General features: G+C 42.7%; 2 protein-coding genes across 2 annotated transcripts; one reads left to right on the top strand and one right to left on the bottom strand.

Moving 5' to 3' along the window:
- Positions 1-10,647: 10,647 nt before the first annotated feature.
- NOG (noggin) lies at positions 10,648-13,874 on the top strand. Its single transcript, XM_083148634.1, has one exon. The coding sequence runs from the start codon at positions 11,274-11,276 to the stop codon at positions 11,946-11,948; it is 675 nt and encodes a 224-aa protein (XP_083004760.1). The 5' UTR covers positions 10,648-11,273; the 3' UTR covers positions 11,949-13,874.
- Positions 13,875-27,348: 13,474 nt separating this feature from the next.
- On the bottom strand, positions 27,349-33,204 carry LOC146007190 (cyclin-O protein B-like). Its single transcript, XM_083145555.1, has 3 exons — positions 33,127-33,204; positions 30,181-30,366; positions 27,349-28,283 (listed from the first exon to the last, which is right to left on the bottom strand). The coding sequence occupies exons 2-3, from the start codon at positions 30,226-30,228 to the stop codon at positions 27,846-27,848; spliced, it is 486 nt and encodes a 161-aa protein (XP_083001681.1). The 5' UTR covers positions 30,229-30,366; positions 33,127-33,204; the 3' UTR covers positions 27,349-27,845.
- Between the last annotated feature and the right edge of the window lie 38,885 nt (positions 33,205-72,089).

Below are 72,089 nucleotides of genomic sequence, written 5' to 3'. Positions count from 1 at the left end.
GCTAAAAACTCACTGGGGACATTTGGAACAGCACTACTGGTGACATGATATGTAACTGGCACTATATATGTGCAAGAAAATGATTGCTTGGCATTCAAATTCAATATCTGAGATAGTACACAAATTTTGTTTCATGTTTTGAAACCTTGTTTTTTGAACAAATAAAATATATTTGTGTGTATTTTATGTGGTAATAAAATATATTTGTGTGCATTTTATGTGTTTATACAGCATACATGCAAGATACTTCAAAATACATAATTGAAATATTAAAATATTCCGAAATACGGAATAATCCGTTATCCAAAATTCTCCTGGTCCCGAGCATTTTGGATACGGGATACTCAACCTGTATAACATAAATCTACTTTCTTGTAATAGCCTTAATCCCAAATGCATTTAATATCGCCCATTTGTTTGATTTTAACCCTACATTTTTTTGGTACTTTATTCTACAATATGTACCCAGGTCTAGAATGTTGTACTACACAGTAGGGTTTGTTTTTATGTTATATTACAGATAGAGTTCTATACAATATAAAATCGGGATGCAGTTAAAATCCCGGCGGTCGGGATCCCGGCGTACAGAATCCCGACACCGGAATCCCGACCGCCGAAATACCGACACATTCTCCCTCCTGGGGTGTCCACGACACCCCTGGAGGGAGAATAAATTAGCGTGCCGAGCATAGCGAGGCACCGGGCCCGCTGCGTGGCGAGCGCAGCGAGCCCACAAGGGGGGGCGATCCACGTCCCCCCCTTGTCGGCATTTCGGCTGTCGGGATTCCGGCGTCGGGATTCTGAACGCCGGGATCCCGACCGCCGGGATTCAATACTGAATCCGGTAAATCATATTGGTAATTCCAAAGCAAAGTGTTCCATAAAACAATTCAATGTGACCAGTTGCTAATTGCCTTTGCAATCCTTATTTATATTATTTGAAGTTTGTGGTGGTATCAGACTTTTTTCCTTTATTTTCCACATTAACAAATTTTGCACTATATATTCTTGGTCAATTGATATTCTTGGTCCATTTGTTTTGTTTTTTAAGTGTGATGGAACACACAAAAAAATGGTATTTATAAAGTGATTTTTATTAAAATAATTATTTGAAAACTGCCATTTTTGCAGAATTGTATGAATTGTTGCTATTTAATAATAGCCCCCATAAGTACATGAGTAGTTAATTACTGCAACGTCCCAATCCCCAATCAGCTGGGTTAAGAAATCGGGAATTTTTAAAATATTTGATTAATTTTCCGGATTCCCCTGACAAATCTGTGATTATCACTGCCCGCTGATCAGAGCTGCAGGAGAGTCAGACATTATGTAGGAGATTTCACAGAAATCTTCTAGTGAAGGTCTATTAGTGCTGCAGGTTGAAGTCATCATTATCATCATTATTGAAGTCATCATTAATCATTATCCTCAAAAAGGCCTAGGGCCCCCCTGTGGTCGGCGTGTATTTTTTTTTTAGCTACAGGTTTTGTGCATAAATAGCTATATATTATAATATGCATCCTTACAGCTTCATTGTATTTTGCAGTAGACTAATACTGTGCTACTTATTATTTATATTACATTTTTTCATTTAAAAAAAAAAACAAATTATATTCTTGAATTGATATTTGCAGAAAAATAAATGACCTGCTGTGATGGAAATAGCATTGTGGTTGCTGTTGTTTGATACCTAGATTACTAAACACATAGGCCTTTATTCAAATCTGATCGCAGTACAAATTTGTTTGGAAAATGGGCAAAACCATGTGCACTGCAGGTGGGGCAGATGTAACATGTGCAGGGAGAGTTAGATTTGTGTGAGTTATTTTGTTTATGTGCAGAATAAATACTGGGTGCATTATTTTTACACTGCAATTTAGATTTCAGTTTCAACACACCCCACCCAAATGTAACTCTCTCTGCACATGTTACATCTGCCCCGCCTGCAGTACACATGGTTTTGCCCATTTTCAAAACAAATTTGTACTGCGATCTGATCTGAATAAGGGCCATAGTGAAAAGTATACAAAGTATTCAAGGAAATGATAGAGAAATGATCTTTAGCCAAATCCATTGCAGTATCAATAAACTGCAAAGTGATGACTAAATCAATGACTAAAATTAGATGAAAATGTTCGTCAAGATCCACTGACTAAAACTTGACTAAGACCAAATAAAAAAAATGTGACATTTAATTTTGTCAAATGTTAGGAAAGTGACTAACAGACTAAAACTTAATTGATTAATCCCTGATGAATTTAACACTGCTTAGTTCACATAAAGTATACATAATATTGCTAGGAACCAGACCATGGGGGTTATTTAGACCTCATCACATACCTGCAAATTCGCAGGCCGGATGGTTATCAATAGACTGTGCATGCGTATGGCCACCCTGCAATAAAATCCTGCTACTTTTTTGATTGCTGGTCACATACAAGTTGATCGACAGAAATCTGGCGTTTGGGGGTGGTAGCCATCAGTTTCTGGGAGTGTCTGGGAAAACGCAGGCATGCCCAAGTGTATGAAGGGAAACAGCGTAACATCAGCTCTGGCCCCAATCAGCCACCAAGTATGTCCTGTGCTAAACACAAACTGCACACAGTGGAAAAATCATTCCATAGTGAGCGGCTTGCGAATAGATTTGTGTGCAACCAATTTAGTGTAGTGCCATTCTTCTTTGAGTAATGCTTGTATTCTTGTGCGTCAGGGCAGCTACTGGCCATTCCCAGATTTTAAATTAAACACAGTTTGGACCATAATTAGATTGTGTTCAATTCTGTGATGTTGGACTGAAAATCTGAGAGAGGACCACACCACACGCGTATTCACATAAGCCGTACTATTTCCACTTTAAAGTCTGCATAATAATAATCTTAAAGGTCACCATGGATTGGATATTTAAGTATCCCTTATCCAAAATGCTTGAGACCAAGTGCAGCAAGGCACTGTGCCCGAAGCATGGTGAGTGCAGCGACGCTGTGCTACGGTTCAGTGTCCATGTTGACTGTGTCAACATTCGGAACAAAATTTTTTGAAAAACCCCATGTCAACCTTTTGACTGTCAACCTAACCCATGTCGACATTCTGACCCATGTGGACCTAATGACCTTGTCGACCTTCCTGCATGTCGACCTAGACTCATTATGACCTAAATGCATGTTGACCTAATGGTGTCGACCTAATGACTGTGACCAACATGCTGGTGATCTAATGATCCACACTCTCAAACAGAGCTGCCTAACCAGCATGGAGGGCAAACTGTCACTGGAGAAAGGGGGATATTTTTGGCCATCACCAGGTGTAAGGGATGGGTGTCTGTCACTGAAAGCAAACACCTGTCAGAAGGGAGTGGGTCTGTTGTACTGTAGCTTCACCTGGGCAGGGGTGGGGAGGTTCGGGTCCTCTATAGGCAGTAACATGGTGGGGAAAGGAGCCCATCCCTACAATGTGCTGAGCCAGGAGCCAGGGGACGGTCTGCAAAATGCGCGGTTAGCACAGACCCCCCACTGACCGCACAACCCCAGTGGCAGTGTGCTCTGTATCCCGTAGGCTACAATAAGCTACCACCATCTTAGAATGGTGGTAGCCCAGGGACCCAAAGCGATGCTGCCCGATGTTGATAAAGGGATTGCAGGAGGGATCATACATTCAAGTGATACTTTCCTCTGTCAACCTGTGTATGACCCAGTCACCGTGTGTACACCCACATCCCCCTGTGTATGACCCTCTGTCACCCACGTGTATGCCCATGTCACCCTGTGTATATGTGCCACTATGCCTCTTTTTTACTGTCCCTTCCTCTGTCAGCCTTTATAAGCCCCATCTCTCTGTGATCACCCCTATAACCCTGTCTATGCCCCCTGTCTCCCTGTGTATGCAGCGTTCACTCTCTCTCTATAAATAAATAAATATATATATATATTTATATATATATATATTCACAAGGAAAGATAGCACTCACCAGGGCTTTTGTCAATTTTCACTGCTGTCTTTATTCCATCAGCAGGGTACACATCAGTACAAGTTAGTCAGGTTGACGTTTCGGCCACAAAACGTGGCCTTAACCCCTTCCCGACATATGACGTATATATACGTCATATGTCGGTTGGGGGTGAATCAAGCCAGCTCACGGAGTGAGCTGGCTTGATAGAGAGCAGGTAATGGCTGTATATTACAGCCATGTCCCTGCTCTCACGGCCACGAGCGGCGAGTTCGCCGATCGCGGCCGTTTAACCCTTTAAGCACCGCGGGCAAAGCGCCCGCAGTGCTTAAATAGCTGATCGGAGGGGGGGCGCCCCCCTCCGGCGCCGATCGGGGCCCCCCGCAGCGCGATCGGAGGGTGCCGATCGGTTGCCATGGTAGCCAGGGGTCTAATGTAGACCCCTGTGCTGTCCGTGTATTCATACCTATTACATCCTGCCTCAGGCAGGATGTAATAGGAAGTGAAAAAAATCACTACGTTCAGCCATAGAGCTCTATGGCTGAACCTAGTACAGGCGATCGCGCCCCCTAGTGGTCAAGTACACTAGGGGGCCTTGTAGTAAAAGTAAAAAAAAAAAAAAAATAAAGTTTAAAAATAAAAAAAAAATAATAAAATATTAAAAGTTCAAATCACCCCCCTTTCCCCATTTCCCAAATAAAAATAAATAAATAATAAAAAAAATAAACATATTTGGTATCGCCGCGTTCCTAAAAGTCCGATCTATTAAAATATAACATTAGTTATCCCGCACGGTTAAAGGCGTAAACGGAAAATAATCCCCAACGCCAAAACTACGCTTTTTGGTCGCATCGCCTACCCAAAAAAAAATAGCTAAAAGAGATCAGAAAGTCGCCCATATCCCATAATGGTATTAATTAAAAAGTACACTTCAGCCCGCAAAAAATGAGCCCTCACCCAGGTCCGTAGGTGGAAAAATAAAAAAGTTATAAGCCGCAGAACATGGCGACGCGACGCAAATTCGAAAAACCGTAACATTTTCTATTTTTTTTTTTAGTGGTAAAATGTAACGAAAACTATATAAGTTTGGTATCACCGGAATCGTAACGACCCATAGAATAAAGATAACCCATCATTTTAAACGAACTATGAACTCCAAAAAAACCGTAACCAGCGCAAAATTGTGGAATTGCGTTTTTTTTTTTTTTTACCCCACATTGAATTATTTCCTGATTCCCCAGAATATTATACGGTATAGTAAATGGTACCATTAGAAAGTACAACTTGTCCCGCAAAAAAAAAGCCCTCATGTGTCTATATAGCCGGAAAATTAAAAAAGTTACGCTTATTTGAACACAAGGAGGAAAAAAAAAAAAAAATTACCTTAAAAGGCAATGTCGGGAAGGGGTTAATCATGACCACATCAGAGACTGTCTGTCTCTGATGTGGTCATGATTAAGGCCACGTTTAGTGGCCGAAACGTCGACCTGACTAACTTGTACTGATGTGTACCCTGCTGATGGAATAAAGACAGCAGTGAAAATTGACAAAAGCCCTGGTGAGTGCTATCTTTACTTGTGAATGTATTGCATGGCTCCGACGAGGGACCATTAGATTGCCACCCCAGGCATATACACCTATACAAGCGAGTGCCAACCTGTTCCAGGATATATATATATATTCCACTATCTCTCTCGCTTATACCCCTTTCACATTGCAGCTGTAACACGGTATATTGCCGTTTTTTTAGTGTTTTAAAACGGTTCCAGCTGCATTGTGAAAGCTACATTGTCAATTTACCGGTTACAGAAAACCAGTATTTTGACACGTGTTAAAAGCAGGATCCTACACGTTTCTGAGCCGTTTTCCCTGTAGTCTGAACAGCTCAGAAACGGTATTTGCTACAAATGATAACCACACTTGATCCCCGCCCACAAGCAGGAAAAAAACATTTAAAATGACATTGTATGGCTTTCTATGGGTGAAACGGGTTGAATCTGAAAGGTACAAAACGGTATTTAAACTGCAATATACCTTTACATCATGCAATCTGAAAGGGGTTTAACTGGCTTTTGACCAGTTTTAAGACACGTTTAGAAAATCGGGTTGAAAGCAGGTTTTTGCAATGTGAAAGCAGTATTATTGTCCCTTCCCCTTCCTATATATATACTATATATACACACATGTATATATGTGTGTGTGTGTGTGTGTATGTATGTATATATATATATATATATATATATATATATATATAAAGAGGGAAGGGATTCGCTGGAGCTCCTAGTAGTAACACCAGAAGAATACAGGCGGCACTCAAGGGTTAAATGGAGAATATCCAAAAGCAAATTTTATGGCATCAGTGTAGTGATACAGACAGCGTCATGTCGACGTTTCAAAGCCGACCAGGCTTTTTCATCAGGACGTGTGCGTCTCAGTGGTGCATAAAGTGCTGTGCGATAGAAAGCGTCTTTCTATCGCACAGCACTTTATGCACCACTGAGACGCACACGTCCTGATGAAAAAGCCTGGTCGGCTTTGAAACGTCGACATGACGCTGTCTGTATCACTACACTGATGCCATAAAATTTGCTTTTGGATATTCTCCATTTAACCCTTGAGTGCCGCCTGTATTCTTCTGGTGTTACTACTAGGAGCTCCAGCGAATCCCTTCCCTATTTACCCATGTGAGGAGGGCACCAAGGACCTTTATCCGTTTGATGAGAGTGCCGGACAACATCCACTGTTATATATATATATATAAGTGACATTATGGTGTGTGGCGTATAGTGTAAGGGGCATACAGTGTTCAGCATATAGTGTAAGGGGCTCTACAGCATGTGGTGTAATGGGCATTATGGGGGATTGGGGGCACCAGGAACTGTTGTTGGCAAAGGAGAGCTACATTTATAGTTATGCCACTGTATCTGCCATTGACCCTCACCTCACCCCACCACCCCTTCCCCCTAGCGTACCTGTGTGCAAGAATGATGTTGGGCAACCCCGTGAGCAGTGGCCACGCACGCTCGCTCAATTGTTGGCTGAAGAGCATCCCCAATCCATCCCTGGTGTAACATACTGCCTGCCCTCTCTAGTACACTGTCAGCAACTTTTTTTGCTGCATCTGTTATGCAACTAAAGCTGGGTACACATGTAGTTGCAAAGTTGAAAGAAATATATTGTACATGGTATCTCCCAGGGCATCGCAGTCGTGCCAGGCATCTTGCACCATATGGCATAAAGACGCTCAGTGTATGAGGGCACATCTGTAGGTCACAATTCCCTGTGAAAGTATATGCTCTACTAGACCTAGTAACTTGTATCTGTGTTTACAAAGTAATTGTGATCCAATCAGTAGCCAATGAATAGGAATAATGAGTTAATAATGTGTTTGGTTTCCCTTAACATTGTAACAGGATGTGAATTACTCAAATTGTAACATTAACTGCTATGTAATCTGTATCAGTGGCATTGTTGTTTTATCATGGAACTTCCCATTAGGCAATACAAAGTGAGCCATTCATTGTAATTTCCTATCAAGACCAATACATGCTGCCAGTAACACCTACTAAATGATTACGTCCAATCCATAACATCACAATTTCATTGGCTGATATTTACAGAGTGAATCAGTTTCAGTTCTTCTGATGGAATTTACATGCTAATGAATTGCAACTATATTGTCTGTTATAGAGGAGTCAACATTTGGTTTGATGGAGAAAAAAAAATTCTCCCACGTATATTCCTGTGCTATCTGTGCAGCCTGGGATTCATATAGTGGCCCTTATTCTGGTTCACTCGCAAAGGCAAATGCCTTCTCAAATGGACAAAACCATGTGCACTGCAGGTGGGGCTGATGTAACTTGTGCAGAGAGAGTTAGATTTGGGTGGGGTTTTACTTCAAAGTGAGATCTATATAAATCAGCCAGTATTTACCTTGCACAGAAACAAAATAACTCACCCAAATCTAATTCTCTCTGCACAAGTTACATCTGCCCCCCTGCATTGCACATGGTTTTGTCTATTTGAGAAGGAGTTTGCCTTTGCGAGTGAACCAGAATAAGGGCCACTGTGCAGAGTACTACATTAATAAGGACATAGTAAGATGTGCTGTGTGTAAATATTTTCTTTCAGTGACTTTGCAAGGATACAGATAGAGAGATGTTATTCCATGTCCAGGAGAGCACACAATGGGGCTGATTCAGAGTTTTTCGCACAAGTCTGGATTCGGCCTCATCCATGATTGCGGGGAGCTGCAGATGCGTATAGTCACGCATGTGCAAACCCTGGGTGCGAACGCCTTTGGGGAGTATTTCACCCGCTGGGGCATTCGCAAAATGATTAGCAGCCAGGAGGTGGTCACTGGGGTCCGCCTAGCTTTCATGAGCGTGCCCACGAAAATGGTATGCGTACCCCTGTGAACACAGGCATACCCATGTCTGCTTTGGGCAGGTGGATGATGTCACATGACATCAGCACCCGCCCCCAAGTCGGCCATCATTGTGCAGATAAAAGTAAGCCCAGACTTTTACCTGCGAAGAGAGGAAATAAATCATTCCACATTGAGCGACCGTCATATGATTTTTTCCCTCTCTGCAGCCACAAGCGAGCTGATGTGTAAGTGTATTTTTTTTAGTATTGCTAGAGAGAATTACATTACATAATGTCATCTTTATTCAACACACCCTGCTCACCCCATTGAACTAATAAATCACCCCAAATACCCCAAAAACTAAATATATGAGGAAGGGGAGAAAGGACTTTGCGGATGACACACTAGTGAACCAGCAATTCATTATGATTTGATTACACCAGTGGTGTCAAACTCATGGCCCTCCAACTGTTGCTGAACTACATGTTCCAGCATGCCCTGCCACAGTTTTAGCAATCCATTATATCAAATCTGTGGCAGGGCATGCTGAGATGTGTAGTTCCACAACAGCTGAAGGGCCATGAGTTTGACACCACTGGATTACACAATTAGTTAGCATTAGTGTGGGCTGATTTTATATGGTACTCAGGGCTATCAATAAAATATTGCTTAGATTCCATGATAGGTCTTATAATACCTCAGTGTGTATATCATTGCTATTGCTATGGGGAAATGATCCTTGTGTTGAGTAAGAGAACTATATAGTTTAGTTGCTGGCTACTGAGATAGATCAGCGCTACCAGCTGTTATGGCTTCTGTTCTGCTGAAGAATACCAATTTCTACATTCTTGCCATGGCCAAGACGATCACACAGATCTGGGATTGCCATTGCGCTGATCTTTGTAATAATTCACTTCAAATGCTTTATGGGACCACATTTTGTTACACTGAAGTCTGCTATTCATTAAGTGTTTAAGTGATGTAGTAAAGGGTTAATACTTGGGTCCATGTATCTGAAGCTAAGAAGCAGAATACAGCGTTCCGATTTCCCTAGTAAAGTGGGATTATATGTGTGTGATCGCCGCGGGAAGCCCATAGTGAGGAACTTTCACCAAAGAATTTATTACACAGGCGAAAATGTGGACACTTTGCTGGGAGCCGGAGACTGCAGATCCTTACCTAGCATGATATATAGCGCAGCGAGGAGGCAGCGAGACAAACACGCAGCATTCTGGCTCCACACACACTCAGCACAGGCGCCCTCATAAACCAAACATAAACACTTATCACTTCTCTATTGGAGATGCCCACGAAGCAAGACAGCAGCCCTACAGCGCATGGAAGCCTGTGATATATATCTCTATATATATATATACTTTACTCTATACATCATCTCCAACATGCTGTATTATATACAATCAACAGTATACTGGAATATATATATATATATATATATATATATATATATATATATATATATATATATATATATATATATATTCTCCAGTGTACTACATTACATCTCCAACATACTGTATTACAGTATATACCATCTACAGTAGTGTGTGTGTGTGTGTGTGTGTGTGTGTGTGTGTGTGTGTGTGTGTGTGTGTGTATATATATATATATATATATTTTTCTCCAAAACGCTGTAATAGATAGATAGATAGATAGATAGATAGATAGATAGATAGATAGATAGATAGATAGATCATCTCTCACAGTACATGCATAGAGGATAGATAGATAGATAGATAGATAGATAGATAGATAGATAGATAGATAGATCATCTCTCACAGTACATGCATAGAGGATAAGTCCGTTATCCGTAACATTACAGGTATGACTGCACATTGGCCAGCAGCAGGTATAAAGTTAAGTGATATGGGTTTCACTGCTATAAGTCTGTCTATATAAATAGATCCCTCTCTACATATATAAATACATATCTATAAACTTTCATACTATCCATGTGACTTTTATTTCCATCATATTGGTTGATCTTATATTTCATGTCTTCTATATATATCTATATAGTTTTTGCACACAGACATAGTACAGATCCTGCCTCTTGCAGGATAGCAGCACATTACTGTACATATACCTGCGTGGATATATGCTGGGCCCACAGTTATACATATTGGTGGGTGAGTTATTCCCCGCTTATTCCAATAGTAGACTATATGTACAGATACAAATGAACCCGGGATGGGACAAGGGGTGCATATAAAGCAGGAGACTTGCCAGCAGAGGGCGCCAGACTCCGGGTCCCGCAGACTGCACGGAAAGGCAGGACCCCCCCTTCACATCCACCATTCAAGGGAGAGAGGGAGGTGTCAGCCAGGCAGCCAACCATGAGCACAGGCCATCACACTACTTATACATGAATGACATCGCAGCCGTATGGAGTCCGTCTAATAGATGATCCAGGGTAGCCAGACGTACTAGGTGCAGAGCTGCGCTGCAGGACGGGGACAGAGAGTTGCGCTGCAGGACTGGGAGAGGAGAGAGAGCTGCGCTGCAGGACTGGGAGAGGAGAGGGAGCTGGCACAGTGTGAGGCAGGCAGCACACAGGAGATTCATTGCATGGGCATATTTCAGGATTCCCCAGACTTTATCTGCACCCAGGGGTACTGACGCTGGTGTGTGTGTCTGTGCATCCCCCCTATTATCCTCTCCTGGAGAAACGGAGTCTCTGGTTACCATGGTGACCCAGCTGAAAGTGGAGAATATTTAACAAGGGGGGAGCCGGAGCCGGCAGGCAGACACGCTGGTGCCACCAGGGCTGCTGTGCAACACTCCGCCCCAGCCTCCTGCGCTGCCATGAGAAGAGGGGGTCCCGGGTCTCCTGCACCCCACCACTGACGCTCCTCACCCACTCTCATGCATCATCACCATTTATGATCTCCGGGAAGAGAGGAGGACACCGCGGTCAGTGACTTTGCCGGGTTCCCTGCAGCATGGATCATCACCCCCAGTGCCTTGTGACTATATATGCCCTAGTGCTCTTCCTGCTGGGACTCAGACTAGACCAAGCCGTCTGCCAGCACTACCTGCACATCAGGCCAGCCCCTAGTGAAAAGCTGCCACTGGTGGATCTTATTGAGCACCCGGATCCCATCTTTGACCCCAAGGAGAAGGATCTGAACGAGACTGAACTGAGGACTGTGCTGGGTGGACATTTTGACCCCAACTTCATGGCCATCAACCTGCCCGAGGAGCGGATGGGGGTGGAGGACCTGGCAGAACTTGACCTGCTCCTCAGGCAGAAGCCCTCTGGGGCCATGCCAGCCGAAATCAAGGGACTGGAGTTCTATGAGGGTCTGCAGGGCAAGAAGCACAGGCTGAGCAAGAAGCTGAGGAGGAAGCTGCAGATGTGGCTGTGGTCCCAGACCTTCTGCCCGGTGCTATACACGTGGAATGACTTGGGCGTGAGGTTCTGGCCCCGCTACATGAAAGTGGGGAGTTGCTACACTAAGAGGTCTTGTTCTGTACCAGAGGGCATGGTGTGCAAGGTCTCCAAGTCCATGCATCTGACTATCTTACGGTGGCGCTGCCAGCGCCGGGCGCTTCAGCGCTGCACGTGGATACCTATACAGTACCCCATCATATCGGAGTGCAAGTGCTCCTGCTAAAGGACTGTCATTACTCTATGGAAGGACTCTGCACAGAGACATCGCTTGTCGTTAATGTTGTATGCACTGTAATATGTAGGAATGTATATGTATGTATATATGGTACCAGTTTAAATTACTATTAAAAAAAAGGTCAGTATTATTCTTTTAAATAACCAGTGTCTGCTGCATTTCCAAGGCAATTATGCTGGTACAGTTCTATTTGTTTTGTTATAATTATTATTATAATTATTATTTTTTCCTAATGTTATCTGTATTTATATACAAACAGCACTTCGCATTGCGGAGCAATTTTTTTTTTTGAAAATTATAAATTTTTTTAAAAATGTAATTATTTTTTAATACTTTATTATAGATGCTATTTCCTTTATTTGGGAGAGGGGGGAGGGATGCAGCGATGGACCTCATGAAAAAGAGTGAGAAATTACTTTTCAGCTACTGTACATATAGAGAACACTTTTTTTTGGAGTAAATGAACTAAACTTGTAAATGAAGACTATCTGCTATTTATTCTTTTAATTTTTATCCCTTTGTAGTAAAGAAAACAGTGCAGATTAGAATTAAACCACTAAAATATTCAAACTTTTTGCAGTCTTCTTTATGTTGGTTGGTGAATGTTGAAGATCAATAGCATTGATCGATCGCTAGGCTGGATGCAGTGCCAATACCAAAATAATCCCTTTAAAAGAAAAAAAAAAGTGGGACTGGGGCTATATGTTGCTGGCTGGGTTGTATAATTATAAGAAGGTGTCTTGTTTCTGCACAGGGGATAATGTGTAGTGATCTGCAGTCAGTCGTGTGTGCTTGCTGAGGGCAGACTTGTTAGGGAGGAGGGAGTGGGCGAACTTTTTTTGATGGTGTCTCTGGTTTTGTGCTGCCTGACATTGCGTTTGGAAAGAACACGTGTCTTTCACACCTACAATTGTGGTATGGCACTGGTGAAACATGACTCTTTGTCAAGACAGAGCCTCCCAGTTTAAAAGCAGCACACACGTTGCTGGCACTCATATGCCTGCTTGCTGCTGCTGCTGTTCTACTTTCTTCACATTCAAGAAACATTGAAAAACAAAAAATGAGGCATTGGCAAGACTGAGGCACAATACCTAAATCTGCCCATTAGGAGCTTTTACTGGATAACAGGACAGGAGTGTACAGATTAGTCCTATCATTGATAGCTAGCATCTAGGTGGGCTGACATCAAAGTCTACTTGAAAAGGTGTCATCTCTGGTAATCCCTTTAGGGCAAGATCTCTTTATCTCATGTGTGATTAATGGCATAAGTGACATGAATAGTGGTGACACTCCGAGCTGTCACCTAATTGTAAAGCTATTATGTAAAGTCAACAGTGACACCTACATTACAAAAGGATCTAGAGATATACAGTACTAAGGTGATCAGGTGATTTACTCCCCTGGCCACTGCAATCACATGGCTCAGATTTGCTTATAATGGCCTCAAATTTATTATGTTCTCTATGTTGCTGTTATTAACCCCGGTGTAGTAAAAATGACAGGAGCTGATTGGTTAGAGCTTGATCTCTCCCTACTTTCTCTCTCCGTGCGTTGATAAATACTCCCATATTGCATTTATAATAATATTTATTAAGTATCTACTCTAAGTTACCAACACTTTGGTGCTGATCTAGAAGGGGCGACAGCCAGGCAAATAGTACATCATTCAGCTATGTGGTGCGTATACAAATGTCATTCCTGTTGTTCAGTTAAAATTAATGTTAAGATTCCTGAAACAAAATAGAATGCGTGAAACTCCAGTGAAATTTTGCATATCAGTAAGGAATGGTCTAAAAATGGGCTCGGGGAAACGATTGGCTGTCATGAGACTTCTTCCATATGTGGATTTAAAATGTTACAGTAAGTTTAGTTATTTAACTTGGAGTTCTCCATTACTTCTCAGCCTCAGATACTTTATAATGGTTGCATACATTGTTCTAAAATAAAAAACAGTAGTTGCACCACTAACACAAGAAAAATAATACGATTGCATAATCTTCAATATTATACATCTTGTATAAACCCCTTAATTGTCAAATGCTCCCTATTAAATGACGTCACTTTCGTCAAATCTGGGTCATGAGATGTTTATATCCTGAAAGATAATACTTTTTTGGGAAATATATTGGACAAAAATACACTTGTTGATTCTGTTATTTATTGATAAATACACATATGCAAGACTCTGCTTATTGCGTGTTCTTGGACAGTAAATACAAAAAGTCCTTTCACCTAAAAATGCAATCATCTGGGTCTCTTAATCATAACAATATTAATTATGTATAGTTTTAAACTATATATATATATATATATATATATATATATATATATATATATATATATATTGCCTGTTTTACTTTTCACTTTTTTACAATCACTTTTATTATTATTTATTTTTAGTTTTGGCAGGCGCTGGGTTGTGTAATAGGTTTGAACTATGCCAAAATACAGTATAAACTGGGAGTAATAGAGGTACCGCCATTAGAACTAGTTTACATGGCTCAGATAATGCTAGAAAACAGGAGAGTCATGATACAGGTCTATCCAGCATGCAACAAGACTGCCCTCTGCTGGGGGAAGCCCTAGTGACATCACTATGGTGACATCACAGTACTTCCAGTACATATCACAAAACTGCAAATGGTGCTCTCTTAAAACTTTACATGATGTGATAGGGGGTACAAGGATGCCTGGCATCTTATTTGGATGGTCTCTTGGTGGAGTTGTCAGCAATACAGGGTCAGAAAGCCACTTCAGAGACAATACAAGTCTTTACAATAGCTATTGTTTTTCTATATCTTAGTTATATATGTTAAACAGAGTCCTGTTCCTCTATAACTTAGTTCTGTCCCATTCTGCATCCTGCAAGGGAACAGTTAATTCAGACTTGGGTACATTAATTAACTGTAGTATAGATGAAGATCTGCATTATCCCTCCTTACAACAAAACGTCCTGCCCTCTCTGAGAATTCATTGTAAAAGGATTAAAAGTTAAATACCTTTCATTTCATTTTTTTTTCATGTAATCTTGTGTGGCGCCTGGATGAGATGCTCAACATTTAAAATATTCCTAATGTGACTCCAGGCAAGCAAACATAACCCTAATTTATTTCACGAAGAAAGAGGATATTCAGGTATTTGGGTTTATAAACTAGCGGCATTATGTATATTTGTTAGCCTCTGACAAATGCCCAAATAGCATTAAAATCAACCATTCATCACATATGAATTTATGCAAAAAAAAACACAGTGTTTGTGGCCAAGACTTTTTTCGCTCTTCTACACACTGCGTTTTTACTTGCAAAAACGTTTATTTAAAAAGCCAAAGCAAGAGTTTTCTTTACTGGTAAACATGAACATTATATGAACAGAAGTATTTGCAACTGGGATTTGGGCCAAAAAGACTAAATGTCAACAAATGGTGCCCAGGGGTGGACTGTTTGACAGGACTACACTCTCTCCCCCTGTTGACATATAATATTAAAGCAATTTGCTCACTCTGGAAGACTGGCTGCATATAGACTTAGTGCACAGTGTCCTTCTGTGTCACCTCAGGGTGGCTGTGGCTAATTAGAAGCGGTCCCTTGTGAAAAACATAAATGTTGATGTGACTTCTGAAAGCAAGCTTTTGTAGTGACTATACAGAAATTACTCTAACCAAGCAAAGTCACCAACCATTATACAAACAGACCAGGTGAATCAATTACCTACTGAGCTTATGATTTCAGTATGTGAGCAAGTGGCAGTCAAGACATTTTTTTGCCGTTCTTGCTACAGAAGTGGACGAAATGATAAACACGATTTGGTGTCATTGGTATACAGTGTAAGTGCATTGCACAAACAAAAACATAATACACTAGAAAGTCGCACATGCACTATTTATATTTTTCAAAACAAATAAAGACAATTCCAAAATACTTAGAACAAAAAAGTTTTGATACGTTGACATTCATTTGGAGATTCAATGAGTGGGGTGGATAAGATGGGATCACTGCCAATCCAAAATGGGTTATCTGGCAGGAAAACCACTCTTGCCAAGGCTCGCACCCATAGAGCTGCAAGAAAAAATAACAAGGTTTGTACAGTCGAACATCGACAGTGTTGGCACTAAATGAATCGTCCCCTATGGGGTCTACATTCATGCAGTGCTGTGATTTCATCAGTCCATATAGACATGTATGTTAGCATTGTTTATTTAAATACCATAGTTTCATATTGCATTGATTCTGTAAGGACAAAGTTTCCGAGAACACATCGTCCCTACGAAGATTTTGGCTGTGAAGTGGTAGCTATCACCCGGACTGCTGTGTCATTTAGGAACATCTTATGGCAGAGGACAGAGGCTTTGGGAGAGGGATTGCAACGATGTCTGCATAGGCACAAAGTGACTGAAGATGGCGTTATCCAATGAGGCCATGAAACATGGCTATCAGATCTCAGAGAATAATGGGGACAGCAATCTTCAGCGCCGATTAGCCTATTGCAATGAATTAATATGATATATTCTGCTTTAGGCTATTATTTCCTAGTCTTGATACTAAAAATCACATGGAATCTCTGCTTTGGCATGATTTAGTGGCCTATATAATATTGGGGCCTGGGCAGCCCCCATATAATTAAGTATTCAACATGCTGTAAGTACTGTAGTAGCAGTGGATATAAAACCACTGGAACAATTCAAAATTGCCCCGGTATGGAGGCAATCTGAAGATCAGCTGCCTTTAGATCCTTTGACGCGTTGAATTGCTGAGACTGACCGTGCGCATGCAGGAACTTAGATTTATGAGTGCATGACTTCCAATGGAGGGAGTTGGACAGGGTCAGTGGGATCGGAATGGATAGCTCTTCACAATCAGGACTCCTTCATACAGGGAAGGAATGGGGTCAAGGAAAAAGGGCCATCTGAAGATGGTGAAGGTTCCCACTGTCAAGCTCTAAAATGTAGTATTTTTCAGAGGTTGATGTATTTCGGTCCCATACAACTGTATGGGGAGAGCTGGCAAGATCAGGATTGAAAGGTAAGCGGGATACTCATAATATCTCCTGAGTTACCATTAATAATGGCAAATCTACTCCATGGGGACATATATTTTTATTCATTTATATTAGTAATGTTTGGAAACGTCTGTGGTGGAGATATAAAGTGGAGAAGTCACATAAAGCATCCAAGCAGACTCTATTGCTGGGTACTGACTAGAGCAAGGTGTACCCGGACGATATGCTGTCCAATGGGCCGACATATATCCACTGTTCACATCAGAATGATGCAATGAAGGATGGAATGATCCCTCATTCTTCTTGTTCTTCATTACACTGCACGGCACCGCATGCAATTGTGTCCATGGCTGTGCAGCACGGCTGACTGGAAGATATCGCATGTGGCCATTGAGCCCTCAGATTGGGCTTACACATGGAACAATCTGTCCAATGTCATTGTCATCCGGAAACTAAATATTGGACCGAGATTACCCTAGTGTGTACCCAGCTCTACTGTCATATATCTAGCACAGGAGGATATGTACTAAGTAGGGAAGCCAATCCCGGGGCATTTTTTCAATCCCGGGATTCGGGATTGAAAAATGCTCAATCCCGGGATTCCCGGGATCCCGGGATTGGCTTTCCTAATTAAAAGACTGCCCCACAAACTTACATTTGATGGTTGCCGGGTGGGGGGACGGGTCGTCCATGCCGCTGGCGTGCTGGCTTCGCGCTGGCTGTGGGCGCTTGGGCTGGGCGAGTGGGCGCGCTGGCTGGCTGGGTGGGTGCTTGGGCTGGGTGGGTGCTTGGGCTGGGGGGGTGGGTGCTTGGGCTGTGCGGGTGGGTGGTCGCGCTGTCCGGCACGGCATTACAATGCCGAGCGCGTCCTCTGCCTGCGCAGCGTGACCCCTGATCTCACGCTGAGAGGTCACGCTGCACACAGTGCTGCCGGGAGAAGTCGGGCAGCGTCTGAGCGATGCTCAGACGCTGCCCGGCATTAGACTGCGCGCATGCGCAGTCTAATCCCGAAATCCCGGCGTTTTGGGGGCCAAATCCCGGGATCCCGCCGATCCCGATCCCGGGATTGGCCACCCTAGTACTAAGCTTTGGAAGGGATAAAGTGAAGAGATGTAAACTACCAGCCAATCAGCTCATAACTGCCATATCACAGGCTGTCTTTGAAAAGTGTCAGGAGCTGGTTTGTTGCTATTTTTATCTCTGTCCACTTTATCACGCTCAAAGGTTCAGTACATAGGCCTTTATGGATTTGAAATGACAGAAGCTGATTGGTTGCTTTGGGCAGCTACTTCACTTACATCATCACTTACATCATTACTTCACTTACGCACATACAATGTTTACAAGCACAAGCTGTTAGATGAACCTCATCTGTGAACTTTGTCTCCTTAATAACACAGGAGTAGTGTGTACTTATGTGTAGTTTTATCTCTGCTATCTAACACTATTTCTTTGAAGTCAACTACTCCAGTAAAGATGTAATCTGTTTTCTAATCTGCGATCGCTAACAATTTAGCTGTTGACCTACACTTGCAGCAAAGCTAGGATGGACGGGGACTGTTTAAGGTTGAAACATAAGCTGAACACACATATGCTGTCTAATCGGGCAGATTGAACCGACATATTCCCTAAATATGGGGACGCGGTACACTTAGGCAGTGTCCATGTCGACCTATGTCAACATAGACACCCTAAAAACATTAAAAACTCATGTCAACCTTTTTCCATGTTGACCTTTTGTCTGGCGAACTTTTGGCCATGTCGACCTTTTTCATGTTGACCTTTTAAGCATGTCGTCCTTTTACCTGTCTACCTTTAAAATCCGGTCGACCTTTTGACCCTGTCGACCTTGTGACTGTCTACCATTAGTGGTCGACCATATGACTGTCTATGATGAGTCAGTGTATGATGCATACCATAACCATATTTAACATTGTGCCAGTGTGTACAGCACTAGCAATCCCCGCTGGTGGAGATTCCTTCCATTGCTAGAATAAAATCCCCATCGCTGAAGTGTGTGCCCAGCTATAGTTTTGTTATCTCCCCCAAATGAATATAAATATATATATATATATATATATATATATATATATATATATATATATACAAACAGTTAACTCCCTTGGTATCAAGAAAGAAAAGAACCAGCACACGCAGATAGATCAAAAAACAAAAGTGTATTAGCGGTACATTACAGTTAGTTGAACGAGGTACACAGCGGCTATCCCGACAGCCGTTTCAACTAGCAGCCAGCCAGTTTTCCTCAGGGAGGAAAACTGGCTGGCTGCCAGTTGAAACGGCTGTCGGGATAGCCGCTGTGTACCTCGTTCAACTAACTGTAATGTACCGCTAATACACTTTTGTTTTTTGATCTATCTGCGTGTGCTGGTTCTTTTCTTTCTTGATACCAAGGGAGTTAACTGTTTGTATCCATTGCATTACGAACCCTGCACCGCAACCCTGGTAACTACCATATACTGTGTGCCACCTTGCTGCAACCAATATATATATATATATATATATATATATATATATATATATATATATATATATATATATATGGGGACAAAGTACAGTGCGCAGTACGGTAATTCAATGTCCCAGTATAAATACCAGTCCTTAGGTGATCCAATGTAAATGGATGACGGTGGGTTAATCCTCCACACACAAAAGTTCACAGCACTTTTGGCTTTTAAAGCCGGCAGCTCCACACAATTTATGAACCAAAAGGTTCTTCCTGGATCCAACAGGTGGTTTGTATCTGAAAAGATATGGTGGGCGCTCCAATAGTGCAAAATTATCGCTGGTACAAAAGTATATTTATTTAAAAATCACATAAAAACACAGGGATGGGTGACGTACCACAGACGGCGGCAAACAAATAGCCGCGATTCAGACAGCATGTAAATCACAAGTTGGAGTAGTTACACTCTCTCCTGGCTCCATGGTCACGCTTTGACGCTAGGCCAAGCCCCTACCAGTTTCGTCTCGGAGGACTTCGTCTTTGTCTGACGAAGTCCTCCGAGACGAAACCGGTAGGGGCTTGGCCTAGCGTCAAAGCGTGACCATGGAGCCAGGAGAGAGTGTAACTACTCCAACTTGTGATTTACATGCTGTCTGAATCGCGGCTATTTGTTTGCCGCCGTCTGTGGTACGTCACCCATCCCTGTGTTTTTATGTGATTTTTAAATAAATATACTTTTGTACCAGCGATAATTTTGCACTATTGGAGCGCCCACCATATCTTTTCAGATATATATATATATATATATATATATATATATATATATATATATATATATACAGTATATATGGAGAGATATTGTCTGTAAGCACCCAAAATAAAGTTTTATCTCAAGAAGACCTCGGCTTATCTGGTTTATGTTCTTAATATTTCCTAGTGAAGATGGTACAATTTGCCCTATTCAGACCTGATTGTAGGTGATAAATAAGTAAGTAAGACAAATTTGTTCTCAAAATGGCCAAAACCATATGCACTGCATGTGGGGCAGATGTAACATGTGCAGAGAGAGTTAAGGTCCAGTGTGTGTAGGCCTATAGATTTGGGTGGGATGTGTTCAAACTGAAGTCTAAATTGCATTTTAAAAGTAAAGCAGCCAGAATTTACCCTGCACAGAAACAAAATAACTCACCCAAATCTACTGTAACACTCTCTGCACCTGTTACATTTGCTCCACATGCAGTGCACATGGTTTTGTCCATTTTAAGAACAAATCAGGTGTGAATTAGGCTCACATTCTGGAAAAACTGGAAGTGTGTATGCACTGCCAACCATTCTATCAACCCCTTCTGCTGATGTTCCTCCAGTTAGAATCTTTATAGCAGATAGCCGGTTTTAAATAATGAGGATCACATCATGCAAGTTAAATGTCAATGAATAAATCTGCATGTTCAACCAGGCCTTTCAATATTAAGTGTAATTGTCAGAAGAACTGCATCTGATGTAGGATTGTAAAAGTGTGTTCCTAGCTTTATACATTATGGCCCTTATTCCTGTTCACTCGCAAAGGCAAATTCCTTCTCAAATGGACAAAACCATGTGCACTGCAGGGGGGCAGATGTAACATGTGCAGAGAGAATTAGATTTGGGTGAGTTATTTTGTGTCTGTGCAAGGTAAATACTGGCTGCTTTATTTTTACACTGCAATATAGATCTCACTTTGAAGTAAAACCCCACCAAAATCTAATTCTCTCTGCACAAGTTACATCTGCCCCACCTGCAGTGCAAATGGTTTTGTCCATTTGAGAAGGAAATTGCCTTTGTAAGTGAACCAGAATAAGGGCCTATTATACATTGGAACAGGAGAATTATTTTCTGCAATCTGCAATTTGCTATATCTTGGAGTTCATATACACATAACACCCCTAGGGCAGTGTTCATGGAAAGGTACCCAGTCTTTACACTCCCTCTAGTGGCTAAGAAAAGATCAGGTATTGTAATTTTGAATTTAAAGTGCACACGATGCACATTTATTCTTTATTTATTACCAGTTATTTATATAGTGCACACAGATTCCGCAGAGCTGTACAGAGAATATTTGAACATTCACATCAATCCCTGCCCCAGTGGAGCTTAAAATCTATATACTGTATATTCCCTACCACATGTACACGCACACATATTGATTATAGGGTTAATTTTGTTTGGAGCCAATTAACCTACCAGTATATTTTTGGATTGTGGAGGAAACCAGAGTACCAAGAGGAAACCCACGCAAGTACAGGGAGAATATACAAACTCCGCACAGTAAGGGCCATTGCGGGAGTTGAACCCATGACCTCAGTGCTGTGAAGCAGTAATACTAACCATTACACCTCCATGCTGCACATGGTTCATTATATGTGAGGAACATATTCAGAAAATTTATTGTTTTACTTTGATTCTTACATAAAATTCATTGTTCATTGTAATGTAAAATGTATCTTTAGTTTAGAAAACTTTATACTTAGTCATTGTTTATGGAAATATGTTGCAAATGAGAGTACACATACTGTAGGCCAGGGGTTCCCAATCTTTTTTGATTCACGGCACCCTAGAGAATCAGACTTTTTTTCACAGCACCCCTAGGTCAATTTTTTTTTATTTAAATTGGGTTTATATGCGATTCTTAGTGGCAGTTATGTGGTAAAGGGCAGGATTTGCTTCTGTTGGTACACATTCTATGATTGCCAGCTACCAGCACTGGTTTTGCTCATAAATAATTAACCATTAATAATTTGAGTTGGTCCTAGACCACCAAGCCACGGCACCCCTGCATGTGTCCCGAGGCACCCCAGGGAGCCACGGCACACAGTTTGGGAACCACTGCTGTAGGATATTCCTCATCAGTAGAACAATATATAAGACTTTTTAAATTATTGATACAGTATGTGTTTCTTACACTACTTACAGTATATACCCTAACCCACCACCCTTTCGGTCTATGAATCAATAATTGGAGTCAGCACTGTGTTCACAAATGGGTAATAAGCTATTTTTGCATCACTGAAGTCGTCACAGGTGTAACTATAAAATGTTCTGGCTAATGCTGAAGGAGATTCATGTAAACATAATGCTTCAAGTTCCTGAAAGTAGTTGTTATCCAATGAAATGGATTTTTTTGTGACTGTCTAATTTTGGGAAAATGGAAAAAGGTACTTCATTGTGCAGTGCATTTAGACTTCAGAATACTTTATCAAGTGGATCCAATAAATAGGGAATAAGAGAAACATTGTAACTTTTGACTTGGGACTTAATAAAACAAATTGTAAGGACTTAGAAGAACTGAATTTATTTATGGCAACATTAAATTTGCTTAGAGAAGTATTCAGAGCCGGCCATAGCCTAAATGACACCCTAGGCAAGGTTTTTGCTGGTGCCCCCTAACACCACCACTAGTTTCGCCTCTGACCCTGCTCCCCTTTCCCAGCACCATCAACCCTCATCATAGCAGTCATCATTTTGGTGCTTCTACCCGCAATATTTTAAATAGAAACCGTGCACACATTCGGTGCACAGCCCAAACAGGGGTGTGTTTTTGCTGGGAAGGGGCATGGCCACCCAATAGTACCCCCAATTCAAATTATGCCACACAGTAGTACCACTTTATTCACATTATATCATGCGATGGTGTCCCTTATTCGCGTTACATCACACAGTAGTACCACTTTACCTCATATACATTACTCCTCACATTATTCACATTATACCCTTAGAAAAAAATCTTGAGAAAATATTGTATTTTAAGCACCTCCATGGCCACACTGCAACCCAGCACAAAGCAGTGTGCTAGGCAGAGGAGAAGAGCTGCAGCTGCTGCTGTCACTTAAGGGGAGGGGGGCCGGGGCCCCCACTGGGCCCTACCATCAGACTTTGGCCTGGGTAATTTGTACCCCCTACCCCTTTCTCTCGGCACCCCTGATAATACCACACAGTAATGCCCCTTACACATGACACACATTATTAATGCCCCTTACACATTATGCCAACCTTTATTAATGCCCTTCATACACATAATGACACACATAATGCCCCTTACACATACAGTATGTAGCACATTATTAATGCCCTTATACACATGACACACATAATGCCTGTTACACATATGTCGCACATTATTAATGCATTTATACATGACACACATAATGCCCCTTACACATATGTTGCACATTATTAATGCCCTTATACAAATGACACACATAATGCCCATTACACATATGTTGCACATTATTAATGCCCTTATACACATGACACACATAATGCCTGTTACACATATGTCGCACATTATTAATGCATTTATACATGACACACATAATGCCCCTTACACATATGCCAAACACTATTGCACAACCAACCCACCTACAGACAGCACTCGTACAGCCGCTAACACTGTGACCTCTGCTTCGATACAGATGTTTCCTCATACATCTTGCCTCAATAGGCCATGCAGCTCATGGCCAGTTCTGCTAACGTTGAGTGCATTTTTTGCTGAAAATTCGTCTTATTTGCATTGCTATGACCAGCACACACAAGGAGCTTCTGATTATTAAAATGGCATTAATATCTTATGTGTGCGTCTGTGGCTGTACCTGCATACAGAATGCTATGTTACAGTGATTTCCATGAATACACTATTTCATATGCAGATACAGCCTCACTCACACACAGAATATAGGCATGCTGCATATCATTTTAATCAGCAGAAGATGCTGATGCCCCTAGGCATTCCAAATGCCCTAGGCAATTGCCTAGTTTGCCTATGCCTAAGGCCGGCTCTGGAAGTATTACAACGTAATGACAGAAAATGTCATTTTAAATAAAGAACAAATAAACTGCATTTTTTACATGTATGTGGAAAAATTACTGCTGTACACAACAGAATGTCCCCAATCAACATTGGACGCTAAACTGCGTGGTCCTAAAATGGTTAAACAGGCTTTTCTGCAGAGGAAACGTGCCCGTACAGAGCTAAGCTCAGCATACTATACATGATCTGTATTCAGCGATACTGTAGCCCAGTGCTCATCTGTAAATCATATTACTGCATTTAACCTACAGTAAAGTAGTTCTTGGACTATATTACTATACTGCATTTGATTGGAGACCTCACTTATGCGCAGTGGTGATTTTCAAAAGCGACATCTGGTGGATGAATGTAAGCATTACACTCATCGGCAACACCAAATGCCACGCTAGCCACGTTGTGGGGCATGTGTAAGGAGTGTTATGTGTGTCATCATGTGTATAAATGCATTTAATAATGTGGGGATATGTGTTAGTGTTAGTAGTGTTGTGTGTCATTATGTGTATTTCATAATGTGGAACATTTTATAATGTGAATATTAGTCACTGCGTGTGGTGTAAAGAGAATATGGGTCATTACATGTGGTGTAAAATGAATATGGGTCGCTACATGTCTTGCGTAATGTCAATAAGAGTCACTACATTTTATGTAGCATGAATATGGGTCATTGTGTGTTGTGTAACGTTAAAATGGGTCACTACGTGTTGTATAACTTTAATATGGGTCATAACGTGTTGTGCAAAATGTATCACTATGTGGGTTATAACGTAAATATGGGTCACTACATGAGGTGTAACGTGAATATGGGTTACTATGTGAGGTGTAATGGAATATGGGTCACAATGCGAGGTGTAACGTGATTATGGGTCACTACATTAGGTGTGATGTGAATATGGGTCACTACATGAGGTGTAATGTGAATATGGGTCACTACGTGAGGTGTAACATGAATATGGGTCACTACATGAGGTGTGATGTGAATATGGGTCACTACATCAGGTGTAATATGAATATGGGTCACTGCGTGAGGTGTAACATGAATATGGGTCACTACATGGGGTGTAATGTGAATATGGGTCACTGCGTGAGGTGTAACATTAATATGGGTCACTACATGAGGTGTGATGTGAATATGGGTCACTACATGGGGTGTAATGTGAATATGGGTCACTATGTGAGGTGAACGTGAAAAGTTGTGTAATGTGAATAGGATTGTTAAACTCTATGGCATAATTTGAACTGGGGCTACTATTGTATTGGATGTATTGGCCATGCTAAAAATATTTATACCACACTCCCTTGTTTTCAGGAGCACACTATTTCTTTGTGGTTTTTGTGCAGTAGGGAGCACATTTTTTATTTGGAAGGTGCACCAAACACGCTAGTACCAACTCTAGCTCTGCCTGCTGGAAGAGGGGGGGTGGGTGTATTGTAGATTAGATTGTGCTACTGTGTGGTGTAATATGAAACGTGGATACTATTGTGTTGACATGCTTCGTGTAAGCTCAGGCTCTTTTTTTTCTGCAAGGGCGCAAATTTACATTTAGCAGGAGGGCGCCAAACACCCTAGCACCGTCCCTGCGAGCAATATATAAACTAAAGTGATTGTATCAGGGATCACTTTACTTTACGCTGCAGGTTTGCTGCGCATGATACCAGGGAGGGATAAATTATGCCATGCAGTATGTAGACCATTGACTGCAATGGCTAATGCTGTCACTATTGTGATGGGAAACGGGAAAGCACAGCAAATGTCTTTGATATCAGCAGTGGAACCCCTGTTATAGTTTCAGGAGATACTTACATTTAAAGGATATCCCAATTTTTTGGGTGTATCAAAAATAGATGTACGTGTATAATAAATATTAAAAAATATACCTGTAACATGTGAGTGGCTTTATGTAGAAGACCATCATCTAGATACTATATACTCATAGGGGGTTATTCTGTTTTCTTCTCAAGGCTGCAAATTCGCAGCCGTGCGAGTCCACCAGAACCCACCCTGTAAACGCTGATACGCATGCCCCCCCCCCCCCTTGCGTGACACATACGCTCACACGGGCTGCGAATGGATGTTTTACATAAACACCCATTCGCAGGCTGTGGGGAAACACCCGCATCATTCAATAATAGTCGACCATTGAGTGATGTAGAAGGCACACGCACGTCTAAGTTTACTGTCAGGTAACCTTAGATGTGCATGGGCATTCGGCAGGACGTGGGCAGGCAGCTGACATCCAGTAAAATCAGCTGCCCACCCCAACTGCGCCCACATCACCAGGCGATTTCCATGGGAAAGCCCAGTGTTTTCATGGGAATGCCCATGAAACACTGGGCGTTCCCTTGGGCATGTACACTAGCCCGCTGCCCCCCACCTACCGGCCGCAATGTTGGGTGCATGCAGTCTGTTCGCTGTGGCCGCAAGCACCGGGCACATGCGCAGAAATGGGCATGTGCATTGCGGAAGCATTGGTCCCCCTGCGAAGGAAGGCCAACAGCGAACGGACCAGAATAAGGTCCATAGCTCCTAACCAGGAAGAGGCTATGCATTGAATGGAAATAAGTCTTTATATGGTATCATTTCATGTTAACTTAGTTGGAAATGGGGGGAGGTCAGGGGGTGATGTGAGGGAAGGGGCAGGAGGACAAAAAGGAATAGAAATATGTGACGTGGGTGGAAAGAATTGCACATTGCATGGTACCGAGTGGATTCTGCAGTGAGGGGGCGAGTGTTCTGCATTTCAGCGCTCGGTCAGCAGCGATTTTCGCTGCTGACCAAGCCAACCAGAATTAGGCCCTAAATATTGATAAGAATTAACTGTTCACATCATAATTTTTTTAAGCATTCTTTGCAGCATTTGTTCCACACCTGCAGTTATTAAGTTCTCTGGGTTGGTTGTATCTATCAACATTCTCAAAGTAATTAGCAGCTCTTCCAGCACACCCATGAGGTGGCTGCCCAGTGTTGTTGTTTTTTTTTGGAGGGTGTCTGTAGCCCTAATCCTTAGTAGTCTTCAATACTACACAGATGTCAGGTAAAGAAAGAAAAGAAAATATGCTGCGCTAAATAAAAAGGTTTGCGGTGATCCTTAAATATTAAATTAATTTAATCTGAATAACAGATAAGGTAAAAACATCAATAAGTAGGTGTGTCGGCCCAGAATATTTACGCCCTTGATCCAGGTTGGATGTGTCCATTCATTATGTCCCTTTCTGTGGGAAAGGATGTATCATCTCCACTTGTGCAAATGGAAGGTGTTCTGTGCAGTCCCAGCTTGCAGAGAGGTGGCGTCCTCCCAAGGTAAGTATGCCAGACAAGGAGAAGTCCTTTGGATGTAAACCACCAAAGCGGAGATCCTGTAACATCCCAATAACAAATAAAGGGCTGGTTCGGGCACTTATCCTCTTTCTGCAGAATTCTGGTCAGGGTGATCCTGGGCACAATGGTCGCACCTAGTGTATTCTGATGAGTTTCCCTATTTGACACAGCTTTATCAAGCTGTCCATCTGCTGATGTTCCTCAGGGAGTGCTTGTAGTATGTACTGTGCTGAGGCTTCAGGTCACTTAGCCCCTCAGCACAAGTGTCTATTGTATTTTAGGGAGCAGGCAGTCTGGGATATCTTTGTTCTGCAGGATTTTGGTGACACAATCCTGCACATCACTTGCAGAATATCCGCTGTCCTGTACAATGAAAGTACTGTCCTGGCATATCGCTCTGCCTGCCAGTGTAATACAACAGGTGGCCATTAGAGATGGCGAGTAGATGTTGAAAAAATAGTCAGGCAGAGTCAGGGCAGCTATATCTTGGGCCAGGGCCATGATTTTGTCATCTTCTGCCAATTTCCCATTTAGCACATTCTGGAAATAGAAATGCTGAAGGAAGAACCCGGTTGTGGGGGCTCCCAGCTGGAAGTGCAGTTTTTTCAACATGGAGCGCTCCAGGCAGAATACCTCCTCACGGCTGAAGGTTTTGTGGCACTGATCCAGAAGCTGCTTCAAATCTGGAAATCCAAATGTCTCCACCTAAAGAGGAGCAAATAATGGATAACTTGGCTTAGGATGGGTTGTGAGTTCTGATACGCAGGCTATGGACATAAATATCCTACAAACAGCGTGTTACATAGGCAGTCGGATCTGAAATTACAGCTTACTTATGTGCCTACCAATACCGGCAACAGACCATGAAACATAGACCCTGATTCTGATTTGGCAGTAAGGCAAACAAAATCAGGTACCTGTGCACCTGGGAGACACACCATGTTGATATGTAGGTGCAGGTAATGCGTGCATATAGAGTAAGGTTTGGATGGGGTGTGTCCAAACTAAAGTTACCTTTATTTTACATTGCAATTTAGATTTCAAAGGGCAATATGCAAAAGCAACCGGTCATCACTAGAGTGGTGCGTGCGGGCAACATCTGGGTATAACTTTCCAAAGGTTGACTTGACAGTACAATCTCCTGCTCGGTCATACCCCTTTCACAGCAGCCAAAATTCCCGGGTTGGTCCCAGGAACAACCCTGGACTAGTGCTGGTGTGAAAGGGTCCAGGGCAAAAAATCCAGGACCTGATGCCCCAAGATTTCAACCCTACTAGGGTTAGTCCAGGGACCTTCCAGGGTTACTGGCTGGTATGAATGGTGCAGGGACATGTCCCTCCTTCCCGTGTTACCTCTGCTGATGCTGATTGGCTATGCAGGGCATCTTCCTGTTGTTGTGGATTTCCAGAGATGCTTATAGAGGCATTACACAGCATCCAGGTAACACAGTGCAAGCTCTGAGGCACAACAGACCCCAGCAGAGCTATTTAACCCCTGAAATCCTGCACTGTCTGCAAAGGCCCCTTCTCTCTCCCTGCACTCCTGTCCCCTCCAGCTCTCTAATGACCTCATCTTTGTGTGCCTAAAAAAGTACATTTCTAATGATATTCTTATAGAAATGCAGGGTCATCCCAGGTTCAGTATGAAAGGTGCCAACCCGGGAATGTCCCTCCATGCCCCTGGAATTTAATTCCCGAGTTTGTCTTTGCATTTCCGGTGTGAAAGGGGTATATCAGGAGCCTGGTGCTGCACTGTAATATTAAGTGCAGAACCCAACTCCATTCCCTGTGTAGCACTGCAGCCAACTTATCCTCCATCGGCATCCTGCATCTTCTGGACCCCTTCGATGACAGTGGGGGGGGGGACGACTTCAGGATATGCCCCGACTCATGAGTCCATTCCCACTTTTATAAATGTATTTTTTCCCCTGGCATGACATGCCATAGTTACGAACTTTGCTGCCCCCTCTCAGTAGGCACATACCAGCCATAGCGGGTGCATGATGGGGTGTGCAGGTGGAATTGCAGCACAACACATCAGCGTGTCTCTATCCCCTCTATACAGTGCTGAGAAACAGGTATTGTATAGCGAGGGGCGGGGCTATGATGAGGCGATTCAGCAGATATGTGCTCTGTAAGTGGGCGGCCGAGGGATGGGGGGTGCAGGGGGCTGCTGGGTGGGGAAAGTGGGATATTTACAACCTTTCCAGGGGACTGAGACCATCGCCCAAATTTTTTTTGTGGGGGCCCAGCTGTTTCAGGATGGCGGGCAAGTGTGCAACATGGTTTGTTCCCAATACAAAGTTCCTTGCTTTTTTAGCTTTACTTCCAAATCAGAGGCCTATATGATGAACAGCTTTTAGCATTTACATTTCATGACCATTTACTGATTTTAGGTAATATTAGCAATACTTTAGTCACATTAGTAGTGCAGTATAACAGTAAAATATATAGAAATTAAAATAGTATAACAAATGGTGCAAAGGCCAAACAAAATGCAGGCTTTGCCAAAAGCTTGTCCAACTTAAAATGTATATTAACCCCAAAACATCTCCCCATATATCAATGTAGGAACTAGAGTATATACCCAGGTATATACATACCACTTTGCATGCGATGAAGAGTGCTGTAACTCCCACCAGCTGGAACATAGCAGCTGGCTCTTGGACACATGAGAGGTACCTATCGATGATGTTGACAGCCAGGCACAATGTGTCGAATTGCAAGTTAAAGTGCTTGTGCACCCCAATCAGCCATGTTATCAGGGTCCCCCGACATTCTGGCTTGAGCTGACAAAAAAATTGTACAGTTAGCGTTGTATAAAGCATAACCCTTAATATGTAAATTTTAACTGAAATATATTTATTTATTTACTTATTTACAGTTTCTTATATAGCGCAGCAGATTCCGTTGCGCTTTAAATATATAGTTTTCTTCTCAAGCAACATATAGTAAATTCCCAGTTTGCCCAGTCTGTGTGTATGGGTTATTCTGGTTCCAGTGACCTATAGCAACCACAAGTAGAAATGGGATAATTTCCCATTGTATTTAGTACTTGAATTGTATATGGTCTATAAGTAAAGGGATAATGCAAAAAGGCATTTATCAAGGCCCATACACACTGGGCAATTTTGAGCTCAGTTTCCTCTACAAAGTCGCCCAGTGTGTATGGGGCAGCGATGAGCGGTGAGCACTGATGCACGCTCCTGCATCATCGCTGGCCTGGTCGCTCATCTGCTGGTATTATCAGAAAATGAGGGACAGAGTGGACAGCTTCCCATAGGGTCCTGCTATGGAAAGTCATTAACCCCGGGGAAAATCGCCAAAATGGGCGTAACATGCTTAGTGTGTATGCGCTGAGTGTTTTTCATCCCAGCAAATTCCTCATCATCTCTTACCATACACCAGGACCAGATTATCCAAGGGTTGACAGGGGCGGCCTTCCTGAGGCCCTCACACGTTAGGGGCCCCCACAGGCTGCTCCACAGACTGCTTTATAAATCGGAGCAGTCTCTTAAAAAGCAGTCTGTGGGGACCTCTGTCTCTCAGAGGGACCGGTAGGTCCCTCTGCCTCCCCGTGCTCTTTCTCAGCATTTGCCCTGCTGCCGATCATTGCTGATTGGTCAGCACGGCAGGACCCCTGTCCCAGCGGCTGCAGACAATAGCAGCCACTGGAGAAGTGTAAATTAACCTCCCCCCAAGCCCCTCCTGTGTACCTGGGCTGTTCGCGCTGTTAAAAAATGGATGTCACGATGGTCGCGATGTTCCCGACCAAGGTTTGCGAAAAAAAACAATTTTTTTTTTTCACAAATATCAACAAAAAATTTTAATGGTGGGGGTCCCCACACATTTGTTGCCCGGGGCCCCTTTTGCCTTCATCCGGCTCTGCCATACATGCTGGGCAAAACGTCCAGTGTGAATGGACCTTTAAAACTATTTATATACTTTTTTGTTTAAGTTGCATTAAAAAAAATAAAAACATTTTTATATTTGTTCAAATCCTTTTTATTTTGTTCACATTACATTATTACATTATATATGTTACACATTGCAGTGATTGCTCTCCCTGTTCTAATACACAGTGATAGTGATTTACATTATTATAATTACACATATTCCATGTCCCCAGAATGTACAAAAAGCAATATACAGTATACTGGCAATATTTAATTAAGATGCACTGCCACTAATGAGGCTTATTTAAGATCAGTTGCTGAAAAAAAAAGAAAAAGAAAAACTACAACTGCAGTCATTCATATGCTGGGAGAGGGGGGTACCCAGCACAGAGGACGGCAATTGCAATTCCATTGCAATGGCATCGTAGAACCAGGCAGTAAGGGTAACCCTTTGCCTTTGCAGCATGGGTGTGAATGCAGGTGTACTGTCACCATATTTTCTGTCACAGAGGCTTATGTTACACGGTTGCCCCAAAAATGGTCCAGACACGCCTGCGTCATCAAGATCGTGCCCCCTAAATATCGCATCGCTGCCTCTTTTCAGGATGTAATTGCACTTTCAGCTTGACACATGCGCACTGCGGGCATTGCACAGAAGTGCAGAAATCACTTGATTGTGATTTTTGCACTTCTGTGGCCTCTAGTGAATCAGGCCCAATACACACTTTCCCTACCTCTGGCAGGTTGTCCATGCAGTTCGCAGTTGAATATTGTTTCTCCAGGCTCTTCTTGAAGGTGAAACACTCTTCCCCATATTCCTTAAAGTTTTGTAAACACAGGTTGCGTGTAGACTTTAGGAAAGGGTCCTGGTTCAAAAGTACAGGCATGTCTGTCTGAATACCAGGCCTGGGGGTATCGTCAAAGTCAAAGGGTAAATCCACTACTGGGTATCTCGGTGTCTGGTACTTGGTCTTTTTCGCTGTTATGCATAAAGCAGAGCTGGTACCAACACTGGATTTCCCATCATCCTTTTGAGTGGCTTCTAGCCACCTCCGCTTTAATTTAATTGCCTTAAAAACAGGCATTTCTACAGAGAGAAATATCACGCTGCTACACCGAAATCTAGCTGCTCTAGTCTGGCCTCAGTATGGAATGTTCAGGAATTTGCCCAGCCATGCTCAGTGCTGATTGGCTGATTCTCTGGATTGTGACTTCACAATGATAACTTTCCTATTGGGCAGTGGCTGACTGGACATCCCATAATGGTTGGCTAGTCCAACTCCATGTTTCTCAAAACCAAACCTCCCAACATGACACATTCCCGGAGCAACAAAATGCTCTGTTCCTTGACTTCCTTGCCAGTGGCAGATGTGGGGCTGTAGCGCAACACAAAATTCATGTTCATGTAGTGTAGCCACATACCTCCCAACATGACCCATTCCAGGAGGGACAAAATGCTCTGCATCTGGACTTCCTAGCCAGCGACAGTTGCAGCCACAGCACAGCCCAAAGTCACCTGCACAGACACCAACTGTCAGTTAGTCCCTGGCTGTAGAGTCTGTCAGTGTTTGGAGTGACAGTTGATATAGCTCTCCTATTCAGGGGCGGGCTGGGCCGGGGGACAGGGTGCCATGTGCCCCCCAGGCCACTTACCCAGTTATTGGCTGCAGGCCGCGCTGCCCTGTCCTCCTCCTCCAGCTCTCCTGTGCTGGCCGCGGCTTCCAGAACACGGCCGCGGCTACAGGAAAATGGCCGCCGGCCCCCTGCACTGAGGACATGTCCTCCTCAGTGCAGGGGGCCGGCGGCCATTTTCCTTTAGCCGTGTTCTGGAAGCCGTGGCCAGCGCAGGAGGGCTGTCGGTAGCAGGGAAGTGTTGGGTGACTGGTTCCAGTGCAGGAGCCCTGCACTGAGGACATGACGCCACGCCAACTCCATCCACCCCTCTCTGATGCATGGGGATCAGTCAGGCGGGCAGAGGAAGGGCAGAGATAAGCAGGAGCCGCAGCAGGTGAGACTCATTATCTAATATCTAAATGAACAAATATATAATATTTCTGCCATTTACAGCCTGTGGTGTCCTACTGTTAATATGCAGGGGGAGCAGCCTGTGGTGTCCTCCTAAAGTTATACAGGGGGAGCAGCTTGTAGTGTCCTCCTGTTATTATAAATGGGGAGCAGCCTGTGGTGTTCTGTTCTTTTTAAACAGGGGAGCAGCCTGTGTTGTCCTCCTGTTATTATGCAGGGGGAGCAGCTTGTGGTGTCCTATTATCATTATTATTTTTATACAGGGGGAGCGGGGAGTTTTCCCAGCCCTTAGCAGCGCCGCCTCCCTCACCTCTGATGGAGCAAATGTTTGAATTAAATTTTTTTGTCTGATCATGCATTGCAATTGTAGCTCCATCCTCGCCCTCTTACTGAATTATTCTCTGCCCACTTGCGGCTGTATTTAATTTTTCCCGGGGGGGGGGGTGGTTTATGGGCCAGTGCTCTGGACTTGCCCCCTAGGCTAAAAGTTGCCAGCCAGCCCCTGCCCCTATTGAATTTTGGACTGTGCTGCAGCTGCACATCTGCAGCTGGCAAGGGAGTCCAGGTACAGAGCATTTTGTCCCTCCTGGAATGGGTGACGTTGGGAGGTATGTAGCTACAACAACTGCCATCCCATATTCTGCCAAACATTGCAGGCCTAGACTCACTGGCAGTTGGTGTGGCTCCCCTGTGTGAATTTTGGACTGTGCTGCCACCCCACATCTGCAAATGCCACAAGTCATGCATGGAAGTCTGGAAACAGGATTTTGTCCCTCCTGAAATTAATCATGTTCAGACATGATTAAACATCTGTACCCACCTTTACACAACTGTAAAATTAATTGCAGCATTTCCATTGTGATTTTCAATTGTGAATAAGCAGTAATAAAACAAGACTTGGTAATAACATACACAGTGGTAGTCAATGGTCCTTGCTCGCAAGCTTACAATGTATGGGAAATAGGCAATATTACAGAAGGATAGGTGATATTACATAATGATCCTGACAGATTTAAAAGGTTGTTAATCTATATTTACACATCACCATCCATAAGAGTTAATGGGGCAGATGTATGAACTAGCGTTAAGTGCATTTCTGCACTTAACGCTAGTTAACTGGGGGGGATTACGTTTTTGGAAATGTACAGTATTAATAGCGCACCTAACGTGTGCTAGGAGCAGCCCGCTGAGTAACGCTAGGCGGGGCTGTCCCCTGTAATCCCCCCCCCCCCAGTATTTAGCAGCCGTGGCGATGTATTAACAGCCCCCTAGGCATTAAATTGCCCCGGCTGCGTTGCCAGCTGCGGGGACAACGCTAGCCCTGCTGCTGGCTCCAGGCTGCACCCAAGATCTCGCGATAATAGCGAGATCTCGCGCATGTGCAGTGAGCCGGCCGGACAGGCAGAGACAGCGCATCAGTGTTAACTGATGCGCTGTCTCCAGAAGGGGGACATCGCCGGAGGGGGGGGTTTATACTCCCCCGCTTCGTCGGGCAAGATGTTAATACATCTCGTCAGTCTCCCCTCCTGCTTTGCATAGTTAATGAGGCGAAGCAGGAAGTATTATAGCGGCGCGCTAAGCTCCGCTACAATACATCTGCCCCAATGTTCCTTGTTATTGGTAACCCACAATTGTTATAGTCAAAAATAGAAAATGTGTAATAAAGCAGCAGAGAAGGTGTGTCTTTATGCAGCTGAAAGGGCGGACATATGTGGGGCTGCGCGGCATGACCTCTGATGCCAGGCAGCGAGGAGCAGCATGAACAGACAGGCAGGCAGCGTCTGAAGCTGCACTGCCTGGCAACAATGAAAACCTGCACCACTTAATCCCGAAAGCGGGGATGCAAATGCTGGGATCCCGCCGATCCCAAACCCAGGATTGGCCACCCTACTTACACCTGCCCTGGACTTGGATCAGTGCTCAACTAAATAAGAATTTACGGCCGTATACACCCAGAAACGGCTACGAATGGACATATTAGTAGCCATTTCAGCTTAGTAAATTTATCCCCCTTGTCTCTTGTACCTTATTTTTTTCACTTTGTGCATATGGAATAAATTAGTGGCTTCATTTAATGAAACACACTATGAGGCTGTATTTTGTTACTTGCATAATGATGACAAAGATCCATCTATCTGGTGTCAGAAGCGACCGCATGACTGTATCAAACATATTAAGAATAGATTTTCCTTCTCTTCCAGGTGACTTTCCAAGCTATCCATGGGCAATAGAGCATGTGTAGGAGACTTGAAGTGCCATGGAGTATTTGGAAAATCTTAATTATTGGTCATTTTATTTTACAGCTTTTTCCTTCAATACATCATGTGAGCCCCACAATAGGATGTAGAGAATCAGCACAATAAGTAGTGCAAAATAAATGCAGCATATGCTGCAAAATCACACAATTTGGGAACAATGTTGGTTTAGTTCTTCAAATCAATTTGGCCACATACATATTATAAATAGTTAATTGTGCCAGAGGGCCTTATTCTAGTTCACTCTTTCTGACAAAATCCTTCTTAGATGGAGAAAACCATGTGCACTGCAGGTGGGGCAGATGTTACTTGTGCAGAGAGAATTAGATTTGGGTGGGGTTTTACTTCAACGTGTGATTTATATTGCAGTGTAAAAATAAAGCAGCCAGTATTTACCCTGCACAGAAACAAAATAACTCACCCAAATCTAATTCTCTCTGCACATTTTACATCTGCCCCCTGCAGTGCACATGGTTTTGTCCATCTAAGAATGATTTTGTCAGAAAGAGTGAACTAGAATAAGGCCCATAGTGTCTGTAAATCTCCAAGACTTCTGGCTGAAGTACTTGCTACCAGGAACACTACCTTCAATGTCCAACCATCTTCATCAGATGTTCTGTACTGCTGCACACAGGGCACAAGGACCCAATAGAGGGGTGGATTCACTGCCTCACCTCTGCATCCACAAGGACTTTGGTGAGGAAGAGAATCAAGGACGTAGGTGGGTCCCACACTTTCTGATGCCAGCCTTGGCTCCCCAGCCTGCAGCACAAAAATCCCTTTCCAGTATTACACACTGTAGATCTGAGAGTGCACCTCGCTTTGCAGGCTGCTGTTGTGACCAGGGAACCCTACATGTCACCAGCTGATAATTGTAATGGAGAAAGTCTTCCTACTCTGTGTATTGCATGTTGCCAAGTGAATTACCTCTTTGGTGGAAACTATTTCTCCTTGCTGTTGTCCATGGATAAATCTATTCTTGATGTGTGAAATGCTGTATTTTGGGGCACCATAGATAACATGCTAGGTATGGAAATTGTAATCTGAGTGTATGTACTCCCTGTGAGGAATCAAGCTGAATTTGTCCTGTCCATAGAAAAGCCAAATTTTCTGTAGTAAGATTATGACATATTTTGCCTTTTATAGCATGTAGTGACTGTGATATATATTACATTTCTTCCAGTAATAGACCTATCATAACCCCTAGATCAGTGGCGGGCTGGGCATGGGGGCAAGGTGTCACATGCCCCCGAGGCCAGTATGCATTTCAGCATTCTGGGCCTGGCCTGCTTGTGTCTGATTGCCTGGAGACAGAGAATGCTACCCGGCTGCTCAATTTGCAATGAGCACGTAACACTGCTGTAGGCACCTCTGGGAAACGAGCTTGGTAACTTGCAGAAGCCAGGAGTCTGGATACTGATGCTGGATGAAAACACCAATTCAGACGAGCTGTTAAAGGCACCTGGGAATTGGGCTGAGACTCCTTATATCCACTCAGACAGTGTTGATTAGCTGCATCAGTAATTAGGATGCAGCACTGGGATTCACCTGTCAAGTGATGCTGGAGGAATGTCAGGAGGTTGAACAGTGCAAGAAAGGTATTCAGAAGATGTCACTCCAACCCCTGCCAGCCAGGGGTAAGTTTAGGGGTCAGGCCGCAACTAGGCACAACATTTTTGTCCGCCAGCCCCCTCCACCCTCCCCCTTCCCCTAGTTAGGCGTGTAACATGGTATCAAACATGGAATGAAAGAGGGACATTGTTATTCAGACATGGAAAAATAATTGTAAGATACTGTACCAGCCTCTGCTTCCTATAGTGGCTGCTCTGGGTAACCATGTTGCTTATAGGTAGTGCAGTGGTTCCCAAACTGTGCGCCTAGGCTCCCTGGGGTGCCTCGGGACACTTGCAGGGGTGCCTCAGGTAGGTCGTCCAGGACCAATTCAAATTATTTATGATCAATTATTTCTGGATAAAACCAGTGCTGGTGGCTGCCAATCATAAAATGTGTACAATCAGAACCAAATCCTGCCCTTTACCACATAACTGAACTTAAGCAGCACATATAAACACAATCTACTTAACTTGATATATATTATTTGGGGCCTAGGGGTGCCTTGGAAAAATTATGATACTCTAGGGTGCCGTGATTAGAAAAAGATTGGGAACCCCTGAGGTAGTGCATAGCAGATACCTGGCTGTCAGGATGAAAGGAGGAGAAAAACAGTGTGTAAGCATAACTATGGGGCTGATTCAGAGGTGAATGCAGTTAGTATCTGCACTGAATCTTTGTACGCGGTGCCTGTGCTAAAATATGTAAATGCCGCAGATGGCATTTTGAGTAAAACGACTTCTGTAGTTTGCTGCAGCATCACAGCACACAGCATCAGATGCACTGCGTGGCCATCAGAGATCTGAGTAACTATCATGTTACAAAGATTGACAATCAAATCACATTGCCAGAGCCAGTGAATTAGCACCTACAAAAAGTGTCTGACACCCCATAATTTTGACAAATTGTTATTGCCCTCCCCCCTAAAGGCCAGAACCTGCCAATCAGGATGACATTTACATACGAGCACTGCGGCTTCTGGGCATGTGAAGGTCTCACAATATCAGAGATCTTTGAATCGGGCCCCATTTTAATATACCTGAGGTAAAGAGGTAGAAGGATTCCAGGCTGAGAAAGGAACTGTAGTGGTAAATATATTGACAATCACTGGGATTGATATAAGAATGTTTACAGAGGTCAGCATTGACTCAATCTATCAGGTATAGGAACAATAAAATATAGTTTACATTTGCCATATCCCTGTTCCTATTTTCTACCCTATCCCATTCCCGATATATTTCATGAACAACATTATTTACATTTACAGTTAGTTATCAAGCACTGGGCACCAGCTATTGATATATATTAACTAGCTTTATGGGCACCGAGCTAACATTGAAACTAATGCAGCCACAAATCCACATGAAGAATAGAAAGCAGTGTTTTCCGAAATGTTGTCAGTTTGCCACATAAGGGAGTAATAGTTATATGTGATTCTGCCAGAGGGGAGACTCTACGCTGATTCTTTAGATAAACTATTTACATATCCTCTTGAATTGGCACCCTTGTGCTTACGGCAGCTCTACACAATCTAATTAAATAATTATGTTAAGAACCATTTCATTTACCAAGATAAAATCTGAAGGGTTCTTTGAAAAAACATGTATCGTTTGGAATGAAGCAGGGCACGAGGCTGCAGCAGCCTCCATAGTAACTTAAATAGGATGACTAATAGAAAACCCAGTGGCGCAGAGACGGGAGGGGGGTGGGTACTTTTAACCCAGACCCAGTTCTGCTGGAGGGTCCCGGGGGCCCGCTACCTCTATCTCCCGTTACTGAGATCCCAGCAGTGGAAAAAAGGGGACAGGCTGCCTCTCAGTGGTGTGTGCTGAGCTGGGGAGAGAGACTGTGCTGCAGCAGCAGCCTGTCCTTTCTCTTCCTGTGTGCCGGTTTGCAATGCCACCCACTGCACGCTGCTAAGATTTTTTGGTACTTATGTAATATCTGGGCTCCCGGTTTTCTTATGAGACCGCGTGCGCTCGCCACGCTTCGGGCACGGTGGCTCACTGCGCTCGCCACACTATATAAAATCAACTCCATGCGTAGTTGGATAGTAGGGGTATGAAAAAATTGGGTGCATTTAACATGGGAGCCCAGATAATACATAAGTACCGATTTTTTTTATAGAGTGTGGCCACGCTAGTTCTATTGGCCATGCCCCTTCATTTTACCGGGGCCCGGCAGAGCTGTCAGAGATCCTGTGCAGGTTTACCATATAGCCTCTTTTATGGTAGTGTAAACCCAGGTAAAATGCGGGCTTGAAATTAGACAGCCACAGAACCTGGGTAATTCATTAGGGTCATTGTTTAAAGGGAAAGAATGGTAAGCCTACCCATTGTAATGAGATCATTAAGTACAGTTTATTTGGATGCCCATAGCTGGTGTCCCTACCCTCTCGATAGGAGAGCCATGGTGGGGACTCTTGTCTTTCTCACCACTGTTGCCAACAAATAACTGGATCAGTTTTGTCTTTATCCACGGGTGTGGTATGGAAAATAGCGGGTGGCCGTCGGGCACCCGGCTGTCAGCGTTTTGACTGTCGGGATCCCGACGTTGAGTAAATGACTGTCAGGATCCCGAATGTCTGGAACCCGTCCGGCACCCTTATCCACATGGCATGGAGAAGACCACATAAAGGAACCTAGAAATCAACCCCTTTTATCCACCTTAGCAATGTTCCCCAAGGGAATACTTAGGAAGGTCTTAATCCACAAAATCATTTAAAAAAAGCTCTCATTTGCAACCATAACAAGCTGATACTATGGAATTGCCTGGCCCTGAATGACTAACTTCCATGAGCACGGCTGGTGCTTGAGCTCTAGAAGAGTGACTTTTAACTCCACTCCATTTTGCAGGAAACATGACCTGCTGGAGGTACCTGAGGACTAGAGTGGAAAACCTCAGCTCTAGAACACAGGGAGCAGTTCATGGTAATAGCCACTGAGATCTATAACAATGTGCACCAGCCAGCTGCCGCTGGTATGTTACTGGTATGGAGTTCTTTATATAGTATAGTATATATAGTATATATTATTTTGTATTATATTATAGATTATTTATACTTTAATATTCCATATTGTGAAATGTACTATATATTTTTAAAAATCTATATGAAATTATGACCATTCACATGGTTGTGCTTGAATATGTCTTCAGTAAAAGTATAGACAGTCAATAGGTTGACACTGAATGGTTGCCATGGAAAAGCTAGAAAGTAGAATAGGTCAACATGAAAATGTTTGACACACATTTTTTTTTGTGACGTTCTATGTTTCACCAATTTACTGAGATGTGTATTCTACTTCACATGTGATGTTGCTATGGGCAACCAATCAGAATCTACTTCTTATTTATTTAGCACACTCTAGAAGATAGTAGACAGGATCTGATTGGTTGCCCAAAGGCAACATCACATGTGAAGTAGAATACATATCTTACTAAATTTCCCCCAATGTCTTTTAATTCTAGTGACTGCAAAATCCTGTTTGAGAAATGTGCAAATAATATTCTGATTATTCCAGGAAAAAGTCCTAGGAATGCTAGTAAGAATATCTACACAAGGGTATCAGGGTATCAGTTTTACAGCTCTGTAGTAAAACTCTAGGCTAATTAGGAAATGTTGGCTCTTCATGTCACCAGGGAGAAAGCATGGAAATAAAGCTTAGAATGACAGCTTACTCATTGTTGAGTAATTGTCCTCCTCATTCCAAACATTTGTTTGAATTTGTCAGTTTTTACACCAGTTTGCTAATTAGAAGGTGAAATTATATGGCTAGTGTTTGTGTGTGGAAACAAACCGTTCTCAGCCAATTATCCTTCGTCATTAAACTGAAAGCAGAAAATCAGCCTAGGACTGCTGGTATTCTCATGTTCTGATTTCTTAAAGTTCCTCAGGGCCAGATTCTTTAAGATTCAAAAGTGATAAAATTGGGAGTGATAAACAGCCAGTCAATCAGCTCCTACCTTCTATGTCACAGACTGTGTTTGAGAAATGTCAGACAAGAGCTGATTGGTTGGTTGCTTACCACTCTCCATTTTATCACTTTTGAAGCTTAGATAATCTGGCCCTCAATCTGTTACTGAATATACTACTTATTCTTCTTTTATAACAATGAATACCCTCTAAGTAACCTTTTTAACAAAGTATTTTCAGAATAAAGTGTTTGATTTCCACAAGGATCCCAATTTGTGTTGAATTGGAAATATGTAAAGACAAAAGGTACCTAAAACATATAACTTGAAGATGTGCTTATTACAGTTACAAATACAACTATATTTCCTATATTGAAGTAGCACTTAGTCATGTGAAGCAGCTCCCTCTTCACTATTTCACAAATACTATACAATGAGTGCCTTGAGGTGTTACGCTTCCACATAGTTATTGCATATAATTCAAATATTTGAATTATATTTAATAACTATGTGTAAGCGCAACACACATTTGAGTTAGCAGACAGGTGTGCAATTACTAATCAATGTTCTGATTGGTTGGTACCAAGTTAAATACCAAGCTTCTGCTAAGTGGGGTATATTCTGAGGAAACTGGCAAAACTCTATGCCGAGAAATGCGTCAAGACCCCTTACATATAAAGTGACGTTGTACTAAGTGGGACATCTTGAAACTCTCATGCTCCAAACCATCATCCACCTGGAGGTCTGCCTGATATTCACTGTTTGCTGTGCTGCAGTGAAAGCGCCTTGCCTCCCACCCGCCCGGCTTGCTGGTTTTGTCTGGAAGCAGGCATGGAGCGTACGACTGCCCCAGCACATTGTGGACATCCAGGATCACTACATGGGCCAGCCACTCAGGACTGGAGTCTGCCGGGAGGTTACTGCCACACAGGTAAACCACTTGGTCCCACTTATCTTTAATATAACAAGCATAGGTTGTGGGCGCATACGTACAGATGCTGCAGGCGGATTCCATCACTAACGGACTGGACTGGACTAACTGACACCCGATCCTTATATTCCCCAAAAGTTGGTCTTCCTTGTTTCTTGTGGCGATGTCCCCCTTGGACTGATAAGTTACAAGGCAAACCCCATTAAGAGCTGCTGCTGTGGAGTCTTAATTTGAAACAACTTCCAGGATTACCATTAAGTGGAGAGACAATTTTCTATAAAATGCATTCTAAAAAAAAGAGAATTCAAGATGATAAAGTAAATCCTGCTTATTGGAGTCCAAATAATCTACGAGTTGGCTATTAATTCCTCTGGATTAAGTTGTGTATTTGACTGAAGGACAATTATATATGTGTGTCTTATGTCCTACGTATTAATAGACTTAAGCTTTTTTTATAGTTTTATAGTGGTACCAATAAATTGATATTTCTAAATGTGGCAATTGTTCTCTCTCTGATTTTTTGGTTATTTCTATTATTTCCTTCTGATCTTTCCTGTCATAACCTCTTCTCTCAAACTCCCTTCAGCGTCATCCCCCCATGTCTCTTTAGCTTTGATTGTTTCCGACTGCGCATGCGCATAGGTTTTTATTCTCATGTGCAGCCACCCACAGTGCTTATGTGCAGGCGCCCACAGTGCTTGCACATAGAAGTCCGGGCGGAGGGCCTGAAGGGGCGTGGGGTGGCAGGCCAGGCAATTTGCATATGGAAACGCCCAGTGCTTTATGGGCATTCCCATGAGAAAACTGGGTTCTCCTATGCTAATTGCCCTGTGACGCGGGTGTGGGGACGGGCAGCTGATGTCAGCGGATGTCAGCTGCCTGCCCTGTCCTCACACAGGGCGCCTGCAGATCAGAGACACCATAGAGGTATCTCAGATCTGTGAGCGCTGAAGAAATCATTTGATGGTCGTCAACACCCAAGCCTGTGAATGGATGGTCATGCGTCTGTTTGGAGGGGGGGGGGGGGGGTGGCCCTTGGTGAACCCATGAGGCAGTGAAAATTGCAGCCTTGTGAATCAACCAGAAAAATGCCCAAAATCCAGCTCAGGCAATTGCACATTGGCTTCTTTTGTGACATAAATTGATGCTTTGTGTGCTCACTAACATTAACAGTGGGGGCCTTTAGGGATTTTACATGATTTTTTTCTACATTAGGGAAATGATTGGCTGTTGTACTGCAGTTGTGGAGGATGGGTTACCTCAGATCAAGAAATTTGCCACTTCCATCCCCAGATGGGGCATGGTTTATGGTTTGTTTCGTTTGTAGGGTTTTTGATGTGGTTGTATTGTGTACAGCTGACTTGTGTCAATGTCCATGCCAGGTGGGAGACAGGATTTAAAAGATGAGGTAAACGGCTCTGTAATTTAGAGTGCTTGGAGGTTCTTGTGGTGCATTTGAGGTAGAATGACCTCTGTAGGAAGATTTCCCTTGATATACACCTATGCTGATGCTGATGGGTGCTTGCTTGGTCCTGGTGTCTGTTTGGATATATAGTGTCAAGGTGATTTTGACATTGCTGTCAAGGAGGGGTAGTGATTGCCACTGCTAGGCTACGGCTAGATATACAGTAAGGTCAATTTATCTATTACTGTGTTTGTTGACTAGAACTGGTTTATATGGTATGGCATGCTCTGTTACACTATAGGGATGTCCATTTCCGACAGCCACAATGTGCATGTTACAGAGGAGAGTCTTTATATGTCTGTTAGCCACTTGTTTCAGGTGTTGGTGTGTAGTGAATTGCTGTGCCACTAGTGTAATGGTTAATGGGCTACCATGGCTGCAACAGTGGAAGGTGGCCAGTCAGTAGCATTCATCTTGGAACATAGTAGACATGATATGAAGGATAGGCTGAAACTCTGATGTTATAGACATCTGGGGTAGTCTGTTGCCTTTCCAGTTTAATACATTTGCCCACTTATGATAGTTTCATTGGTTCTCACTTAGACCTGATTTGGGCTCACTGTATGGGATAATTGTATTCCTTCTAGTTGACTTTGACTCTTTATGCCCTTTCTTTGTTACCATAGTTTTTGTTATCGATAAATAATGATAACCTTTTTCTTGTGTACTCAGTGCTGTCCCTTTTGTTATTCTCAGTGTTAAGAATAAAGTTTGTACCTCCAATATTGGGTAGCATAACCAACAAAGGAGAATATAATCTCCATTAGCTCTGCCAGCCTCTAAAAATGTTTATTTGCAGGATTTTTTTTTTTCTGCTTTTCTTTGTCACCTTGTGGTATTCTAAATCTCGCTGAGCTGAATTAATTCTTCTTATACACACTATTATAACAGCTGGGCTTACAACCGTTCTGAGGTCTACCCCATGATCTGAAGACAACATCTGGTACAGGCAGATACCACTGAAACAGGAGTGCTATTGAACCAAATTCTCAATAGCCCCCTATCTTACCAGAACTCATCTATACAAGTGACAGAGGGTGGACAGGAGTAGGCACCTGTTACCTAATTCTCACATAACTATACCTCTACAGATAATGGACTATCTGCTGCCTATATGGATCCACACCTAAAGCACTTTCCTAGAGGCAATTGCTACTGTATTCATTTTTTTAAATTATAGTAAGTAAGTAAGTAAGGTTTTATATAGGGCACTTTCTCCAACAGGACTCAGGGCGCTTTACAGACATCAAAACAATGAATGTAATACATAGGATTTGAGTAGTACAGCAATAGATAAGTCACCCAGACATAAAATAAAGCATTATCAGTAATGCTTATTGGTTTCTGTATTTAGATAGACTTTTCTTGTCAGGCTACTGTCAAATACCCTTTCAGTCTAAATACTAAAATCTCTATTCTAAGCTGTCCTTTGTTCCCCACATTCAATCTATCTCCAAATCATGTTGCATGCATCTAAAAAACATATCCAAAATATGACCCTATCTCACACAAGACACTACTAAATCTCTTATCCATGCACTCATTATATCCTGCATTCATTATTGCAATAGTCTCCTAACTGGTCTTCCCAAGAACAGACTCTCACCACTGCAATCCATTCTAAATGCTGCTGCTAGAGTGTCTTCCTAGAAAAACGCTGCAACAGTCTCCTAACTGGTCTTCTGAAGAACAGACTCTCGCCACTGCAATCCATTCTAAATACTGCTGCTAAAGTGTCTTCCTAGAAAGACGCTGCAATAGTCTCCTAACTGGTCTTCCCAAGAACAGACTCTCGCCACTGCAATCCATTCTAAATACTGCTGCTAGGGTGTCTTCCTAGAAAGACGCTGCAACAGTCTCCTAACTGGTCTTCTGAAAAACAGACTCTCGCCACTGCAATCCATTCTAAATACTGCTGCCAAAGTGTCTTCCTAGAAAGACGCTGCAATAGTCTCCTAACTGGTCTTCCCAAGAACAGACTCTCGCCACTGCAATCCATTCTAAATACTGCTGCTAGGGTGTCTTCCTAGAAAGACGCTGCAACAGTCTCCTAACTGGTCTTCTGAAAAACAGACTCTCGCCACTGCAATCCATTCTAAATACTGCTGCTAAAGTGTCTTCCTAGAAAGACGCTGCAATAGTCTCCTAACTGGTCTTCCCAAGAACAGACTCTCGCCACTGCAATCCATTCTAAATACTGCTGCTAGGGTGTCTTCCTAGAAAGACGCTCATTGTCTGCTGATCCGCTCTGCCAGTTCCTCCATTGGTTACCTGTGTTTTACCGTATTCAATATAAAACACTTCTATACGCATATACAGCTATTAACCATACTACACCAGCATATATCTCTTTACTTATCACAAAATATCTTCCATCTAGACCACTCCGCTCTGCACAAGATCTGCTTCTCTCTACTGCACGGATCACTAGCTCCCATTCACTATTACAGGACTTTTATCGGGCTGCTCCCATCCTATGGAATGCCCTTCCATGCACAATAAGACTCTCCACTAGCCTCCAAACATATTTAATTTCCACAAGCATTACCCTCTGAGGCACTTATGTATTATATAGCTTCCCTTCTGGACCTGCAACTTGGTGGGACTGCTATGCTATTGCTGGTGCCTGTCCTTCCTATGTCCTTATAGATTGTAAGCTTGCAGCAGGGCCCTCTTACCTCCAAGTCTGTATGTTGTACCCAGTTTGTTTTATCTCTGTCTAAAATTGTAAAGTGCAACGGAATCTGCTGCACTATATAAGGAACTGTAAATAAATAAAATAAATAAATATTCAAACAAGTATGTTTATTAGTGGTGGGATCTCATTGGGCACGCATCAGTTCACATGTGCTGAGCTGTTATAGACAGCCCAAGCATTAACTCTCATTTGTCCTGCACGTGCTGTTGATGGTATAGAACGGGGGTCTCTTTAACTATTGCAATATCTACATAAAATGTAAAAATATGAATTATAGGTCACTAAATCACAAATAATGATATAACCAGCTTTTGTGTTAGATTTCTGTTACAACAAAACTCCTGAAGCACTTAAGTTTCATAAAAAACTGCTGCACATATAATTGGCAGTGTGAATAATACCCCATTTACACCACTGCAAAAACCTGGGTATAAGCCTCTTTGACTCGGGTCAGCGGTGGTGTAAATGTGGTAGCTGAGAAAAAAACACAGGTCCATTTTCCCAGGAACCCTAGCCAGGTCCTGACCAGGGTGGAGCCTGGGGAGGACCCAGGTGGTGGGGCAGTGTAAATGGGTGTGCCGGTTATCTGACCTGGCTCCCTTCTACACCAACAGGGAGCCCAACCTCCCAGTCGCAGCATCCTACAATAAGTATGGAGGCTGGGCGGAAGGTGCACACAGCCTCTGTTGCTGTCTGCTGTACTGTGCAGACAGCAGCGGAGCCAGGGTGGAGGTGAATGGATGCCTGCATGCGGCATCAGTTCACCTAGACACTTAGTAAATAAATTCCAGACAATCAGTTACTTCATTTATTGATGTTAATTAATAAATGGTGGAAGATAAAAGGACATAAAAGGACAGAAAACAGATGGGAAAAATACATGCATTCAATAACAAAAAGATTGGTGTTCAACTCAATTAACAAAACATCAACACACCTGGATGAGCAGTGTCAACATTTTCTGGTAAGCACAATTGGCTTTATAATAACTGATATAATGGTGCACACCCAACTAGCATAGAACAGTTAAAATAAGAAAACATAACCAAGCAACTCCAAAACAATCAAAATAAACATTCTGCAAAAAAATAAAACTACCCCCTGTAGTGACATGAACACGATCTGGCCTAAACAAATGAGCATCATTGAATATGTATCATTTTGTGGTAGACTCAGTGGCGCCACGGCAGCTGCCTATGGTCGGTGACGGTATCTGCCCATGGTGCTACCAAGTCTATCACAAAATTTAAGGATCACTATTAGAAAGACATCCTTAGTTGTACTTAATACTGGTGGTGGATGTGGAGCTTCTAAGATGCCACCTGTACACTTTCACTTGAGGGGCTGAAAAGAGGGTATTGCTGGCAGTGTAACGGTTGGAGGGGCAGTAGATTGAGGTTTTCCTTGGAACCGACAAGCCTTAAATCGGCCTTATGTTTTAAATATATATTTACAGAATTGTTAAGATGATGTTTAAAGCAATATGATTTACATGTTTTGTTTCCTAACACATATATGACACATCCTTTCTGTACTTTGATGACAAAATGTCACCAGCATGTGATAGTCGCTGGTGGCTGATTGCTATGTCATATCCCTTCAGTTTTATACTCCTATAATGTCGTAATATTTACAAACCCAAAAATGATCTTATTTAAGCGAAGTGATCACGCTCTATAATATAGAGATGCCATTTACATGGAACAGTGTAGGTGACTTCATCATTGTCCAAATGCAGACTTGATATATTTTCGAGAGCATTTTATTACATCACCTGCAACTAAAAATTCCAGTAAATCAAAACAGAACCGTCTTTCAACAAGTTGCAGAGTAAAATGGAGCACTTAGAACAACATGTCATCATTCCACAAGGGCTGGACTCATAAAGACTCCTTTTCTGTCTGTTATAGTTGTCAACACCCAACTAGAAGCAAATTCACAGAAAATCTTCTCCAAGAGGGTCTCTTACCTTGTGTTCCAATTAGGGTCAGATGTTATAATTTTTTTTTTTTTTTGTGACAAATGATGTTGGAAAGTATTAGGAAAAATGATCATACCATATGGCAGCTATAATTACTGACAATACGTTGAGTTATAATAACACACTTATATTAGCACTTACGCAGACACTAGACAATATAATAAATGAGTTGGAGTTGAAATTATGTTAAACATCGTTGTTGTTTTATTATGTCACTCTCTTGACATCAATGGAGGGCTTTGTATCAATTCAAGTCTATCTAGAAATGTGGTCAGTCTCTTTTTAATGCATCTAGACATTTTTCTATCGCCATGGGAAGAAAAGTACACAGACGCATGAGACTAACAGATTGTTTCTCAACCAAAACAAGTATATTTTACATGTTATGTTGCGCAAACATACCGTATACACGTCTTTCTAAATTAACATCATTTTGATATCATGCAAAGCTAGACATTTCTAACTTACACAGTAAAATACTTAAAGTTTGGCAAATATAGTTTTCAGGACAGATTGTACGTTTCTAAGACCAAAGTACAGTAGATTATTATCACTGTAATCTAGATATCACACAAAAGTCCTACCATGTATTTAGGAAAAGATCCCAGGGACAATGTAACTGTCATAGATAGAAATACATGTGATATGGTCTCAGATTCATTTACCAAAAACTTTAATATAGTTCACAAAAAAATGTCCTTCATTTAAGGAAATTAATATATTCTAAGTCAGAGTTTGCCAAACCAGACACAATTTTTAAGGATAGCCTTGCTTGATCACAGTTGATTTAATTAGTACATCAATCAATTTGACTGAGGCTGGCACTGAGACTGAACTGAAGCACGGATAGCCTTAAAACCTAAAACCTGAACTGTATTGGTGGAGTTTGGGGAACACTGTCTGTCTTTTAGGCAGGTGTGTATATATATGTCAGCAGGAGTTTGCCTAGTCGCTCTGTTCGCCTCAGTTTAACCCCACCTGGTATTTGTTTTGATTGACAGATGACCGCTATTTAGATGCAGTGAGCGTATGTAGTAGCCACACCCTCTGACTAAATATATATATATATATATATATATATATATATATATATATATATATATATGAAGAAAAAGTTTCAAAGGACATTAAGAAAAAAGTCAATACAGTCAAGACATATATTTAATACATAAAACTGATATAAAAACCACATAAAAATCGCCATTAGGGCAAAACAGAAGTATACAGAAATCACATATACATCTTCACAATGTATCAGAGTAGCGTCCTTTTAAGCGATTCGATAACACGCATCGTTCGAGCAAAGCAGAAGGCCCATTGCGTTTCGTCATTAACATGACTTCATCAGGAGCAAAGAAATAACGGTTCAACCATATGCTATCTGTAGTATATCTCCAATACAGTATGTTTAAAGCAGTCCAATGATGGAATATCCAAATGGACAAAAATAGGATTATCCGCTGTTCGATTTCTTTTAATTGGCTTTAACCACTGCCAACTCTCGTATAGTGACTGTGGTGGAGTAGCGCATACAGCTGGGATCCCAAACAAGGACTCCTTATTATCATAGAAACATAGAAACATAGAATTTGACGGCAGATAAGAACCACTTGGCCCATCTAGTCTGCCCCTTTTTTTAAACATGTTACCTCAAACCATATTTGATCCTTATTTTTTTGTAAGGATATCAATATGCTTATCCCAAGCATGTTTAAATTGTACTACTGTATTTGCATCTACCACCTCTGTTGGGAGGCTATTCCACTTATCTACTACTCTTTCTGTGAAAAAATTCTTCCTCATATTTCCCCTGAATTTTCCTCCCTCTAGTTTCAGTGCATGTCCTCGTGTTCTGTTGCTCCTCTTCCTGTGAAGAATGTCTCCCACCTGTACCTTGTTAAAGCCCTTGATATATTTGAAAGTTTCTATCATGTCCCCCCTTTCCCTTCTCTGCTCTAAAGTATACATATTAAGATCTTTTAGTCTTTCCTGGTACGTTTTGTGATGTAGGCCATGCACCATTTTAGTTGCTCTTCTTTGTACAGTCTCTAATGTATTTATATCCTTCTGGAAATATGGCCTCCTTATCATGCATCCTTTATCCTTGAAAAAAGTCTTGTGAGTGCGCTCTTTGCTTATTGGATACTTGGAGTGCTGTTTTTCACCACAAAAAAAAATATATATATATATATACTAGGTGATGCATCGCGCCCTACGAGCGCTCTTCACACCATCGTAAGGGGCTCCGCCCCCTTAACCTATTAACTCATTTATGTAGGGCGGGTGTGGGTGTACTGCGGAATGGAGAGGGGTGGGTGCAGTGTTCACGCAGGTGGATGCGGGGGTGCTGCGGGTGGTGGAGGGTTGGGTGCGGTGGTGTCGAAGGTGAAGGTGCGGTGGGTGAGGATCGGGTGCAAGGGTGCCATGGGTGGGGGAAGGTGCTTGGGGGTATCCCAGTAGCGCATGCTGGGGGGTTCCGAGTACCCATAACCCCTCCCCCCCATGGACCAATAGATATTATTTTTTAGATCTACATACAGTATATATATATATATATATATATATATATATATATATATATATATATATAATCGACACTCGGAGGCACGCCAGAAAAAACGACACACTGGCACAGGTTTAAAGCGGTAACGTATTGAGGTTTTAATACCTCTTCATCAGACAATGGGCATAAGCGTATAAACACATTATATACTCACGGCACCATCAGCAAAAGGGGTCTCCGGCGCGGGAGCTGCACCCGGTGGCTTCAGCTTCCGTCAATCATCTGCGTCGTCGCACATCCCTCTGCAGAGAGCGCGGTTACGTCACGGTAGCCGGGCGGCTCCATTGCCATAGATCCCTGTAAACAAAAACAAGAAACAACTTTAATATACACAGAACAAATAACACACTGTGGACAATAATAAAAGCAATAAAAAATAAAAAAGCAGACATCAAAATGCCACTAGATTCAGGCGAGCTAATATGATGAAAGAGGAAATGCACATAACAATATCAGTATAATATAATAAATTAGATGTAATGTGCTGCACTTTAGCAAGACTTAATGAACTAGTCACATATGATGTATAGCGTCTCACAAGCAGATGTCATAAAGAAAGGGACTGAATAGCGGGAGCAGTATGGGGTTTACAGAAAGCAGCGTACGCCAAGATGTTCATTAAGGCCACGGGGGGCCAATGTACCCAATCAGTGTATCCACCTAGTTTCACACTGGAGAAGCTTGAGAGATCTATCGCCTCTTCTAATGGATGGGGGTACATGATCATTGGGCTGTGAATCTTCGGAGCCCAGCGATCAGGTAAATTACTCCCCCCACTGCTCCACATATGCTAATTCCCGCCCCTGTGCATGGCTGCAAATTTGTTTGATAGATGGCACCTCAGTATTCTTTGTGTGATATGTGGAGCAAATGTAAGCAGTAATTGTAACTTTTTACCTCGTAACTGTCTGTAAGGCAAAGTTTACTTATGTGAGTCTGGAATACTCTATAGTAGGGTAGACTGAAATAACTGATTACCCAAACAGTCTGCTGGAAATCAATATACAAACTTGCAAAGCTTTTCTCCTGTCTGTTCATTCATTTTTAACAGCTCATCTTTGCTCAATTAATCATTGAATCATACAGTAGTTATTCATACCTATATTTATAAACCTCTGATTGGTTAAAGAGTCTTTACTACCTTCGGGCCAACTTTCTCACCTCTCTGCAACTAAGTGTGTACAGTTTAGAGCAAACAAACAGGGCTTTGTGTGTTCTAAAGAAAAATACTTTCATTTTGAAATAGTTGCCCAAAAGTTATTGCCACAGACACTTGCTAAGTGTGGTAGCCTTGACCTTGCGGTCTCCTGCTCTTAACTGAACATATTATGTTGAAGATCATGATTTTTTTTCTAGGAAACATCAGTGCTTGTCTATATATTTAATTTAGGTAGTATTTTTTCATGTGGTGCATACAATTTCAAGTTGCAATGCCTACCTGTGTTCTTTTAGTCTCCTTTCTTCTACTCTTAAGCTCTTAGAATCAAATTTTGGTGTCGGAGTGACACGGAGACCGGTGGCAAATAAAATGTGGCACTGTGTGCTGAATTCATGAACATGGTCTTGTTTTAAAATATATAAGATCTTCATGTTATTCAATTACCAAATTTCCCTACAAATGTAAAGTTGTTTGTGAATTTGCCAATTTTTCAACAATCATGATTTCAATTCTGTTGAAAGATGAGATTTCAGTGTTTTTTTTTTATTTGTTTATAAATATCCATTTTGTTGTTAATATCTCTTTTTTCAAAAACACCATTACATGCAATTTGTTTTTAAAGATTCACTCTCTAGAATTATTTTCAAATCTATTTACAGTCAAATAAAATAAATGTTATTTTGATGCATACAGTATTTAAGCCATGAACACTTTTTTGAAAATACTGCATATTTACAAAATGTATGATCAAGGCAGTACAATGTTATACTAATTGTGAATTTTATATTAAACAAAAACATTTTCTTTTTTCCAACCATAACTTTTATAATGATTTATGGTGTGCCCACTAAAACTAACCATCCATATTGCTACACAACATGAAAATAAGAATTATTTTTTAATTTGATTAAATGTTTTAACCAAAGTTGGACTCCAACAAGGGCTACTTATGTGATAAGTAGCCCTTGGCATGCTCCCACGCATATACATGATGGATGGCACAATGTACATGGGGATGACCTCAGATACATTGGAGAGAGATCACAAAATAGTCTTTAAAGTGGCAGCCTTGCCAAAGAGATAATGGCTTAATACAAGACTAATCGCATAGGCAAACAGTCGTGCAGTTTCCAATAGTCAGGGACATGAGATGTATGGGAAGGGACAATGGGGATGGCAGTGAGAGAGGCATCAGAAGTGTTCTTACTGTATTTATTACATATCAACTAAAATCCCATTGCGTTAGTGTCTGAGAAATGTTTAAAAGAGATTGTACTACTCTCCTGGAAGCACAGGACATAGCCAATAACACAGATTACTTTCTATTAAACAGTTTGAGGTGATGAGTATTAGCACTAGAAGGTACGTTTCCACAGAAGTAATCATATATTAAGTGTGGGATTTATTTTGACATACTGTAGATTCATGGTCTGTACAGTTAGTAATGTGAAAAGTTCATCATTTTATTGTATTGTATAACTGTGGAACCATGAAATTATATATTCTAAAGGAGTTGTTCCATATTTTTTTATTTAAGTTTGTGGTCTATTAGAGGAGAGCTGGCATTCCAGTCTTTGTGGTGCAGATAGCAGTGTGTGGTTCTAATTAGAGATGTGCTTGTGGCTGATGGCATGCTGGAGGTAGTAGTTCCTGTGGCCAGCCTGGCTATTCCTTACCTTTTTGGATAAGCAAGCAATTATTTCCAAGCTCACGGACTATGGGCCTAATTCACATTGGCTCTGTACGCAGCAAAGATCGCTGCTACCACCGCTTACTGAGAGCTGAAACGCCACCCGCAGATTGCAGGCCCCCTCCGTCACTGGTCTCATTTGGTACCATGTGAGAGGATGTGTTCGCTAACACATCCCCTTGCATGCCTCCACTAGCAGGAGAAATCATTCGCTAGTCGCCAACCATCTAATGATTTCTCCTGACTTCGGAAATCAAAGTCAGTCTGAATTTCCTCAACAAATCGCAGAGGACAGAGCAGCGTTTCTATGGTCCAGTGTCGTCAGCGCTCCCATCTGCCACTGGCCCTACCTCCGCAAAATAAAAAATGTGTAACTCGCTAAATCCATGCGTTGCCTGGGTCTGCACATGCGCAAATACACGCTTCCGCAGAACCCCAAACATGGCAAAGGGGCTGACTTTGCACTGTTCCATGTGAATTTGAATCAGGGCCTATGTTTGTATAATGTGCTTGATAGCCACAGTTATATTAATGTATAGCGATTTTGCTTTAAAGCAGCCTGAAGGTCTACCCATTCTTGCCAAAATTCTCAGGCTAGTCTAAAGCTTTTGAGAAGTTTGAGCAATGAAATGTTGGATTTCTTCCCTTTTTAATTTGGAAATCATAAGTGTTAATGAGGTGGTATTTAAGGTAAATCACAGGGAATCTAGAAATTGGCGGTGAGGATTCAGATTAAGAGTGTAAACCAAACTCTAATGTAAGGTGATCATCCCCCTGTGTTTTAATAGAACAGCAATGTCAGGGTGGAAGATTATAATGTCTAGGTAAAAGAAAACATAGTACCCTTCTTGTCTGACTTGAAATGTAACACCTTTAATTACATATGAAAAGCTGTATGGAAAATTCCATAGGTCAAGTATCATAGCTGTATACTTGTAAAGTTGTCTGTTCCAATGAAAACAGAGAACAATATCTGTGATTTTTGGCAATTTTTGTACTGTTAGAGATATTTTTCAAACTCAGCTTTTTATATTAATTAAGCTTTCACTAGTTAGAAAATCCTTCAATATGTTCCTTTCTAGATCTTTTTGCTTAATAAAGCTGGTAAGAGAGCACACGTTTAGTATAGGACTGACAGTTCCATCTGCTTTGGATCTGGTACTTCCTGGGATGACCATTTGGTTTTTGATAGTTTCGAGAGTTCCATATTCTTTATACATTTCTGAGAAGTTGAAGGATGAGTTGGCTGGCAGAATTTTATGAATGGAAAATATAGTCTTCTGGTTATTGCAATTAATAACAATGTGTCCACATTTTTAGACATGGAGACCATACATATACCGTAGACAAGTCTTACTTATTAATATTGAATTATTAGTTATTGGGCTATCTGAAGCTTGGGAATCTTGGAAACTGAGACTTTAGAGATCTGCTTAGGATTTTGGCTCTGGGAAGATTTCTTAGCCAATTCACAAGTTCAGTACAAATTAACTCCAAGTAAAAAAGGTTTTTAAAAACTTTTTTATGCCTTTAAATGCCTTAGGAGAAATTCACTAAGACATTTACGTTGTCAGGTCACGGGGTAGTTTGTGTTCCTGGCTGTGACCTTGGGGGCCAGAGGAGGGCACTAGAAATGGGAACTTTAAGTACAAACATAAGAATAAGAGGTAGTTGGACACAATGGCACAGCGGGTAGAAATACCAGGAACAGAGGCGCGGAATCTTTCCCACCGGTGGTCTTTGACAGGGAACCCTGTGAGGGGCTTAATGTATACATTTGGTAAGTAGCAATTTATGTATACTCACCTTTCCGGCTTGCCAATGCGTGGTATCTGGGGCTCCAGCGGCGCTGTCTTCTGATAGCATTGTTTTGACCCAATTACTTTAAAAAAAGTGACAGTTCTGTAAATATTTTGGCTTAAGGGTGTCTTGAAAAGGTCATGGAGATCCAAAGGGTGCCTTGGACTGAAAAAGTTTGGGAACCACTGGTCTAATGTTTAAAAGTCTAGGACAAAATATTTTATAGTGATGAAAATGATTGTGTTGACATTTGTTCTATGTGCTAGCTCTAAAATTCTGTTCCGTGTGCTACAGTAAATGAACTGGAGAGACACAGCGTGTATCATTAATGATATAGTGGGTACACCCTGAACTATATCATTTGAAAATCATTTAGAGTATACCCACCTTAGGGCCATTTATACCACTATTGAGAAGAAATCTGGAGTATAATTTACGTTTTATCCAGCTTCTGGTTTAGGACTAGCGTCTTCCATAATTTTCCATTTATTTGTTTTGTATGCAAAATTAGATAATCCTTTTTTTAAAAAGAGAAAAGTAATAGATCTAGAGCTGAGTGGCCCAGCATAAAAGGAAGAAATGAGAAGCTAGAGCTATTGAGTCGCCATGGCAGTTATGTGCCAATGGATACTTTATTAAGGGCCATTTATTATTATTGCAGTATTTGAAGAACTCAGATGGGTGCAGGAACTTTCCATGTGTTTTTGTCCCCAAAAAGACTCGTTAGAGAACTTTCCTTCTTTGTAAGCTAAGTGAAGGTCAGTTCTTGGAAAAGCTGAGTGCAGCCAATGACTACTGTGTAACATGCTAAGGTGGCTCTGCTCAGCTTATTGTGATTTATTCAAAATGATATTAAATATCTTAGATAGTTGTTGGAAATGTTATCATTAACATCTAATTTGAAATGCAGACATTTCACAAAGGAAATACACATAACAGTTTAATGACAGTTGGCAGGTTGTGGGAGGTAGGAGAAGACCACAAATTGCATTTACATTTTTATCTGTGGTAACAATAAGTAGTTTACCAAAGCTGTAGGAACTCTAAATAAATAAATCCAAAAGCTTTCCGCCTCCCCTCGAATAAAGAGGTGTAGAGGAGTCATATGTTCCTGTAAACAGGAAATGTGAGACTTTTCCATATAACCCTATTTACAGCCCTACGTAAGTTAGTCCCTGCTATTAACTAAATATGAACCACAAACTGGATCTATTTGTCTTGAGCTTCTTTTGCTGTATAATGAAACAAGGGGGCTATTCAGATGCGCTTGCTGCGGGTCGCGTTTGCTCCCTCGCCCGATGTTTGTGGTTTGTGCATGCTGGAATATGTGTATGTCCAAACCCCCGGAGCTAACGTCTTTGGCTTCCACGATGGGAAGACAGGGGGCGGACACAGGGGACCACTCAGCGTTTCATGGGCGTGCCCACAAAAATGGTGGGAGCACATGACGTCAGCGCCCACCCTGAATTGGGCCGTCTGTGGCCAGGATAAGAGTCAGTCTAGTCTGACTTTTATTAGCTAAGGGGACTATCGAATAATTTTGCTCTTGTTCTGCCGCATCAACTCCAATGCTAGTGAGCAGATTCAGGCGGCAGGGGGTGGACGATCAGCAGGGTGGCATTTACCTGCTTGCTAGACTGGGAATATACCCAGCCTAGCAAACAGGTCTGAATCAGGCCCCATATACAGTATTTTTTCATATGTGTCTCTAAGCCTCTTACTCTTTTCGAAGCCAGAGACAGATTAAAGGCCCCCATACATGTCCTTAGGACAAGTCGGACCCAATTCTCCTGTGAGCCGCCTGGCAGCTTTCCAGGAGGCTCACATATAGTTTGGCACTTGATGTGCCATTTTTTACATGTGATAAATCGCATGCAATTTATCACATGTAACCGGCGGTGTGAAGCAGTGGGGTGGGTTGCGGGTGAGGAGCTGTAACGGCCGGTGAGAAGCAGTGGGGGGGACGGTGAACAGTCTGATGGGCACACCGGGCAGCGGCGGTATTAAAATTAAAAAAAAAGTGTCAAATGACTGGCCGGCCCCTGATTGGCTGAGAGAGAGCATTCTAAGCCAATCAGCGGCCTCCCTTCTGGGATTCTCACAGTACAAATGCGCAATTCCATCCTGCCACCCAGGTTTTTTTTTTTTTTTTTTAAATAGCTGTACAAAACTTGATTGGCAGAAAGCTGGTGTGTGCTGGTATCAACCAGACGTTTAATGGGAGTATCAGAGAAAACACAGGCGTACTTATGCATTTTCAAGGAGGGTATGTGGCATCAGCTTTGACCCCAATCAGCCTACATCTATCACATTGGCCAAGTAGGTCCCTAGGCTATGAACAGACTGCACACATAAAATCATTGGATGGTGAGTGGTTGTGAAGGGACTTGCTGCTAATCGCATGGCTGCAATATTTTTGCAAGCTTTTTGTAGCCTTGCACAGGGCAGGATTTCACTCTGACTGGGTGGCAATTACCTGATCACAAGGCTCTGCAAATTAGCAGTCCAGCGATCAGATCTGAATAATCCCCTAGGGCGGCCCTTCGTTGTTGCCACCAATAAAAGAGCTTTTCTTCTTTAATATTTTTTTTTAAAGATGCATAAAAATATGCGGGTTCTCACCTAAAGTTCCAAGTTTATAAAAACTTTGAGTATCAGCACAATATAACACTGGCTATGTCTGATTCTGCAATATCTAGAACAGACGTGTCAAACTCACGGCACGTGGGCCACATGTGGCCCCAGCCGCCTACTTTTGTGGCCCACAGGCTCATGGGCTTGAAGGGCAAAGCCCCTATCCGAATGCTAAAGCCAGGAGAGGCTTCAGAAGAAAATGTGCAGTAGTACTACACATTTTCTTCTGAAGTCTCTCCTGGCTTCTGCGTTCACTATAGTACATTGTGCGGGTGCACCTGTGACGTCACTGCGCAGTGCAGGACTGAGGCACTTGGCGGCGGAGGCGGGAAGGCAGGGTAGCGGAGGCAAGCGGCTGCAGTGTTAGGGGCAGAGCGGCCTGCTGTTACCCCATGCCAGAGGCAGCATCAGGGAGCAGAGCAGTGCTTCCCCGTCAGCAGAAGTAGCGGTGGCTGTGTGGTAACACCCCAGCGGCCTGCAGTAACCATATGCCGGAGGCGGCATCAGGGAGCAGTACTTCAGTAGAAGCTGTGCAGTAACCTCCCAGTGCCTTGCCGGGAGAAGGTGTCAGCAGCGGGGATGAAGTAACCCTCCATGTGCCTGCCAGCGTTAAGATGCCTTTTTGTGGTGCAGTACTGTCCTGGAGTAGTAGCTACTTGGAATCACTCCCCGGGGAAGTGATAGTTGTCACATTGTTCCTAGCCTGGGAAGGAGGGTGCGTGTGTGTTATCTGGCACCGTGGGTGCATGTGTGTTATTTGGCACAGTGGGGGCATATGTGTTATCTGGCACTGAGTGGGCATAGGTGTTATCTGGCACCGTGAGGGTATATGTGTTATCTGGCACTGTGGGGGCATATGTGTTATCTGGCACTGAGGGGGCATATGTGTTATCTGGCACTGAGGGGGCATATGTGTTATCTGGCACTGTGGGGGCATATGTGTTATCTGGCACCGTGAGGGTATATGTGTTATCTGGCACCGAGGGGGCATATGTGTTATCTGGCACCATGGGTGCATGTGTGTTATCTGGCACAGTGGGGGCATATGTGTTATCTGGCACCGTGAGGGTATATGTGTTATCTGGCACCGTGAGGGTATATGTGTTATCTGGCACCGAGGGGGCATATGTGTTATCTGGCACCGTGGGTGCATGTGTGTTATCTGGCACAGTGGGGGCATATGTGTTATCTGGCACCGTGAGGGTATATGTGTTATCTGGCACCGTGAGGGTATATGTGTTACCTGGCACCGAGGGGGCATATGTGTTATCTGGCACCGTGGGTGCATGTGTGTTATCTGGCACAGTGGGGGCATATGTGTTATCTGGCACCGTGAGGGCATATGTGTTATCTGGCACTGAGGGGGCATATGTGTTATCTGGCACTGAGGGGGCATATGTGTTATCTGGCATTGTGGAGGCATATGTGTTATCTTATGGGGGCAATTATGTGTTTAGGGCACTGTTGGTGGTGATATATAAGGGGGATAACAGCCCCTGGCACAGACTGATATAATAATATAATATTATATAGGGTAGAGGGGACCACACCATTATATATGAAGGGTCACACTGCTGATGTGTGGTATTGTTTTTATTATATAGTGGAGAGTAAAATTGCATATAAGAATTTTTCTTGCGGCCTACACAAGACTTAGACCTTGATTATTTGTCCCAGTTGGGATTTTGAGTTTGACATGCCTGATCTAGAATCATGGCTGGCACAAAGTCTAGAGCCAAAGTTTGTGACAAGTACAATATATAGACCCATATCTGGAGGGGTGTGGTATGACTGGCCGACGGTCAGGATCTCAAAGGTCAGTATACCGACATCTGAATCCCAGCCACCGGTACTCCGACAGGGGGGGAAACGCAAAACCGCCCCTCGCAGGCTCGCTTTCTGGCTGTGATTGCCGCAGGTTCTATTCTCCCTCTATGGGGTTCGTGGACCCCCACGAAGGAGAATATATAGTTGATCCGTATCCTGTCTCCCTAGATAGATAGATAGATAGATAGATAGATAGATAGATAGATAGATAGATAGATAGATAGATAGATAGATAGATACACTGCTCAAAAAATAAAGGGAACACTGACATAACACATACTAGACGTGAATGAATGAAATATTCTTATTAAATACTTTGTTCTTTACATAGTTGAATGTGCTGACAACAAAATCACACAAAAATTATCAATGGAAATCAAATTTATTAACCCATGGAGGTCTGGATTTGGAGACCCCCTCAAAATTAAAGTGGAAAAACACACTACAGGCTGATCCAACTTTGATGTAATGTCCTTAAAACAAGTCAAAATGAGGCTCAGTAGTGTGTATGGCCACCACGTGCCTGTATGACCTCCCTACAATGCCTGGGCATGCTCCTGATGAGGTGGCGGATGGTCTCCCAGACCTGGACTAAAGCATCTGCCAACTCCTGGACAGTCTGTGGTGCAATGTGGTGTTGGTGGATGGAGCAAGACATGATGTCCAAGAAGTGCTCAAATGGATTCAGGGCTGGAGAACGGGCGGGCCAGTCCATAGCATCAATGCCTTCGTCTTGCAGGAACTGCTGACACACAATAGCCACATGAGGTCTAGCATTGTCTTTCATTAGGAGGAACCCAGGGCCAACTGCACCATCATATGGTCTCACAAGGGGTCTGAGGATCTCATCTGAGCCAGCTTTCAAAAGTGACCCAAACATCAGCCAGAAAGCATAGGAGCTGAGAAGTGGTTTGTGGTCACCACCTGCAGAACAACTCCTTTATTGGGGGTGTCTTGATAATTGCCTATAATTTCCACCTGTTGTCTATTCCATTAGCACAAGAGCGTGGGAAATTGATTGTCAATCAGTGTTGCTTCCTAAGTGGTCAGTTTGATTTCACAGAAGTGTGATTGACTTGGAGTTACATTGTGTTGTTTAAGTGTTCCCTTTATTTTTTGAGCAGTGTATACAGAGGCGTAGCTAGGGCGGAGCCGGTGCAGCACACGCTCCAGGCGCAGAGATGTCACCTGGCGCCGGAGCTGTGCACTCTGCCACTGGCTCCCCCACCCTGCTCGCCGGCTCCCCCGCCCAGAACCTTTATTTCTTGCTGTGCCGGAGTGCCCCCGCAACCACTTCCGACCCTGGGGCACAGGACACACTCCGGCGCCAGGCACAGAAGACCCTGCCTTGTGCGCCGGGTCCCGGGATCCCCGCACACACACTCCACTGTCATTTCCGGCCCGGGCACAGTACACACACTTGCTGCAATGCTGGTGTCGTGTAGTACCTGTACAGAAGCGCAGCAGCTGCCAGGGACGCTTTTACAGAGCCGCCGCTCCTCAGTGCAGGGAGGACATTTCCACAGCTGTACCTGCACTGCCTGTGTTAAAGCCGGAACCCTGAAGCTAGAGTCCCGTCCCTCCCTCCTTCCCAGCAGTTCATGCCTGCTCACACTGACAGCCTGAAACTCAGAGGGAGTCCGTCCACACAGGCTGTGAAAATTCCACTCTAATATCACCCCGGGGGAAACGTCAGCCGTGAAGATCGCAGTATCACTATATGTCCCGCAGACAAAGGCAGGACAATTGTGATACAGAATCTTAGTACGTATAAATCAGAAATCATGCGACAATTATCGGATAATACGACATATAGAAAATTACTCCAGGATCCCACTGAGAAATATCAAAAAGAACTGTCTTTACTGTTAAAATAAGCTGTTGATAACAAGATCATAGATGTCAAATTACAACAGGCACTTCACACAGCCCATCCGGTCTTGCCAGTGTTATACAGTGTCCCTAAAATACACAAATACCCCACCGCACCTCCTGGATGACCGATAATTTTGGCGCAAGGGAGCTTGTACCAACCAGTCTCCCAACTTTTGGACAGACTTATTTAACCTTACGTGGTAGTCCAAGATACTTACCTAAAGGACACTACCAGCTTTCTGAATTGATTCTCTAAATTACTCTAAATTACCAACATCGGTCATTATGTGTACAATGAACGTGACGTCCTTGTACACGTCTATTCCACTTGATCAAGGACTTTTAGCCAAATTTCTGAACAGCCTGGTTACCAACTTCACCTTTAACAAAATACTATATCTGCAATTACTGGACCTGGTTTTAACCAGGAACTATTTCAGATTTGACGGACAAATATACCTACAACAACAAGGCTGCACAATGGGGTCTGCGGGGGACCCAGCGTATGCCAACGTGTACATGGTGGAACAAGAACGAGTATTTTTTACCGAAAGCATTGAAAAAATTAACATCATATTATTATGTTGATTTATCGATGATCTATTCATGTTATGGAATGGTGAACAGGAAGAATTTATCAAACTTATGACTATCATCGATACCATGCTTGGACCAATCAAGTTCATACGTGGAGTAGAAATAGCATAAACTTTCTGGATGTAACGGTGCTATTGAATAATGGCATCATCAATACCACCATATACTACAAAAGCACGGACAGCAATACACTGCTGTTATCCAGCAGTCATCACCCGCCCCCCACTGAAAAAAGGCCTAGCATATTCTCAAATGCTTAGAGCTGCCCGCATTTGCAGCAATGCAAAAAAACTCCCGGCACAGCTAGATATTATTAAGATGTTCCATGAACATGGCTACAATTTGACAACATTGACAGCAACCAAAAACAAAGTTCTTAAATTAAATAGAGAGTCACTCCTGAGTACAGTACCCAAAACATCGCAATCACTGATTTTTCCTTGGACCACAAACTACGACAACCGCAGCAGCCTAATCCCCAGAGCCAGCAAAGCATTATGGCCCATATTGGCCACAGATAAAAAATTACCATGCTTTACCAAAGTCCGCCCCATGACTTGCTACAGGCGGGGACATAACCTTAGGGATGTGTTGGTACATACAGACATTACCGTCTTTGATGACAACAGACCATCTAACAGTTTATCTAAACCCCCGGGATGCTTTAGGTGCATTAAATGTACCACTTGCCAATTTCTAACTCCATGTACCACCTTTAAACACCCACATACCAACAAAATATTCCATATCCGACACATCCTAACCTGTAGTACCAGATACATAGTTTCATAGTAACAGTGGCGTAAGTTTGTCCCAGTTGCCCGGAGGCAAGAAAAATATTGGTGCACCCCCCAAACACACACACACACAGCACCTTATATAATTATATGTATGCATGCGTGTGTATGTATGTATGATATCTATATTATGTTTAAATGTGATGTCTATGGTCCTGCTAGGAGGGGGAGGCAGCCACAGAAACAATATTGACAGCTTTCAATGAGCTGATTCAAACTTGCAGGGGAGGAGAGGTGCCCTCTTGGGAGCATGAGCCCGGTGGCAGGTGACTCCATTGCCAACCAGAGTTACGCCTCTGCCCTGTAATGTAGATCTAACTTTGAAGAAAAACCCCACCCAAATCTAATTCTCTCTGCACAAGTAACATCTACCCCCCTGCAGTGCACATGTTTTTGTCCATCTAAGAAGAATTTTGTCAGAAACAGTGAACTAGAATAAGGCCCTTTGTCCCTCTGTACATTACTCTGTAGGAGACCTTACAAGCTCAATGCTGCCTCTGATTAAAAATCCTCCCATGACGAGGCCACGGCTGCTGCTGTCTTCCATGGGCCTGAGAAGCATGTGCTGAGCTACATCAGTCAGAGCTCAGCACAAGCTTCTCAGCCTCTGATCTCTTGTGCAAAGTCTCATGGGTCAACTCCCAGTAATGCACTGCACACGTGTGCAGTGAGTGTGCCTTGGCTCCCGATGCTCAGCACCATTAATCATTGTCACATTGGCAGATAGGTGAAGCTGCAGCACTACCCCACTACCATGCACAAAACCTTTAGCTAAGATTTTTTTTTTCCATGCTGACCACAGGGGGCCCTAGATAGAGGGGAGGCCCAGTGATAATGAACTGCATTGAGTAGACCTCTACACTTAGGGCCTAATTCAGGTTGGCTCAAAAAAGCAAAATCACTCTCTAATGGGAAAACTATGTGCACTGCAGGTGGGACAGATGTAACATGTGCAGAGAGAGAGTTACAATTGGGTGGGATGTGTTCAAACTGAAATCTAAATTGCAGTGTAAGAATAAAGCAGCCAGTATTTACTCTGCACAGAAACAAAATAACTCACCCAAATGTAACTCACTGTACACATGTTACATCTGCGCCACCTGCAGTGCACCTGATTATGTCCATTAAAGAAGGAGTTTGCTTTTGCAAACCAACCTGAATCACCTCCTTAACCTCAGAAGTAACAAATTAATACATTTGGGGACATATTTCTTAATTACCGGGACTTGATAGTTATAATTTCTTATTGAGACATATTGTCCCTACTATGTGTAGAGTATTGATTTAAGGATTTAAGGCATTTGCTGATGATGGAGTAAACTGCAAAACGTTAGAATATTCATTGTGGTTGCAGTTGTTCTTTTACAAATGGAATCCCAACAAGATGGCAGCTGGGGCAAGTGTTTAGCTTAGTGCCGATTCGCTGCTATTCAATATATATATATATATATATATATATATTTATATATATATCTTTGACCAATTACATAATAACTATAGATTATTGTGCCCCAAATCATGCAGTTTCAAACTTCCCATTTAATGCAAGTACAAAAGACGGTACTTGTGTAATAACTGGGCACCCGATTTTTTGATCAGGATGGAAAAATTGCATCGAATCGCATGCAACCAAATCGCATGCGATGCGATCAACGTGATTTTCCCATAGGATTCAATGTTAAATGGTCCTGTTCATATCCCCACTATCCAAGTGGGCATGGAGTTGATTTTATATAGCGTGGCGAGCGTAGCGAGCCACCGAGCCTGAAGCGTAGCGAGCCCCGCGAGGGGACGCGGAATACATTTTAAGTAATCCTCGTCCCCTCGCGGGGCTCGCTGTGCTCGCCACGCTTCGGGCTTGGTGGCTCGCTACGCTCGCCATGCTATATAAAATCAACTCCATGCCCACTTGGATAGTGGGGGTATGAACAGGGCCATTTAACATTGAATCCTATGGAAAATCGCGTTGATCGCATCGCATGCGATTTGGTTGCATGCGATGCGATTTCCCCGAAAAATCGTGTCGCATCGCATCTGATTGTATGCCTTAAGTTAAGGCATACAATCAAAAAATCGGGCGCCCAGATATTACACAAGTACCCAAAAGACACATCTGTACCAAATGACAAAAGGGTTCATTATCTCAGACAGATTCCGAAATGTGTTTTTTTTTTTTTTTGTCACATATGCTCAGACCATTAGCTCTTGCAATTGTTATTAAATTCACAGCAGTCTATTTTTCCTGGGTTTTGTCAGTGGTGTTGTTGCTGGCTGTCCCAGCTGAATACATCTGAAAAATGAATTAAACAGTGGTCCATATCCTTACTGTTTAAATGCAGGCAAAACTCGCTAGAGCACATCAATCGACACTTTATTAAGGGATACGTATCAAGGCCGAGAAGGATTTATTACTAATTGATATTTTTTGTACCAAGCTCATTAAGCACACTGTAATTTGATGTCAGGGTTTTGTTAAAGTGGAAAGACGAGGCCTCTATGCTGATGTAAGAGATTTACATGGTCAGTCAGGTGCATGGAGAATCCATTATCCCTACAAAAATAAAACCTTGTTTTTAAGCAGCAAAGCATTTTTATAAATCATTGAGCCATAGTTTGTTTTAGAAAATTCCTCATTTTACCTGTCCATGGCATCCATTCATACAGGTGTTATGTTGTTTGCATGTGTCCATAGGTGGATTTAGACATCACAGGGCGCTAAGCAAGATACCGGTTTGGGGCTCTCCTTGGTGAAACAATCCACAGCACTATGGGCCAGATGCACTAAGCTTCAAAAGTGATAAAATAGAGAGTAATAAACAACCAACCAATCAGCTCCTGCCTCACATTTTTCAGACACAGCCTGATACATGGCAGGTAGAAGCGGATTGGCTGACTGTTTTGTCACTCTCCATTTTATCACTTTTGAATCTTAGTGCATCTGGCCCTATATCTTTGCAGCTGATTGCATGCGGTATTGATAGAGGTCCTGGGTGTGTGCACAGTCTGCCGATAAATGCTCAGCTGTATGAACATAGATCTGAATCAGGCTCTAGGTCTTTTGGAGGCAGGCTTAATACACATGTCACATAAGCTGACTGCCCGCATCCAGTGGATGAAACCATTTTTGTGCAAACAATTTTTATCCTACCAAAGAACATCAGAGACTTTAGGGGTATGGGCAGTACCCTGGTATGTCATGATGTCATGTGGTAGCCTACCAATGCTCTTATGGGAACTTTTTGGATGGCCAGGATATCTTTATGGGGCCCCATAGGACCTGCTGGGCCCTAGGCGGGAGCCTAGGTTGCCTTGTGGAAAATCCACCTGTGCATGTGTTCTTTCCAAGGCACATGCTATTTAATGGAGTTGGGGTCACCGTAACAGTAGGTGGAATTTTAGCCACCATGAGATCATAGTTCTGGCTAAATGTATAGTTATCATATCAATAAATTATGTGTCTATAAATTCTATTTATCAACATTTTCTTGCACACATCATAAGGAGCCGATCTCTGCAAAGTCTATGGGGTCTATTCATGGAGCAGTGAAAACAGTGGAGAAGTGTGCCAGTGAAATAGTTGCCTATGGCAACCAATTAGCTGCTATGTACAATTTTATAGAATGCACTTGATAAGTGTTACTTGGCGTGGGCAACATCTCCACCGGCTCACTTCACTCATATCACTGCGTCATGAATAGACTCCTGTAATTGAAAGGGATTACTTATGCGATCACTTTATTTCTGGGTTTAGACCTAGTGGTAATTGGCAAAGAAGGATCCAAAGGTTTCCTCTCTAAAAATATGTAGCACATATTGTGGCATTCATCTGTGCCGCTATTTCCGCCGGAGGAAATAGCGGCACTCGACTATTCAATGCTGCTGTATCCGACAGCATTGAAAGCTTTCAGATTCAGAATCTGAATTATCAGAAACGGCCAACAATTTAGCGTCCATTTCCGACAAAACACGTCCGTTCCAACACCCGATAGTCAGAACATTGAATATCGTCAGTCGAGTTACAGTCAGAACGGGCCAAAAACTACCTTGAATCCAACTGTCGGGAATATTCCAACAGTCGGATTCGGGATTGAATACCCCCATAGACTACAAAGGACTAATGCACAGCACTTGTTGCTAAAAAGGCTGCAATCCTCCAAAATCTGCCTTTTCTGAGGCTTCATATAAAGGCTCCTAAGTGTGCATTTAACCACTATTTGTAAATCAGACATGGAAATAATTTCAGGACTTTCATATTTTAAAAGTGAAAAATTGTAATATGAAGCTCTTTGTAAAACAATTAGTATAATTTAATTAATTTATTTATTAACAGTTTCTTATATAGCGCATACATATTCCGCAGCACGCGCGTCCCAGTTCAGTGTAGCCCATCTGTATATCCATGCCTCTTTCCTTTCTTTACCTCTGCCACAATCTACATTTGTCCCTCTAGGCACCCCTCTCCCCACTCGTCCTTCCTCATCTGTACATCTGCTACCTCCTCATCCTCATGTGTGCCTGCACCTCCCCCATCCATGGCTGGTGGCTACCATTAAAAGTGACCAACAGAAACAAGAATTATGGCAGGTAAGCACAATTTACATAACACACATGTTGTGTGTGTGTGTGTATATATATATATATATATATATATATATATATATATATATATATATATAATCACACACACACACACACATACGTGAGATGTGCCGTTACACATTGCGTCATATTGTGAAAGGGGGTCCTAAGGTAAGTCGCATATAGTGTAGGTGCACTATTTGGGGGGGGGGGGGGGCGCCAGAAAGTTTTTTGGCAGGGGGGAGCAAAATTTATAGTTACGCCACTGTGTGCTGGGTCTCCTATGTGCAGGGGCACTTGCAAGCAGCTCCTGTGCGCCAGGTGTCCTGTGGGGAGGGAGTGAGGTGAGGAGGGGACAGAGATGGTTGAGGCGAGGCAAAGGGTGGAGGCGAGGCAAGGGGGGGGGGGCAGAGAGGATGGATAGTAGGGGCTTGAAAGGGACTCACCGTTCACTGAATCCTGCAGTGGTACTTCTTTGTACACCTGTAATGTAGCCCCTGCTCCTCCTTTGTCCCTAGTCTCTTACAAGATGCACAGGCAGCCGCGGACCTCCTGTGCGTTAGGGGGTCACTGTCTGTGCGCAGGGGACCCTGCATGTGGCTCGGGCAGCCACCGATCTGATGTGTGCTGAGTGTCCTGTGCTCCAGCCTCCTTCATACGGCTCAGGCAGCCGCCGATCAGATGCACGCTAGGTGTCCTGTGTGCAGGGGCTCCAGCCTCCTTCATGCAGCTCAGGCAGCTGCCGATTTCATGTGCACCGGGTCCCACAAAGAAGGGAGACACAGCAAAGCAGCGCAGCCTTTGCCAGCACTGCAGTGTATGGAAGAACAAACACAAGGGTGCAGGGGACTGCCTGCTGGGCGTTCGGGCCCCCCCAAAGGCCAGGGCCCCATAGCAGCTGCACCCCCTGCACCCTCTGTAGTTACGCCACTGATTGTAGTTGTTGTTCTATTTGGTTAATACAGTATGAGGTTTCTTTGACGTATTAAAGATCTGAGACCAGCAATTGCCTCCAGAAACAACAGAGGTACCTGTGATTGTGGAGTCCAACAGGGACAAATTGATAATCTGTGAGGATGAGGAAGTACACACTGAAGGGGGTGAGAAAACAGAGGATGAGGACGACTGCCTCTGTGAGCTAGTTTGTACAGGGAGAAATGAATTGATTCTTTTTTTGTGGGGTCCCAAACAAACCAATAATTTCAGCCACAGTCATGTGGCAGACCCTGTCGCTGAAATGATTGTTTTGTTAAAGACCGTGTGCATGTCATATTTACGCAATATAAGGGTGGGTTGGAGGGCCCAATGACAATTTCATATTACACCTCTTTTTTTTGGCCTTATGTGCTCTTTGGGGCCTAGCTTTTCAAACTGTCATCCTGTCTGCCACTGCAGTGCCCCTCCTAAATAGGCCACGGGTATGTGCTGCCCACTTGTGTTGCTTAGCATAGTCATCCAGCTACCTTGGTACAACCCTTTGGCCTAAAAATAACATTGCGAGGTGTGAGGTATTCAGGATAGACTGCAAATGAGTGGAAAGTCATGTTATTGAGGTTAATAATAGTTTAGGAGAAAAAAAAATCTTTTTTAAATTTTTTTAAATCCAGATCCGAAACACTAAAACACTGAAAGGTGGTGCTTTGGATCAGATCCAGATCCAAAACACTGCCAGAGATACAGATCCAAAACACGTTTCACAAAAGGCTAAATTCGCATCTCTAATTAAAACACAACTTTCCTATATTATGGTTAATTGTCTTAATTATTATGATTATTATTTTTAAATAATCATATTTTACATTAACACTGCAATAATCCTTGTGCTAACCTTTTATTTTTCATTGTACCATACCTAGTATGTTAAATCTCTGAAATATCAAGTCAATCATTTTTTTATGCTAGTATGGCAATGATGCCAGGACGATGCAATGCCTGTATAGCCACTGTCCAAGAGAAACAGTTCATAGCTAATTTTTTATGTGAAATTATTGTTCCAAATTATGAATCACTAAACCAATTTGTTTCAATACAAAATATATGACCTTTGTTGTAAAATATAGTCCATGGATATATAACAAAGTCTAAAAACTTCAAAAAGACACAGCCAATTTTCGGTATATTTACTTAACTTAAAACAATATGGAACAATACTGTAGGACTACTAAAAATAGGACATTCCTCTGATGCTAGTGTAGACAGCTAGCAGCTGTGGCAGCACCATTTGTATACACACACACACACACACACACACACACACACAGTAGACATATAGGCTGACACACACATACTGTAGATATATAGACACACACACACACACACACACACAGAAACTGTAGATATATAGACTGACACACACATACTGTAGACATATATAGACAGAAACACACATATACTGTAGATATATACACAGACACACACACACACACAAACACACAGATACCATACTTCCAGTGCTGGCGCCACCACTAGGCAGCTCTAGGCATTTGCCTAGGGCGCGAGCCACTGGAGGGCGGTACTGAGCCACCGAGGAGAGGTACCATAGAGAGGTACCATAGCAGGGAGTGGGGAAAGCAGGGAGCAGGTGAGCATTCCTTTCCCCCACCCAGATCCTGACCGTTAATCAATGCTGCTCCCCCCCTGGAATCAAGTGCCCGACACCCCCCCCCCCCCCGCTGGTCAGCAGGAATCAAGCGGCCAACACAAACATCCCCCACCCCCCCACCCCTGTGCCGCAGTATCGTCTGCACACACACACACTCCCGAGGGGAGCGGGGGACAGGTGGGGGGGGGGGGGTATTGCCTGTGGCGTGGAAAGGCTTTGCACCGGCCCTGCATACCTCCCGACATTTGCTGCCTGAAAGGAGGGATAGTGTGCACGCCTTAATTTTGTGGGCGTGACCTAGTGGGAAGGGGGCATGGCCTGTACTTGTGGCACTGCCGCGAGCCCATGCCCCGTTTTCGGCGCTATAAGGGCATGCCCAGCAGCTCCGTATGTGCATAGCGTTTATTCTTGGGTGACAGGGGGGATTCCCAATTACCCCCTGCTGTGGAACACTGCCGGCCCCTGGCGGGATGCGGGAACGACACAAAAAAACAGGACATTCAAACAAAAAGCGGGACAGTTGGGAGGTATGAGATACAGTTCAGTTGATATTTACAGGTAGACACACACACAAACACATTTTTTTGTTAACTTGCTAACCATCATTTCCAATTGCTGGCGATGTTTGAGAGTTGTATACATGTGTAGACCAATGTATTTTTTTAATAATTTAGGAGATATAAAAAAAATATATGCAGTTAATTGTCCACAAATGATAATATGATGCACAACATAAATCACAAGTTGTTAGTGGATAAGTTTACATTGGATTTAGGAGCTGATCTAGTCTACAGAAAAGACTGAGCGGAACAGGTGGAAAGTCGAGAAACAGCAATTTTAGTCAACCAAAAAAGGGAACATTGGAAAGAAGGCAGTAAGCTTGAGTCTAGGAAAAATATTTCAGTATTGTTATATTCCCCTCAGTTATGTACCTAAGTGTACATGTCAGATGATCTATGCTTGTCTGTTGAAATGTGCATAAGGAATGTACAGTAGTAGATTTTTAGACACTGAACAATGGATTTAGTTAATATTGTGAATATAAACTATAAGCTGTAATAATATCAGATTTGACATGCAGCTATATTTTTCGCAAATGTATATCGGTTATAAATATAGTGCGACCCTCAGGGCCAAAAGTAATATGGTGTAAGAAACATAAAGTGAGAGATTTTGGGAGAGTTTTCCCATTTTTTTAAGGCGCCAATCATTTACACTGAAAAAAAAACAGGTTGATTTTGCCATGTAATGATTGCCGCTTTAAAAAATGGGAAAACTCTCCCAAAATCTCCCACTTTCTGATTCTCACACTCTATTACATTTGGCCCCAATTGAAATTGAGATTGTACAGAAATACAAACCAGTTGTGAATATATTAATAAAGTTGTGCTGTACAGTTCTACAGTTGTCATGGTTCTGTATTATACTGTTAACTTCTTATATTAAGTCTTATATTGGTGTAAAAAACACCTTGTAACTTTCATGTGGAATATTCTTGAAATATTTTTCCTTTTTTATTACAAAACTTTGGGAAACAAATCCAGAGCTGCAAGTTACAGTACAAACTAAAAAATCTGTGTCTTAAAGGAATTTGTAATCATCTATATAAGAGTATG

This window comes from Crinia signifera, chromosome 6 (assembly GCF_055691185.1).
Source record: "Crinia signifera chromosome 6, ASM5569118v1, whole genome shotgun sequence".
NCBI lineage: Eukaryota > Metazoa > Chordata > Amphibia > Anura > Myobatrachidae > Crinia > Crinia signifera.
Note: the sequence above shows the minus strand (reverse complement) of the source record. Positions and strands in the feature narration are given on the sequence as shown.

Excerpts from the sequence above, each read along its gene's own strand:
- NOG (XM_083148634.1), top strand. The coding sequence starts at position 11,274 with ATGGATCATCACCCCCAGTGCCTTGTGACTATATATGCCCTAGTGCTC.
- LOC146007190 (XM_083145555.1), bottom strand. The coding sequence starts at position 30,228 with ATGTTCCAGCTGGTGGGAGTTACAGCACTCTTCATCGCATGCAAAGTG. Across the intron at positions 28,284-30,180 it reads TCTTCATCGCATGCAAAGTG|GTGGAGACATTTGGATTTCC; the intron begins GTATGTATATAC and ends GCTCCTCTTTAG.